Raw genomic sequence first — 72089 nt, 5'->3', positions numbered from 1 at the left:
AATGAGAGTGATCTGTCTGCTTCTCTGTATTAATATTTCTCTTGCTTTCTTTTTTTAAAACATTTTTTTCCCCCTTTCAATAATGTCAGAGACTTGCTGAATGTGCAGTTGTGATTAAATTCCTCTCAAGCCTGCTCTGATAATGACAAACTGTCCTCATTTCCCCTCCTACAGGGAAAGCTACCCAACCATTGCAAATGTGAGGCGCTGGTCGAGCTGACGGTGAAAGAGGAGCAAGGGTTCAAAATACAAAAGATGGAACAGAGTCAATATTCATGTGCCAGTGTCAAGAACAATATGCCTGTCATTAGCCAAATGAGAGACTGTGCTTATTATCATTCAGGGTGTTAAGCAAGCTGAGATAGCAAATGCATATGGAGCAGCCATTTTTATTCATTTCACTTTCAGTGTTAGCTGCTCCTTTGTTTTCATTTGGATGGTGACTTTTTAAATGTGCGTCTGAGCGTTGTTATTTACAACAGATTGAAAATTATGGAAGGCTCATCGAGGAAAGGAAATAGATTCATGCGAATCATCTTATGAGTTTGCTCCTCTCCAGCTTTAAGTGCTATAAGAACCCAGCCAGAAGCAGATGACGGCTGGTGAGACGGTTGCAAGCACCATGCCTGGAAATCGATGTGCCAAGTTGCATCATGAATCAACAAAATACAACTTTCTTACAGATCCAGCCTAGTTCCTCCATATTTAATTCAGCTAAATGCCATTAAAATACCTTTTATCTTTTATCTTGGTAACCGCAAACCACATCTGGGACATTTTTTTAAACTGTGATAAGAAGCACTAAAATATAGGATGCAGCAGAGAAATGTATTTGCTCTAGCAATATTTGAGTAAGATTAAAAGAATGAGTCCCATGGTAAGCAATAGCAAAAAATAACTACACATGAAGTGGACATAACAATAACAATAAGTACAAAAACTCCTTTATACTGTCAGCGAGCGCTATCTCAAGAGGCTTGAGGGGAAAAATGATCTGGGCTTGTAATTCATCTTGAGGAGACATGTTTATTTTTGTTTGTGCTCCCTTTTTAAACCTACGAAAACACATGTAACAAATCGTCTCTGGGGCTGGAACCAAAGTCAAGGAAGTCATCCTATCGGATATTTAACTGTAAGCCTGTATATCAAAAGGCAACCTCCAAATGCCTGTGCCAACAATGAAATGGAATTGCTCATTAATTAAACCGCTGACTCATCTCATTCCTCATCTAAAACATGCATGATATGATATTATAAAAAAACAGCCATTGACTTCAAGGACACCATCACGTCGTTCTGTATTTGCATTTCAATTTATTTCTCTCTTGGGCAGTTTACTGAGATGTCATGCTGATCAGTGAATTTCGGACTGGAACAATTTCATCTTTAATACTATGCTTGAATCTAAGCACCATCTTTTATTCGAGATGTAAGAGTGTTTTTGAAGAGCTGTGAATTATAATGGCCCAGAGTGGTTTTTAAGCAAATATGTGACCACATGGTCAAAGGCTAATCACAAACAGTGTATTTCAATGCTCCTGCGACACTTCCTCTATGGATTGTCTAATTTAAAAGGCTGAATGGAAGGGCTCTCTGCAGGAGCTTTGAGCATTCCTTCATGTCCTTTCAAATAATAGAAGGGTAATGACTTCCCAAGGCGTCTCTGTTTAGTCTGATTAAGACTCAGCTAATTGCTGGATGTAGGACCATCTATCCTCCTATTCGCTGCAAAGATCGCACAAGGGAGAAAAGTCTCGATAAAAGGAACTGGCAATGTTGACAACAGTGTTTTATCTGCTTAGCAAAAGGGGACTGATCTCTCTGTTGCCTGACTCCTCACACTTGATACCTATCCCTCTCGAAATAAGAACAAACCAAAGCATCAGAAGACTTACGGCACTATATGAAATGTTAAAAATAAGGAGCTCAGGAGAATATCTCCCACAGGACTCACAAATTGACGTCAGCTTCCCTCTATCACTCAATGAGCTCCCCGTCTTCACAACCTGCTGGTGCAGATTGCCGCAGGCAATGACTATACTTGGCAAACATTGTCACTACTAGGAAAGTCACAATACCTTCATCTCTGCTGCTATGGAGTTCTCTTGGTAATCCAGCACTTCCATAATGATTTAGCTGTGGAACGTTGTCACAATTCCATAATTAGCAATAAAGGAGTGTTATGAAACATACGACTTTGAATCAGTTCTTTTGAGTTGTCTTCAGAGAGGATGTCTAGAAGTTTATAAAATTGAAAACATCAGCATGCAGTCTTCAGATCAATATATTATTACCTTTAAAATCCTCCAAATTCCAGATTAATCCTGAATGGACACAAGAAACTAGGCTTAATGGGAAATAAATCACACAGGCACCTCACTAACTGGAAGGCTTAGAATCTTAAGAGTGTGATTTATGCTCAAGTGCTCACTGTTGGCTTTCATGACTAGGTAGTCCTTCTTCTCTAAGGGTTTTGGCTTCTCTTAGGGTAGACCTCTCCTTGGAAAGCAATGAGCACTTCCAGCCTAGCATGGCAGAGAAACTATGCAATGTCCATAATGTTTCATTATTAGACTGTAGCACAAAACCTACACACAAAAAAATTCCCTTAAGCACTTCTGTGTTTTCATACAATGGGAATTTTCTCATTAATGGTATCAAATTGAATTTCCGTCAAGGCACCTGCGTCTTGTTAAGAAGCGAAGAGCAAAACTAACAGAACATCATGAACAACAAATTGGAAGGCAGGCACAGACTGAGAGACTGCAAGAGTTATTTGTCTGATGTTATGTAACACTGGGTTTATTTCAATCCTGGTTTATTTTTGTGTCTGGAAAAAGTCTCTGCAAAATGAGTGTGGTGTATTTAAGCACCAGCAACTGGCTTGCGCTGCATAACAGAACACTGTGAACACAATTCCCTGCAGTTATGTATGATGCAATGACAGTTTATTAAATAAAACTAAGGATAATAAAATACTTTCACTGAATTTATGAAATACAGAGCTCTGCAGAACCCCCCCCCCCCCCCCCCCATCAATTTCAGAGACGTTATCTTCCTAACTGAGACTCCTTAATGTTACTCATTGCCTCCTCTGATGGACTAACCTTTCCATGGCCTTTATTAATAGCTTCAAAATCAAAAGACTAATATTCATGCTGACATATCCTAAAGACAGCAATGGCAACACAATTCTTGGGGGCTCTTTCAATAAGTTAATATTAGAGCTGGAGCCATGGCCTCATTGTTATTCTACAAGTGCTCTGTGTCTCCCCTCAGTTCAAAACCTGTTCTGATAGGAATCTCCCAGCAATAGCCAGCAATTTCAAAGAAATACAAAGGGAGCAGTGAGAGGAGAAGTGGAAAGGAAAAAGACAGGAGGATGAAAAAAAGAGAATGAGAACAAGAGAGAAAATGGCCATCAAAGCACCTAGTTTATTTCTCAAATCATATATCAGCTTTTTTTTAAAGTCTGGCTTACGGAAGTTTGTAATAACAGACATGTATATATCATTATATACTGTATATTTTTTTGCAATTAGTTTGTTAAAGAAATTATTTATATGAAACTTAAAATTCTGTTATATTTATTTAACAGATATTTTGTAGAATGTTGGTGTCCAAACTTCATTTAACCCTCCTCGCTTTGTATGTATAAAAACACATTTTCTAAATATCTTTCATTATGTTCCACAGAGGAACGAAAGTCATACATGTTAGGAATGACATGAGGGGGAGTAAATGAAGACAGAACGATCCCTTTAAAAAACAATCTGATCCATTTTGCTTGATGGAACTGATTTGGATCGTCTTGACATAAAGCAAAACATCACATGTTGCATGGTTTCATGCAGTGACTCATCAAAAATAGGGAGATCAATTTTGGATTAGAGAGCAAAAAATCATCTCAAAGCTTGAAGTAATATTAAGATGACTCACACGTCTGTTGTGCCTCCTGACACCTTGCAAAATTACTGTTTCGCAATAAACACTCCATCGGATGTGGTAAAGTAATGGAACAAACCTTGATGTTTTTAGCTACCTCACTGTCCCTCAGACCAGGGCCCAGTTGCATAAACTTAGGGGCTTAAACTTTTCCGTTTTTGACTACATCGTTGTCATGTAAACGTAGCCTTAGTCTGCATCCCAATGTGCATACTATCCATCCTAAATTGAAATTCTGTGATATTAGTAATTTTCAATACTATTTGAATACAAATAGGGTGGACAGTATGCACTTTGGGATGCAGGGAGTGTCTTAAGTATGAGTTAACAGTTAGCTGGTCTTATTAATCAGTCTTATTTTTGGATTCAACTTAGACCAATCTACACTTTTACATAACTGATTTAAATATATATATTTACAACCCGAATTCCAGAAATGTTGGGAATTTTTTTTAAATTTGAATAAAATGAAAACTAAAAGACTTTCAAATCATATGAGCCAATATTTTATTCACAATAGAACATAGAGAACATAACAAATGTTTAAATTGAAAAATTTTACACTTTTATCCACTAAATGAGCTCATTTCAAATTTGATGCCTGCTACAGGTCTCAAAAAAGTTTTGTAACAACTGTAACATGATTAGCTATAAAAGGGATGTCTTAGAGAGTCTCAGAAGAAAAGATGGACAGAAGCTCTCCAATCTGTGAAAGAATGCGTAAAAAGATTGTTGAATACTTTAAAAACAATGTTCCTCAACGTCAAATTGCAAAGGCTTTGCAAATCTCATCATCTACAGTGCATAACATCATCAAAAGATTCAGAGAAACTGGAGAAATTTCTGTGCGTAAGAGAAAAGGCAGAAGACCTCTGTTGGATGCCCGTGGTCTTCGGGCCCTCAGACGACACTGCATCACTCATCGACATGATTCTGTCATTGACATTACTAAATGGTCCCAAGAATACTTCCAGAAACCACTGTCAGTAAACACAATCCACGGTGGATCTGCATATGCCAAATAAAGCTCTATCATGCAAAAAGGTGATATGGTGAACATGGTCCAGAAGCGCCGTCGTGTCCTGTGGGCCAAGGCTCATTTCAAATGGACTGTTTCAAAGTGGAAAAGTGTTCTATGGTCAGACGAGTCCAAATTTGACATTCTTGTTGGATATCCTGGATGCCATGTCCTCCGGGCTAAAGAGGAGGGAGACCTTCCAGCATGTTATCAGCGTTCAGTTCAAAAGCCAGCATCTCTGATGGTATGGGAGTACATAAGTGCATACGGTATGGGCAGCTTGCATATTTTGGTAGGCACTATGAATGCTGAAAGGTATATAAAGGTTTTAGAGCAACATATGCTCCCCTCCAGATGACGTATATTACAGGGAAGGCCTTCTGTATTTCAGCAGGACAATGCAAAACCACATACTGCAGCTATTACAACAGCATGGCTTCGTAGTAGAAGAGTGTGGGTGCTGAATTGACCTGCCTCCAGTCAAGATCTTTCACCCTGTATAAAGAACATTTGGCACATCATTAAACGAAAAATGTGTCAAAGACAACCATGAACTCTTCAGCAGCTGCATCATTAAACAAAAAATACATCAAAGACAACCACAAACTATTCAGCAGCTGGAAACCTATATCAGGCAAGAATGGGACCAAATTCCAACAGCAAAACTCCAGAAATTCATAACCTCGATGCCCAGATGTCTTCAAATTCTTTTTAAAAGTAGAGGAGATGCTACACCATGGTAAACATGCCCCCGTCCCAACCTGTAGCAGGCATCAAATTCGAAATGAGCTCATTTTGTGCATTAAATTGTAAAATTTCTCAGTTTGAACATTTGTTTCGTAAAAAGCGCTATACAAATAAACTTGAACATTTGTAATGTTTTCTATGTTCTATTGTGAATAAAATATAGGATCATGTGATTTGACATTCTTTTAATTTTCATTTTATCAGGCAGGGCCATAACCCTCTCTTGGGGGGTAGAAGCTGTCACACGTGTAGGCTATTTTATTTATTTTAATTAAAGAAATAAATGCTTTAACCTATTTTACAGATTATGATTATATGTTTCAACAGTTAACAATTAACATCACAAACAATTAACATTTTTATTTCTAATTATCATTCTAAAAAATGTAATGTACATTGTAACTATAATTTGTGTTGAATTATCTTTGCATTAAAAAAAACAACAAAAAAAACGTTTTATATACATTTAAACTATTTGCACTGTATTTTATGTATAATCATTTTTATTTTTAACTATTCAAAATTCATTTTAAATCAATTTTCAATTTTTTTAAATTTCTGGTTTTATTGTTTTGATAATATTTTTTTATGATTATTTTACTTCCTTTTATTTAAAGCACTTTGAATTACCATTGTGTATGAAATGTGCTATATAAATAAACTTGCTTTGCCTTGCCTTGCCTATTTGAAAATAATATTTTTATTCTAAAATATGCATACTGACTCTAAATTGCATGTCTAACATGTTTTAACAGCTCTGTTAATGTTTCGTGTCTCTCACATTCAATTACGAATTACATTACATGGTTTACATAAATGATACAGGCTATTTTCAATTCAAAATGCCAAAAAAAAAAAAGTTTGCATCGCTGGATATTACTTACATTGCTGTCATAAAACACAATTGTTGGAATTTGATTTTGGCTTCTGTGAACAGTAAAGCCTGCCTTCTTTGACTGGGCATCTCAAACATTTTGACATTTATTTTAATCGCTTTTAAATGTAAAAAAATAAAAAATAAATATGTGGTGCATAATGGAGTAAATACTCGGGGGGACAATTTGGCCATATACAATTAGAGGGATTGGTTCCCCTCAATGTAATGGTTATGCCCTGTTCTGGAATTGTTTTCAGTGTATTTCAGAATATTTAACTGTAGTATAATGCAGGTTTGTCACTGTTCACTCAGCTGCATATCTCTGTTGCTATGGCTGCCTCTATGAAGTAATGTGAGCATTGTTACCTGCAATTTGACTGCTCTCAGACAAACCTAACTCTTAAAATAGAAGTCTCACTGAAAAACAAATGAGAGATTTTCCATCAAGAACTCGCTGTGACTTTTAAATCACATACCTCTAATAGCTTATTTGCAAATATACTCACTAAAATAAATAAAAACATGAATCACAAATCATTTCACATTGCTAATTCACACATGCCCACTTGTCTCACAGCTTTAATCATCAGTGCTTTAGCTTGTGTTTTACTTCAGCGATGGCCAGGGATATAAGATGTCACTCTTATATCCCAGGTTGATTCAAGGCTTTGAATCAATAGGGTCTAAATCAATCTGCAAATGAGCATGAGTGCAAAACAAGCAAAGCTTGTGGAAGGGGCCTTGGATGATCGATGTCGCTAGAGACGCAGCTCAGAGACACCCTGATTTTCCACTGCTAGGCACTGATGAAGCGCAGCCAAAAAAGCACTGTGATTACCTGTTTAAGGGGAAGGGAAGTGGTGTGTGGCCAAATATGGTGATCCATACTCAGAATTTGAGCTCTGCATTTAACCCATCCAAGTGTACACACAGTAGTTAACATACACCCAGAGCAGCAGGCAGCCAATGCTGCGGTGCCCGGGGAGCAGTTGGGGGTTCAGTGCCTTGCTCAAGGATCTCACCTCAGTCGTGGTATTGCGGGTGGAGAGAGTGTTGGTCATTCACTCCCCCCACCTACAATCCCTGCCGGACCTGAGACTCAAACCCATGACCTGCGGGTTACAAGTCCAACTCTCTATCCGTTAGGCCACGACTGCTCCAATATCCTAGTGCTTATGCCAATTCCACCAGATTAATTTCTTTTAGCCATGCATGAGATAACTGCATCAGACCTTCATTACAAACAGAAAAAAATATCAAATATCCTGCTGTATATTCATTGCCCACCTTGTGACTTGTGTGACTCATTTCAAAACTTTTCAATGTGGCTCAAGGTATTTTACAGTGTATAAAAATGTCATTTTCTCCAGCAAACAGTTTGTTGAGTCATAGAAATTACCTTGAATTACCTTGAATCTACATAAAAACATGTTAGCCCAACAACATTCCGCCAAATGTCTGAGCAAACTATTTCATATTCAAGAATATTGCTGATTTGTCTAGGGAGCTCCCAGCATGCACTGCAGCATGAATGAATTATTTGCCTACTGTTAATATTGTTTTGCTTTTTGCTGATTTAATTTATGCTGTTGTTATTGTTTTTCGTTGTCACCGTTAGTTGATGTTCAGACCTCATCTTTTTACTTGATGTTCTTTGATTGTCACAGTGATTGATGTTTGTGTGTTATGTATTGAGCTCTATGTGCATCTAAAACACTACAGCAAATAATGTTTTTCCTTTGCAAGATTTTCTCTTCTTCAGAGATAAAAAGTTCACTGAATATTAAGAATCATTTAAAACTACACATAAAAATTATATATTGGTTAAGCAAGACATTTTTCATTTAGCAAACCATCAATTGTTTGTTAAATAACATATTACTATTAGGACTATTATGTTGTGTATTATATTATATTCTTCTATATTAAAGACTTATTATTATCAGTTTATTACAAAAATGCAGACATCTAAATGTATCATGTCACCTTGATTTTTAAATTACTTTTTTTTTAACACAAACAGTGTGGTAACATTAATTCAGTTAACAAAAAATAAAATAAACTCTTCAACTCTTCAGTAATAACTGTAAAACATAAAACATAACACATGATGCACTATAAGACACACAGAGGCCAACCTGTGTCTACACTATTGTTACCTCACTCTTCATATGCGCCCACACTAAATCCTCTAAAACCTGTCAGAGAAGGTTATGTGCTTGAAATCAATAAGAGCAACTTATGTTCAAAGTACCTGTACACACATAGTCAGTTTAGGTGGCTTTGGTTCACTGCACTCCTGCTCAAAGATTTCCCTGTTTCATTTCAGCCCACATCAGACATTTTCAGCCTTTTGATAAACAGGTTTGGTAGTTTTTGTTTACATAATATATGTACTGTGCTAATTTGTTATGTATATATACACACACACACACACATACAGTATATATTTTTTAAATATTTACATGTACATACATTTATATATTTATAATATTTCATTTTATATATATATATATAATATAAACATAAACTTTTTCTTAAATATATACATGCACGTGTTATATATACATAATAAATATACACAAAACACTTAAATATTATATAAACAAAAACTTTTATTTTAGATGCGATTAATCCTGACCTGAATTGCATTCATTTTAAGGTTCATTCATTTTTGTTTTGTGTTTGTTTTGTTATTGAAAGTGTGCAGCATTTACATGCCCATCTACACTTTATTGCTCGTAAACCGCATTTTGCTGTAAATGTATTTCCAACTTCTTTTTACTTATAAGCAAAGAATGAAAGAACATTGCTGTGAGTTTTTCTTATAAATTGAGTACACGAGTGCCAGCACGAGCATATAGCATACAAGTTGCTGGCTGCAGTTCACTTAACGGCCACTGGTGTCACTAATAGCAAGGCTTTCTGAATTCTACTTAGAGCCTCTTTAAAATGATGATTCATTAAAATCAGCATAATCTATATTTTCAAACTATTTCCCAAAAAAAGTCTAGAGGCAATGAAAACAAGACTGTGCAAGCCATGTTCAGCGTACCTACACTATGGATCTCTGATGATGAATGCAATAAAATAAAGTGTACTGCGAAACAATGGCGAGAAACTTTTGTTGTGTCTTCTTCACGAGTTGCACGCAAAAAGCAAATATGAACAGCAGTCGGATTCACAAACAAATGACTTTAGGAGCCAGATGAGTTAATCACAACATGCATTGCAATCACTGTAGTCTAATTCCGAACAAAACAAATGATTGGTCAAAACCAAAACAAACAAATAAGTTAAAATAGTATTCTTTTGAATCAGTGTGTATCAATTAATAAATATACAGACTATATCTAATAAATGAAAGCTGCACAGAGGGTCCCCCACTGCGAAACAAAATTCTGTAACACATGATATTAGGGCCTACTAAAATACTAGAAATATATTAAACAGATAGGTCCAATATTTCAATTCAGTGAAACATAGCCTGAACATTATATCTGAAACATCTATCTGAATGTTATCCCTGGGATTCACTAAGAGGAACTGCTCGTGGAGATGGCACACTTTATTCATATAAACATTGATGTAAAGGACTATACTCCATCAAATACACATTCAGAAGTAATTGGAATCTATTGCTGTCTTTAATGAGCTTGTGTCAATTTTAAAAGAATAAAAAAAAAAAGATTAAGTCATACTGTGTTCTGCTGAACATTATGGACATTCTTCACTCAGCATTAGTTGCATGTAAATCTGGGTCAGTGATGGTCTGCAGCACTTTTGAAAGGAGGGTGTATCAGATTTGATCATATTTTGATTGCACTGAGTGAGCTGATGAAACCTGCTCAACAACAAGAGGCATTGCCTCAGAGATGTTAACTGCAACGGCATATGGAGGGATGATGAGACCAGCCTCTGAGGGGGTTTGAATTTTGAGCACCCAGGCTCAGTTCAGACCAGCCCTGTAGCTTCTAGCAGGCGCGGGCAGCTTGTGAATTACAGGGCATTGGAGAATAATATTCATTCAAATGGATGGGCAGGCAGAAGCAGGCCAGCCTCCACTTCGAAAAACACGGTCATTAGGCGTTGCGGTAATAGCGTGTAAAAACTCAGATCAAAGGAAAAGCAATCTCTGGCATTCATTCAGCCAGTTTCTCTGTCAATGAATGAATGAATGAATAAATTAATTAATAAATAAAAATAATAAGTTTAAAACGGTCTGATATAAATAAATAGACCAATTCATATGAAAAAACAGTCTGATGAGAAATAACAAAATAAAAGCCTTTTATAACTTACATTTAACCATTTTTTATCTGTAAATACACATAGTTATAAAAATAAAAACCCGTCTCCACAAAAAAACTCCCTGTTTCCACACATCACTTTTAATTCAGATTAATAATCCACTGCCCCAGGGTGTCTCTCAACCAACTTTAAGACGAGCCGATGTTGCAATAAAAGCTCTCCAAAAACTTATATATGACCAGTTTTGTCTTTAAATTCAGATCGCTCTAAAAAGGAAACTCCCTGTTTCCACAGACCAGTTTCAATTCAAGTTAATAGTTCACCACCCCAGAGTGAACTCCAACCGTTTTAACGGATGTGTCATTTCAAAATAAAAGTCGAATATGTAAAATTAAGTAAAAGTAAAACGAATATGCTGTTTTGTCTATTGGTTCAGGTTGCAACAGAAATTAAACTCCCTGTTTCCACAGACCACTTTCATATCAGATGGATTGTACACGTAATCCCTCCAAAAACTCAGAAAAATGCATTTTTGTCTGACAATTCAGATTAAAAAGTAAACTCCCTGTTTCCACTCAACATGTGCCAATATTCACTAATGTAATATATAACGAGAATGAACATTCACAATATTGTTATCACCTTGAAACGGGTTGAGTGACACCCTGGGGCAGGCCCGGAGTGGCCATCGGGAGAACCGGGAGAATTCCCGGTGGGCCGCTCTACCCCACTCATAAATTGGGCCGGCAGACTCGCCTGCTTTATTTATTTTTTTATTTTATTTTTTACATACACAGAATAACGTATATCTGTTTAAATTACTGTGTGACTGATAACTAAGCTAATTTGAATTTAGCATTAAAATGTGTGACGTTTTCTGTTGTCAGAGAGCGCGCGCGCGCGCGCGCACTCTCTCTTCCTCTACACAAGCGCGTGTCCCAGGTCGTTGCCATGGAGACAAACCGAAACCATTAATGCTGTGTTGTGAGTTAGCGAGAGTGCACTAATCGCGGGAAGAATAAAATGGATAGTAAAAAAAGATGCCTGGAGGCGCTGAAAAAGCCAGGTAAAAAAAGAGAAAGGCATTGGAGGATGACGCGGCCAAATGTGCCAAACTGACAAATATTTTGTCAAGAAGACAAACCAGCACATGTGAACTGGCGACTCGAGGTACAGTGACTAGCGACATTTACAGTTATGAATTTGCCAAACGCTTTTATTCAAAGTGACTTACATTGAAGGATTTTTTTTTTATTCAGTTTAGTTTTTTTTCTTTTGATTATCTGTTTCAATTAAATGTAAGCTTCTCAATACTGAAATTTGTTAAGAACAGGCTAAGAAGCTCAATGTCTCAAGAGAAATTAGAGTCATTCATGCTAATGCGCACAGAAAAGGAAATCCTCATGTCTATAGACACTGAGACAGTAATAAACAAAGTTGCGGAAACCAGTGCATTGCTTAGGCGGTTGTTGATGCTGTAACTGTGCGTTCACACCGCCGGCGGCGAGAGCGTCAAAGTGGCCGGAAGTCATTCATTTTCAATGTGAGCCGGCGGCGAGCTCCGGCGAGAGCGGCGCGGCGAGTTTATTTGGTTAGCAAACATGTAACTACAATTAAGTTCTTTCCATCGATCAATTTCTCACTTTCACATTTCAAATATTAACTTATACTCTACTTGTGGTCAGTCTGCACAAGATCAACCTGCTTGTTTCCTTTGCGGCTCCTTTAAATACAAGACGAGCATACGATCTACGTCAGAGCGTCAGCGCGTCCACGAATCTTTTCTACAGCGTCGCAGTCAGGGCGGCCAGGGCGAATTTTGACGCTCTCGCCGCCGGCGGTGTGAACGCACAGTAAGGCTTTGCCATTTTCAGTTCTGAGTGTAAACCAAAACTTGTGAAGAATGGTAGAAGGCCTTTCTTTCTTTCTTTCTTTCTTTCTTTCTTTCTTTCTTTCTTTCTTTCTTTCGAGATGTTTACTGATTTTACATTTAGTTATTGATGACTTCTTGGCAGCTTTCAATTTTGAATTGAACTTTTTAAAAAAAATATTGTTACAGTTGTATGTTTTGTAGCAGAAATGTTTCATATTATTTATTTCATTATTTTATTTATTACATTGACATGGATATAAATGGTAGACATGTGCAGAGCAGCTCGCAGGGGTCTTCACAGACATTTTCAACCTGTCACTCACCCAAGCAACGGTGCCAACATGCTTTAAGTCCACATCCATTGTGCCAGTGCCGAAACACTCCTCCCCAACGTGCCTGAATGACTACCGCCACGTAGCACTCACACCCATTGTTATGAAGTGCTTTGAGCGACTGGTCCTGGCACACCTCAAGAACTGCCTCCCACCCACACTGGACCCACACCAATTTGCCTATAGAAGCAATAGAAGCACTGAGGATGCAGTAGGCACACTACTGCACTCGGTACTCACACACCTGGAAAACAACAACACATATGCACGGATATTGTTTGTTGATTTCAGCTCAGCATTCAACACCGTCATTCCCTCCAAGCTGACCACTAAACTTGGAGACTTGGGTGTTAACACCTCCCTTTGCAGCTGGATTATGGACTTTCTGACCAACAGACCTCAGCATGTTAGGTCAGGCCTCACCTGCTCCACCACCATCACACTCAACACCGGCGTACCACAGGGCTGTGTGCTGAGCCCATTTCTCTACTCCCTCTACACCCATGACTGCAGGCCTGTGCATGGATCCAACTCCATCATCAAGTTTGCTGACGACACCACAGTGATTGGCCTCATCAGAGACAACGATGAGACTGTCTATGTGATACACACAAAGTATGTTCACAATTGTGTTTTTTTTCCTTTTCTGAATATGTATATGTATACAGTTATTGCATTAGTTTTTTTTATGCAGTGTTGAAATGCAAATGAACAAATGTATATTTACATTTGTATGAAAAAAAAGGACTCTTATTTTGACATTCTGGCTGGAGAGTCGCGAACGGAACTGCGCATGCTTCCTCATATCTGCAGAGGAGCTGTATAAGAGCAGACGCGACTCTCTTGTCTCTTTCTTTGAATCCTGTTTTACAGGTAAAAAATATGGATATACAAAATAGAAACCCTTGAAATATACCACAGCAATTGCACTATTACCACGTTTGGTAAACGTATGGAGAATCTAAAATGTTAAATGTGTTTATATGATAGCGTTTCGTTCGTCTTGATGTATGCTGTCTATAACGTGAAGAAAATATGTTAAGTTATGCTCCAGTGGTCATTATAATCGAACTAGTATTGTATTAATAGTTGTTTGATCATAAAAAGTTTGTTTGCTCGTGTTAATGAGTGAATAGGTAGAGTTAAGTGTATCTTTGAAGCTCACTCTGTGATCACATTTGCCGTGCTTGCCAGTCACGTGACCAGGCACTGAGGGAAGCATAGAAAGTTACTGAATCTTTCTGTATTCATTAATATCCATTCCTGTGGAGGTAAAAGAGTGAATTGTGTTTCACAACTGTTTTAAAAAGCGAGTGCCTTTTGGAAAACAGTCTTTCCCAGTATATATGAAGTACATTCATATTAAATATCATTGTGTTAATGAATATTTCTATTACTGTTTATAAAATATAATACTTATATAAGTTAAATGTTAACTAAAGATGGTAAAGTGAAGAAATGAGACTTCTGATTCTGAAAGTGATTTATTTTGATGTTGGTGACAAAAGTGATGTGATGAGACAGACAAAAGAATGTGAATTAATGCTTTAAAAGCAACTGTTGTGCTAAAATTGACTTATTGTGTATAAAATAAATATATCTGCAGAGGAGCTGTATAAGAGCAGACGCGACTCTCTTGTCTCTTTCTTTGAATCCTGTTTTACAGATATCACAGTAATCTGTCAGCTGGGTCTCCTGGACCGGGGCCTGCAACAGATTCTTGGGGGCTCGTCCGGGATCCACTCCAGGTGACGCTAGGAGGCGGATCCAGAGATTCCAGGACCGTGGGACAAGGTGGCACTGGAGCTAGAGGCCGGTGGCTGCTGCACTAACGGTGACGACGAGGCGCACACAGAGGGCTGAAAACACGGCTGTCTTCATCCTGAGGTTAAGACCGTTTCGGGAAGGACAACAGAGAACGACGCCATGGCAGATCGTATAAGGAAACGTGTGGTGTGGGACATCAGAAAAGACCTGATTACACTGCCTGCTGATGAACTGTTTCGCATCACCAAGGTCATCGGGCCGGTACCAGGTAAAGACTCATTTGAACTTGACCTGGAAGACAGTGAGGGTTGTTTCGAGTACATCGATGCCTTCATGTCAAGTGAATCTTTGCTCGAGACTGAGGACCGAGGTATGAGTGAACTGTTGTCATTGCAAGAGACTGTGAAATCAGCAAAACAGATTTGCACTGCTGTATGTACATCTGATGTTGATACAGACACTCATCTTACACATGTGTTACATCCATCCACCACTGATAACACTTATCTGACATCACATGTTGCACCTGACTCTGGGAGTGTTAAGGGGGCTGTACCTGAAACAGACAAAGACATGCGTAGAATGATTGCAGAGTACGAAGAAATTGGCAGAAAAATTCGCCAGTACATGACACCTACTCAGAACACTAACTTAACTCACACCAGACTGAGCAGCCCAAAAGTGTAGCTCATGACTTTACGGTCCCTATGGGGGGGTTTAAATATATCCAGCCCCGTGAGTTTAAGATACATGGAGGCCAGATTGGAGATAACTCATCAGACATCACGTTCAACAATGTCTGCAGGCAAATAGACAGTGGCCTAAAAGAGAACTTCAGCGATGCCGACGTTGTTAGAGGGGTGCTGCGAATTATCAAGCCAGGTATCTTTAAAGATATGCTGATGAACAAAGACGACATGACTGTAGCGGAGCTAAAGGGGTTCTTGCAATCACACTTGGGGGATCGAAATAGCACAGAACTGTTTCAGGAACTGATGTGCACCAAGCAGAGTGAACACGAAACCCCTCAGCAGTTCCTGTACCGAGTCATGGGGTTAAAACTAAAAATACTCTATGCAGCTAAACAGGCTGACTCAGACAGGAAGTATAGTGCAGCTACAGTGCAGGACGTGTTCTTACACACTGTTTACCAGGGTCTAAGCCACCGATGTAAAGATATTCGTAGCGAGCTGAAACCCTTGTTAGCCGATAGTGATGTAACTGATGATGCTATCCTCAGGCACGTTATGAAAATCACAAGTGACGAGAATGAGAGGCTGCGCCGACTGGGCCCACCAACCAGAGCTAAACCATCCATGGCTAATAGTGCCCAAGTTAGCGATGAAGTTGGCGGAGATGTGAAAGCTGCAAAAGGGGTTGCTGCGCAAAAGGGGCAGGACGATCAGATTAAGCTTCTTACTGCCAGAATTGATACTCTAACCAGCATGGTAGACGCTATACAACACTCCATGACAGTACGAACTGAGGGTGGCTGCCAACGCTCCTCCAGCCAACCATCCTCCCGCCGGGTGAGCCGCTGGCGTTGCTGTCCACGGTGTGCGGACGAAGGGCGACAGGACTGTACACACTGCTTCATCTGTAGTGAGGAGGGACACCAGGCAGTGGGGTGCCTACGACGACCTCAGCGACAGGGAAACGGGAGCCGGCCACTGCAAAGGGGCAACCAGTGACCGCACAGCAAATGCCCCAACCAGACGTTTCTTCCCTGAAGCCTAAAAAGGGAGAAGTGCTAGGACAAGAAAACAAGCACCAGAGACTAACAAACAAATCTGTAAATGAAGTGAGGTCCAGGAGTCAAGGAGCAGGTGTTCTGGACCCCTGTAAGACCAAAAACGACAACATAATCAAACTAATCGGAAGCAAGGCACTGACCAAGTGCAACTTGAATGGCTTGACAGTGAGGGCATTGCTCGACACAGGTGCCCAAGTCAGCATGGTGGACCGTGAGTGGAAAGAGAAATATCTGCCAAGTGTTGAGGTGAGACCGCTTCGGGAACTTCTTGGGTGTCAAGATGATCTGAAAGTCTATGCTGTAAATGGAGACCTTATCCCATTTGACGGCTGGGCTGTCATCACCGTCAACCTGCTAGGGAATGAGGACCCAAGTCTATCCATTAATGTCCCATTCCTGGTGAGTAAGATGCCAATTGAGAGACCACTCCTGGGTTTCAACTTAGTAGAAGAACTGATTCAGGGGCAGTCTGAGCAGTTGATGCCAACACTTACCTCACTACTGGCCGGAGCCATTGATATCCCTCACGAAAAGGCGCAAACTTTAGTCAATGTGATCCAAGCTGCTGAAGAAGATAACGGAGACGGACACTTAAAGGTTGGCCCAAGAGGAGTAGTTATCCGGGCGGGACAGGTGACTTGGGTGAAGTGCAGAATCCCTTTGAAGATGGCACAGTCTGACATGGTTGCTTTGTTTGAGCCTCATGAAAATAGTGATCACTTAAGATTCTTGGACATTGGAGAGGGGCTCTTAGAAATAAAACCCCAAATTGACCCTTGTGTTTCCATACCCATTGGAAATACCACAGTGGGTGATGTGACCCTGCCACGTGGTACAGTGATTGGAACATTACAGCGGATTGAGAGGATATTAGTGGAGCCTGGAAAAACAAGTGAGCCAAGGCAGACAATGATCCAAGCTGCGACCACTCTAGAGGATGAAGTAAGAACATCATTGTGGCATCCACCCGTCAACCTGGACCACCTTGAAGAGGGCCAGCGAGAGGTTGTTCAAAGAATGTTGTATGAGGAGTCAAGTGCCTTCAGCAGAAATGACAATGACATTGGTTGCATACCCAGCTTGCAGATGCCAATCACACTTAGGGACGACATCCCGGTTCAGAGAGCGTACTCATCAGTGCCAAAACCCTTGTTTAACGAGGTGAAGAGCTACATACAGGATCTCCTAGCGAAAGGATGGATCGTCAAATCAAAGTCACCATATGCCGCTCCAGTAGTCTGTGTCCGCAAGAAGGATGGCAAACTGAGGCTCTGTGTTGATTACCGTCTCCTGAACAGGAAAACCATCCCTGACCGTCACCCATTGCCTAGGATACAGGATCTGATCGACACCCTTGGGGGATACTCCTGGTTCAGCATTCTCGACCAAGGCAAAGCGTACCACCAGGGGTACATCGCAGAGGGATCCAGACACATGACAGCATTCATCACACCTTGGGGGCTGTATGAGTGGGTCCGGATTCCCTTTGGTTTGTCCAATGCGCCTGCTGCCTTCCAACGCAGTATGGAAGAAATGCTTGATTCTCTCAGGGATGAGTGCTGCATCCCGTATCTAGATGATGTCTTATGTTATGCACAGTCCTTTGAGGAGCATGTGGAGAGTATTCGTAGAGTGTTGAGGGCCCTCCAGTATCACGGTGTAAAGCTGAAACCTGAAAAGTGTGAAATGTTCCGGAGTGAAGTCAGGTACGTCGGACGGCTAGTGTCAGCAGAAGGAGTGCGGATAGATCCTAAGGATCTGGAGGCTGTCCGATCTTTGACCACCAGGACTCCTGAGACAGTGGGTGATGTGAAGAGATTACTTGGGTTCCTCAGCTACTACCGTGCCTTCATTCAAGACTTTTCCAGGACAGCCAAACCCTTGTATGAATTACTGCAGGCGAAGCCTGGGACAAAACAGGATACTCACAGTAAGAAGAAAGCGAAAGGCCCACAAGTTCCCTCCAGGACTCCAGTAGAATGGACCAGGGACCACCAACAGATCCTGGAGGAACTAATTGGTATGTTAGCAAGCCCACCTGTACTGGCATATCCGGACTTCAACTTACCCTTCACGCTGCACACTGATGCATCCGAAAGGGGTCTAGGGGCCATCCTCTACCAGCGTCAAGATGGAAGGTTGAGAGTTATAGGATATGGATCCAGAACATTGACAACAACAGAGAGGAACTACAGATTACACAGTGGTAAACTTGAGTTCCTGGCATTGAAGTGGGCGGTGTGTGAGAAGTTCCGGGACTACCTGTTCTACGCCCCACACTTCACAGTGTACACCGACAACAATCCCCTGACATACGTGATGAGTACGGCAAAGCTCAACGCAGTAGGCCATCGGTGGGTCGGGGAGCTGTCTGATTTCCGGTTCGATGTCAAGTATCGGCCAGGGAAGGTCAACATCGACGCAGACACCTTGTCCCGTCTCCCTTTGGACATTGAAGTATACACATCAGAGTGCACGGAAGGGCTACCCGCGGGGGCAATACAAGCAGCATGGGAGGGCAGTCATGTGTCGAAGATGAAGGACGTGGCCTGGGTTGCTGCCCTGTATATGTCCACGGGGGAGGATGAACCACGTCAGCCCACCACCTGTTTGCCCACAATAGGACAGGATGAACTGATTCAAGCCCAGAAAGAAGATTCTGTAATCTCTCAAGTGAGACAATGGAAGGAGGAGGGTGTCACCCTCACAGACGAGATGAGAGGAGTTTTGACAGGAACCAACAGAAAGCTGATGTATGAGTGGAAGAAGCTACAGCTTGAGGGAGGACTCCTATATCGACGAACGAGGGAGAGAAAACAGCTTGTCTTACCGAGCAAGTACAAAAAGCTGGCACTTGAACACCTCCATGACAAGATGGGACACGTGGGTACAGAGCGAGTACTGAGCCTGGTGAGGGAACGGTTCTACTGGCCATACATGAAAGCTGAAGTGGAAGAATATGTGACCAGGAAGTGCCCTTGTATAAAACAAAAGAGACCGACTTTACATGTTCGAGCGTCCATGGGTTGCATCACAACACACTCACCTATGGAGCTGGTCTGCATTGACTACCTGCACCTGGAACCGAGCCGTGGAGGATATGAATATATCCTGGTCGTCATGGACCATTTCACAAGGTTCGCCCAAGCCTACCCAACCAAGAACAAGTCAGGGCGGACTGCAGCTGAACGCTTGTTCCAAGATTACATTCCACGCTTTGGATACCCGGCCAAGTTACATCACGACCAGGGCCGTGAGTTTGAGAATGAGCTTTTTCGCACTCTCCAACGGTTCGCTGGAATCAGCCACTCTCGAACGTCGCCATACCATCCCCAAGGAAACCCAGTCGAGAGGTTCAATCGGACCCTACTACAGATGTTGAGGACACTGGCAGACAAAGAAAAAGAAAAGTGGAAAGAGCACTTACCTCAAATCGTGCATGCCTACAACTGTACACGGCACGAGTCCACTGGATATTCTCCCTTTTACCTTTTGTACGGACGGCATCCTCATCTTCCAGTAGACCTGATCTTCGGCCTGGTGGAGCCAATGGATGGAGTCACTCCAAAAGGATATGCAAATCAGTGGGCGGCACGGATGGCTGAGGCATACAAGATTGCTGAAGGAAACAGTCGCCAAGCAAGTGCGAGAGGGAAGGCTCAATATGACCGAAAGGTGAGAGGAGTGGTACTGAAAGTTGGAGACCGAGTGCTTGTCAGAAACCTTGGAGAACGAGGAGGTCCAGGGAAGTTACGATCCTACTGGGAAAAGATGGTCTACGTGGTGAAGGGACAGGTGTCTGATAACCCAGTTTATGTAGTCTCCCCTGAAAATGGGGACAAGAAGAAAACTAGGACACTGCACCGGAATCTACTACTACTGGTGAATGACTTACCTGTGGAGGCTCCCGCGACGGCATTCCAATCGACAAAACCTGAAAGACAGAAAAAGACAAGAGGTCAGTCACCCAACCGAGAAAACAACAGAGACGGTGACGTGACTGACTCAGATGAGGAAAGTAGTGGAGGAGGATACTGGCTGAGGAGCCCAGTTAGCTGGACAGAACCAATGAATGACCATCCACCTGAGCAAGCATCTGTAAGAGAAGAGTTCAATCAAACACAAAGAAGGGAAGTATCAAGAACACTGGAAAAGCTACCAGAAAGAGAAGTGAATACTTACCTGTTACCACCTGTGGGGGATGATGTGGACGAGGAGAGGGAAACAGCTGCTTGTTTTGAACCAGAGGGAGTAGCAGGAGAGGTTGAAAGTCCAAGTGTGGGGGATGAAACTGCAGTTAGAAGGTCTACAAGAGAGAAAAGGCCACGACAGATCTACACTTATGACACTTTAGGTCAGCCTGTGCTACAGCAATACCCAACACTCAATGCAGTGACAGCATATCCGATCACACATATACCTGTCTGGGGTATAAATAGTTACTTACCACAAATTGGTTATCCAAATTCATACACTCCACACGCATACATGCCTCACAATTTCACTGTGCCTGTGTGTTGATTGCACATATAGGAGATAAGGGGTTGACCACCGGGGCTTTTCTTATTTTGTCAGGGAGAGTGTGATACACACAAAGTATGTTCACAATTGTGTTTTTTTTCCTTTTCTGAATATGTATACTGTGGCGGGAGGAGCCAACGACAGACACAGTGGGCGTGGCGTCAAGCCTCGGAGAGGTTTTTATTAAACAATATAATCAAAATAAAGTGTCCAAAGGGGGAAAAGTGTCCAAAATAAACGGGGATCTGGTGTCCTCGTCGTGCTGCGGGGCTGTGTAGGAGGGCAGTGTTCAGGAGGGAAGGGTCCAGGGAAGGGGCGGAGTCCGGTGGCCGCACGCGCTCCCCTCTCGGGGCCGGGAGCGAGTGGCGGCGGCGTCTCTGGCGCGGCTTCGTCCATCTCCGGGATCCCGGCACTTCTGGGGGACTCGGCGGCTCGGCATCCTAGCCCGTCAGCCGCCTAACGGGTGCGGCAGTCCTCCTCGACGCTCCCTTCCTGGACCCACGAGGACACCAGCGTGCATGCACGGGGGAGAGACCGGTCTCCCGAGGAGAGGCGCGCTCGGCGTTTAAACGGCGGCGGTGATGAGGCTCTATTCACGTCAGGTGCGCCTCATCACACGCCGCCAGCCCTGGCTGTTTCAGCGCCCCTCCTCTCTCACACACCCACTCCCGTCGGGAGCCTGGTGAAGGGCGGCGAATACGGGACGGGGTGGTGATGATGGACAGGGGGGAGGCAGCCGACTCGTCACAATATGTATACAGTTATTGCATTAGTTTTTTTTATGCAGTGTTGAAATGCAAATGAACAAATGTATATTTACATTTGTATGAAAAAAAAGGACTCTTATTTTGACATTCTGGCTGGAGAGTCGCGAACGGAACTGCGCATGCTTCCTCATATCTGCAGAGGAGCTGTATAAGAGCAGACGCGACTCTCTTGTCTCTTTCTTTGAATCCTGTTTTACAGGTAAAAAATATGGATATACAAAATAGAAACCCTTGAAATATACCACAGCAATTGCACTATTACCACGTTTGGTAAACGTATGGAGAATCTAAAATGTTAAATGTGTTTATATGATAGCGTTTCGTTCGTCTTGATGTATGCTGTCTATAACGTGAAGAAAATATGTTAAGTTATGCTCCAGTGGTCATTATAATCGAACTAGTATTGTATTAATAGTTGTTTGATCATAAAAAGTTTGTTTGCTCGTGTTAATGAGTGAATAGGTAGAGTTAAGTGTATCTTTGAAGCTCACTCTGTGATCACATTTGCCGCGCTTGCCAGTCACGTGACCAGGCACTGAGGGAAGCATAGAAAGTTACTGAATCTTTCTGTATTCATTAATATCCATTCCTGTGGAGGTAAAAGAGTGAATTGTGTTTCACAACTGTTTTAAAAAGCGAGTGCCTTTTGGAAAACAGTCTTTCCCAGTATATATGAAGTACATTCATATTAAATATCATTGTGTTAATGAATATTTCTATTACTGTTTATAAAATATAATACTTATATAAGTTAAATGTTAACTAAAGATGGTAAAGTGAAGAAATGAGACTTCTGATTCTGAAAGTGATTTATTTTGATGTTGGTGACAAAAGTGATGTGATGAGACAGACAAAAGAATGTGAATTAATGCTTTAAAAGCAACTGTTGTGCTAAAATTGACTTATTGTGTATAAAATAAATATATCTGCAGAGGAGCTGTATAAGAGCAGACGCGACTCTCTTGTCTCTTTCTTTGAATCCTGTTTTACAGATATCACAGTAATCTGTCAGCTGGGTCTCCTGAACCGGGGCCTGCAACACCTACAGGGAGGAGGTACAGCACCTGGCTGCATGGTGTGCTGACAATAGCCTGCTCCTCAACACCAGCAAGACAAAGGAACTGATTGTGGACTTCAGGAAGAAGAAAAGTGGAACGCATGACCCCATCCACATTAACGGGATGGTTGTTGAACGTGTCTCCAGCTTCAAGTTCCTGTGAACCCACATCTCGGAGGACCTGACCTGGACCACCAACACATCCAGCCTAGTCAAGAAGGCTCACCAACGCCTCTTCTTTCTTAGGACACTGAAGAAGATCCACCTGTCTCCAATCATCCAGCGGAACTTCTACCGGTGTGCAATTGAAAGCATCCTGACCAACTGCATCACAGTCTGGTATGGGAACTGCTCAGCTGCTGACCGCAAGGCACTACAGAGGGTGGTGAAAACCGCCCAACGCATCACAGGGACACCACTCCCTGCCATTGAGGACGTCCAGAGAAAACGCTGTTTACGTCGAGCTCGCGGCATTCTTAAGGACTCCTCTCACCCTGACCATAGACTGTTTAACTTACTGCCCTCTGGGAGGCGCTTAAGGAGCCTCCGAACAAGGACAAGCAGACTCAGGAACAGCTTTTTCCCTACAGCTGTTTCCCTACTAAACTCTGCCCAATGATACCCCCCTCACACACCACTACAAACTCTTCACCCCTCCCCATCATTAAATCGATTAAAAAAAAAAAAAAAAAAAAAAAAAACAATCTACACACTGAGTACTATGTACTGTAAATTTTTATTTCTATGCACTTTCAATGTTCATTGCACTAGTGTTTATATATCTTAATTTATAGCTTATTCATATCCATTTGTAATTATGTTCATAGTTTTTGCTCATAGTGTACATTTACTGCACAATCCATCTGTATAGTATGTTCATATCACCCATCTGTATATCATACTGATAGTATTTAAAAACTTGTAAATTATGTCCATAGTACTACTGCCTTATCTGTATATCTGTACATATGTAACATTGTAGCCACTGTATATCCTGTATCTCTGCTTATTGCACTTCTGGTTAGATGCTAACTGCATTTCGTTGCCCTGTACCTTACATGTGCAATGACAATAAAGTTGAATCTAATCTAATCTAATCTAATATAAAAAAAAACAATAGTGCAAAAAGTATATTTCTTATTGCACTACTTTATTTTTGTTTGAATGCAAAACATTTTTTCATAATGTAACAGTTGGACTCTTTGTTGCAGAAAACTCAGTATGTGATTTGTTATTGATATTTATGGCGATATTTACATTATTCATATTTTTTTGTTGAAACATGTCAAAAATAAATATAACAGGATAGTAAGAACAGATCTGTCACTTCATTTATCCAGATTCCACCACGGGGGGAGGGGGTTGGATGGGCATAGTTGGTGGGCTGGTCTTGAGCATTACACTCCCGGGCTGAAAATGGATCCCACTCCGGCACTGCCCTGGGGTAGTGGACTATTCATCTGAATTGAAACTGGTCTGTGGAAACAGGGAGTTTCCTTTTTAGAGTTATCCAAAATCACAGGAAGAACAGGTAGAATATGAGTTTTTGGAGGGCTTTTATTTTGTAATGTAACATGAGATCGTCTTGAAACTGGTTGAGTGACACCCTGGGGTAGTGTATTATTCATCTGAATTGAAACTGGTCTGTGGAAACAGGGAGTTCCCTTTTTAGAGTCATCTAAAATCAAAGACAAAACTGGTCATATATAAGTTTTTGGAGAGCTTTTATTTTGTAATGCAACATCAGATCGTCTTAAAGTTGGATGAGAGACACCCTGGGGCAGTGGATTATTAATCTGAATTAAAAGTGATGTGTGGAAACAGGGAGTTTCTTTTGTGGAGACAGGAGTTTTTATTTTTATAACTATGTGTATTTACAGATAAAAAATGGTTAAATGCAAGTTGTTTTTATTTTGTTATTTCTCATCAGACTGTTTTTTATATTAATTGGTCTATTTATTTATTTATATCAGACCGTTTTAAACTTATTATTTTTATTAATTCATTCATTCATTCATTCATTCATTGACAGAGAAACTGGCTGAATGAATGCCAGAGATCGCTTTTCCTTTGATCTGAGTTTTTACACTCTATTACCGCAACGCCTAGTATATGCGCGCACAACAAAATAACGTGGCGGCTAGAATGCCGTGTTTTTCGAAGTGGAGGCTGGCCTGACCGCAGTACAAAAACGGATGGCAGTAAAACATGGCTACATGGATTCCCTCAAATAACATCTGATAGAGTCTTTCTCTGAGCCCTGACTCTGGCACAACGCAATTGTTCTCATATTTCACTGACACTCAAGCTGTGCAGACATACTAAAATGACTAATACAAACTTGTTTGAAGTTGCAGAGGGCACAGCCACAAGAGTTCTTGCGAAGAACATAAGGCCATTGAGACAACAGTGCCATCTCCTGGCTATATTACCTGAATTGTACATAAAGCTGTTTGTATGGGTTGAATCTCAATCGTGTGCCTAGTACACACAGTTCCAGGGGCAATAATACAATAAATCAAAAGCATAATATTTATCAAACAATACCAAGTAAGGAATAATTGACGACGGGCCGTTGAATTATTAAAAAAATAATGCGACGCGAAGCGGAGTGGCCGTTACACCTCGGGTGTGCATTATTTTTCTAATAATTCAACGGTCCGGAGTCAATTATTCCGCTTATACTACGGTTGCCACACCTCAAGACATCGATCAGATTATATATTTCAAGGGATTCGTCCGGTTTTTCTACTTAAATCGCTATTGTGAGTAGGATTATTTCTTCCGCATCTCATCCAACGACTCTTTTGCTAGTTCCAAAACGTCATTTTAAAGCTGGCAATGGAGGCTTGAGCCGTTGATAGCAGACTAATGCAGTTAATAATGAAGTTATTAGAAAGAGAGCGAGAGAGACAGAGACACAGAGAAAGAGAAACAGAGAGAGAGAGAGAGAGAGAGAGAGAGAGAGAGCTTGTATGAATTAGGCTACCTCTGTGTGTCCCTCAACAGTGTTCTGAAGCACCGTCTCTAAACTGTAAGTCTGCTTTAAGATGCAGCGCTGTTATTACCTCGCTAGTGAGAAATGTCATGTGTAGCCTTTAAGTTGCTACACTAGGCTAACTGATAAAATCGTCAGGGCAGCGCTGACAACGATGCGAAGTGATATGGAACTGTAATGCGGTCAAGAAAGCTGCCTGGAACTACGTTCGCCGTGCGTTTCCCTGAAAATAATTGCACACCTCAGAACGTTCGTCAGCCAATCAGATTCAAGCATTCAACGGCCCCGTAGTATAAGACCTGTTAAACTGATCCAGCAGCAGCTTTGAGTCATTAAAAGTATTCTGATAGGTTCATGAGTTCATAAACAATATAAAATGCATACTACTATTACTTTGTATATTTGTATACTACTATTACTATTACTGTTTGTTGACAGAAATTCCAGAAAGTAGACAAAGAGAATCCAATCAAACAAATTAGACAAAAATATTGTGTATGTGCATATATATATACACATATATATTATATTATACATATTAAAGGAAGTATTAAATTCAGTGACAATTCATACAGTTATAACTGTGTATTTCTAAGCAATTTTAGCTTAAAAGCACTTTTATTTGATAGCAATTTCATTTGAATACAAACAGCTGCCAAATTAGGCAACAAATGCTAATTTTGACATTATGATGCCATTGTTGCTAAGCATCAAAGCATCCACACAAAAAGAAGAATGACATTAATTAGTTTCAGAATGCTAGCCATTCTAATCATTTATTCTTATATTTCATTCTGTTTGCAGGTAATTGACATTAAAACTTTGTAAAAAATATACAAAATACTGAAAAGAATATTGTTGTGAACATCATAAATTGTGCAAAAGTGCAGTAAGCATTTATTGTTTTGAAAACATAGTGGTAACATTTGGCAACTTTACAGACTTAAATATATCAAACAATGCCTTTATCTTCAGTGGGAAGAGCAGAGGGTTCCAGGCCACACTGTTTCATCTGAACAGCTGTCAAATAAGTAGTCATAACATTCACACCTGAAAAATAATACAGATTTAAAAGATAAATATTGTATACATACACAGTATATAGCCATGTGGTGTGTATTTAATTTCCTATTGCTCACATTGTCTTTGCTTTCTCCCAGGTCTCTTCCCCAGACGTAGACCCCACAGGAAACATGTGAGTAGCTATAACAGCAGCCTTTGAGTGTGTATGGATAACTGCCTGAGCTCCTGTGAAAAAGAAACGGCAATGTCTTGTAAACAGAGTATAGAACAGAAGCAACCCACTGTGTGTGAAAAGGTACCTCTCATTGTGTGGGCATTCATGAAGAAGGGCGTGCATTGGCTTTTCCTGTGGAGGTGGACAACTGATGTTGGAAATATAGTTTGTTGGCGTTATTTCATTACATGCCGCAACACGCTAGTATGAGGCAATAATAATAATAAAAAACACTTACTTGTATTCTCTCCTTCTGAACACCTGAGGGAGCTATATAAATGTGCTCAATGGAAGAAGAAATAATTATACAAGGGTGGGCCATTTATATGGATACACCGTAATAACATGGGAATGGTTGGTGATATTAAAGTCCTGTTTTTAGCACATTAGTATATGTGAGGGGGCAAACTCCTCAAGATGGGTGGTGACCATGTTGGCCATTTAGAAGTCGGCCATCTTGGATACAACTTTTGTTTTTTCAATAGGAAGAGGGCCATGTGACACATCAAACTTATTGGTAATGTCACAAGAAAAACAATGGTGTGCTTGGTTTCAACGTAACTTTATTCGTTCATGAGTTATTTACAAGTTTCTGACCACTTATAAAATGTGTTCAATGTGCTCCCCTTTGTGTTGGATTGTCAATGCAACCCTCTTCTCCCACTCTTCTAAGGGGGTCAGATCGGGAGACCTTGGGGGCCATTCAACTGGCCCACGACGACCAATCCACTTTCCAGGAAACTGTTCATCTAGGAATGCTCGGACCTGGCACCCATAATGTGGTGGTGCACCATCAATGGAAACCTCAAGGTCACTGGATATTTGAAATTGCTACATGATGATGTGTTTCCCTCTTTATGCACTGAAGCTGGCACTTTCCCTGAGTTTTTCCAGCAAGATGGTGCACCACCACATTATGGGTGCCAGGTCCGAGCATTCCTAGATGAACAGTTTCCTGGAAAGTGGATTGGTCGTCGTGGGCCAGTTGAATGGCCCCCAAGGTCTCCCGATCTGACCCCCTTAGACTTTTATCTTTGGGGTCATCTGAAGGCAATTGTCTATGGTGTGAAGATACGAGATGTGCAGCACCTGAAACTACGGATACTAGATGCCTGTGCTGGCATTTCTCCTGCGGTGTTGCTATCAGTGTGTGAAGAGTGGGAGAAGAGGGTTGCATTGACAATCCAACACAATGGGCAGCACATTGAACACATTTTATAAGCGGTCAGAAACTTGTAAATAACTCATGAACGAATAAAGTTATGTTGAAACCAAGCACACCATTGTTTTTCTTGTGACATTATCAATAAGTTTGATGTGTCACATGGCCCTCTTCCTATTGAAAAAAACAAAAGTTGTATCCAAGATGGCCGACTTCTAAATGGCCAACATGGTCACCACCCATCTTGAGGAGTTTGCCCCCTCACATATAATAATGTGCCACAAACAGGACTTTAATATCACCAACCATTCCCATGTTATTACGGTGTATCCATATAAATGGCCCACCCTGTACATAAATTTCATACATTTGAAAGTATATGGTACATGCATGTTTTTAATTTCTCAAATAAAAATCAGTTTGATGGGCATTAAAATAAACATAGGAATGAAAGTTCTGTCATTGTTTACTCACCCTCGTATTGTTCCAAACTTGTATGACTTTGAATCATCTCTAAAACACAAATTAAAATATTTTTTATTGAAACCCAAGAGGTTTCTGTCCCTCTGTTAAAGGTCCAGGTAACCAAAAAGGTTATAAACGCATTTTAAAATGAGTTTATATGAATCAAGTGGTTTAATTCAAGTTTTGTGAAGAAGTATGATCACTTTATATGATGAACAAATTTAATTTAGGCCTTTATTTGAAGCTAAGCAATGGTCGATGCACATGCAGTACATATATAGTGCATTACACAAGATACACAAAGAAGCTTGTGCATGTGTCTTAACAACTTTTTTTGGACCTTTTAAGATTTGGTTACCTGGACTTTCAATGGAGAAACAGAAAAATTTGAATGAGTGTTTTGCAGTCTTGTGGGTTTTTCAACAACATGAGAGTAAGTAGTTATTGACAGGATATTCATTCTCGGGTTTAAGTCGCAAACATCATGGATGGATGGATAGACTTTAATTAATTAATATAAAAAAGGGAAATATTTCAGAGAGGACACCTGCAGATCCTCAAGATATATTAGCATCTTTTACACCACACACAATTTTGTCATCATAAAATATAATATATGGGAGAAAAAAAAGTCCATTTGTGAGAATTTGGTACATCTGTTTTTAAGACCTTTCCATTTCTTTATCATGAACACTTTTCACGTCACTGATCCACATAGCAAGTGAATATTGCGGAACACAGTGGATTTTATTATTGGTGTGAAATGCCTTGACTATCCCATGCCGCAGGCTTATTCCTCCCCCGCTTCCTGTCACCCAGCCCAGCTTATAGAAGAGCCTGCAGAGCTCTGTGATCAGCACACGAGGATGGTCCTTATCCTTTGACAATAATATAAGATCTGTTACTGCATAGTTACCCCCATAACGCACACTCCTGATCAAATCTTTAATGCTGCTGTCTCGATAAATAACCTTATAAGATTCTGGAGAAACAACAATATCAAATATTTAAGATTTCACAAAACCAGGCACAAGGACATTATATTTATAGTTTTACCCCTATTTCCTTTCCGCTTGTACAGTCTTTATGATCGACGACATTCTTAACACACTGAAAAAGACTGTAAAAAATAATGCTGAAAAGACTCAAGCTTTTAAGATTAATATTTCAGTTCGTTTCGAGGCGCTAAACAGCCCAAAACAACTCAAACCAACACGTGATGCTGCAGCGGAAGAACAGATCTTTAAAAGATAAAAGACCCCCAAACAAGGAGGTAGGCACGTGTCAAAAATGCCAACACACACACACACACAGTTTTAAAAAAAAAAAAAAGCTCCCTAATTTGCTTAGCTCCCTAATTTTGGATATTGTCTAGACTTTTATTATTTTTATGTACATAGAGCTAGATAAACTGTAACCTAAGCCTAACAGAAATTGGTTACAAAACAGTGGTTAAACAAACAAGGTTAAACAAGAGGTACATTAATTCACTGTATGCAGGATTGTGAGCAAAATAAAAGAGTTTTGGATAGAAGTCCATAATAAGATATGCCATCTGTTTTTTCTTTTTCCAGATAGGGTAGAGTGGGGGAAAAGCCCACTTTGTTTTTTTGTGAAACAAAAGCTAAATGTGTTCAGAAAAGTTATCATAGTTTTAGTGACAATTACATAAATTATAAACAAAGTATGAAAAATGTCCAGACTTTTCATGTCATTTGATTTTTAACAAAAAATAAATTTGTACCAAGGGGGTGTTTTACCCCACTGTTGTCAAACACAATTTTTAATGTACACTGTTAATTGTGAGAATAAGTGTCAAAGTAAGAAAATTAATGTCTCAACAGCTCCATAAAACAGCATTTAAAAAAAGTAGATATTATGCAGGGTGCACCGTGCTCAGACATTTTGAGGGGCAGTGGCCCAAACCAAAAAAAGGGGCACTAAGGGGGTGGGTGCTTGTTAATACAAATTATCCAGTTGTTACAAATATACACTACCAGTCAAAAGTTTTTGAAGATTTTTAATGTTTTTTTTTAAAGAAGCCTCTTCTGCTCAACAAGCCTGCATTTATTTGATCCAAAGTACAGCAAAAACAGTAATATTTTTCAATATTATATTTCAAATAACTGATTTCTGTTTTAACATATTTTAAAATGTAATTTATTCCGGTGATCTAAGCTAAATTTTCAGCATCATTACTCTTCAGTGTCACATGATCCTTTAGAAATCATTCTAATATTCTGATTTGCTGCTCAAGAAACATTTCAATTATTATTATTATTATTATCCATATTTAAAACAGCTGAGTAGAATTTTTCATGATTCTTTGATGAATAGAAATATCCAAAGATCAGTATTTATATACTATAACCATTCAACAGCTTGGAGTCAATATTGGAAAGAAATGATAGAAATTAACACTATTATTTAGCAAGGATGCTTTAAATTGATTAAAATTTTGATAAAGACGTAATGAACGAAGAATTTATAATGTTACAAAAGATTTCTATTTCAGATAAATGGTGTTCTTTTAAACTTAATATTCTAAGAAACATGAAAACAATTTTACTCAGCTGTTTTCAACATAATACTAATAATAAATGTTTTTGAGCAACAAATAAGAATATTAGAATGATTTCTGAGGGATTATGTGACTGTAATGATGCTAAAAATTCAGCTTTGAAATCACAGGAATAAGTTACATCTTAAAATATATTCAAATAGAATATTAGAATTAAATAGTAAAAAATATTTCAGAATGTTACTGTTTTTGCTGTGCATTAAAAATCTAACTGTTCAAAAACTTTTGACCGGTAGCGTACAATTAAAAGAGAAGACAGCACTGAAATAATTTCAGACTTTATTGTAGATGTTTTGATAGAGTAGGTTCTCCCTCACTCTCTAAACCTGCTTCTGCCTCATCTTCAATGGAAGTATTAGACATTTAATTTAATATTATACAAGATAAATTTATATTATGTACTAATAAACAGCGCATTTACAACATTTATATTACCAATTGAACTATTACAGGCCTATTAATATGGTTTTAATAAAATATTATATATTATAAAATAAAATATTATATATTATAAAATATTATATATGATGATTTACCTGCTGGCTTGCTGGAGCTTTGAATTCTGCCTTTAGCAGCCTCCCTTTGCTCTTTGTTTTTTTTTTACAAAGTGTACCAACAGAAAATTTGGTGTTATTCATGTAAGATCTGATTGGGTACAATAATTTGATTAGACATTATAAGAACGTGGATATTCTGTACAAGTTGTTACGACTTTTAGAAGACCGAGAGCAAATCATTACTGACAGAAACACAAAAAACAAACTACCAAATTACTGTATTAAATGACTGTAATGTGGATTGCAAAGCATCTACCTGTAATGCAACAAACTTCTGGAAGAACTGTCTTCTCCAGAGAGCGCAGGCACACAGATTGTGAATGATGCCACGAAGCAGCAGGAAAACACGGAGTGGTTTTCGCGGAATCACTGGATCTTTAGCGGAGCGGTAACCGAACGCTTTGAGCTGGGGTGATAGCAGGGGTGGGTTTGGTGAGAGGGGCACCTCAGCCGATGAGGGCAGAGGGGCAGTGGCTCTAGCCACCGGGCCACCCCCCTGTGCATGGCCCATCCTGCAAAAACATTTCAGGAAGGCAGCATCTGCCAGATGTGTTGGTCATGTGACTCCCTTACCCCGTCCTGTGACCATGTTATGTTATTCCCTTGCTATATGTGTCATGTTCTCTTTGGTTCATTGTCCTGTCATGTGGTTTTCAGTTCTGTTTGTTCTTTGGTTCCTGTTCATTTGTTTTGTCTCATCATTGGTTGTTTTCTGCCATGTGTTCCTCATAGTTTGTATCCAAACCAAGGGTCACCAGACCCGGTCCTGGAGGGCTAATTCCCTGCAGAGTTTAGCTTCAACTTGCCTCAACACACCTGCCTGGAAGTTTCAAGTATACCTAGCAAGACCTTGATTAGCTGGTCCAGGTGTGTTTGATTGTAGCTAACCTCTGCAGGACACAGGCCCTCCAGGATGAAGTTTGGTGACCCCTGATCTAAACCCTCTTGTTTGCCATGTTAAGCCCGGTAGTTTGCATTCTTTGCCTAAATCTAGTAAATGGGATTATTGAAAATTATGTTGAGGAGTTTCTTGAACTTTCCTGCTATGTGGATTTTAGTGACATTGTGCTAAAGGACATTTTCCGTGTGGGTTTAAATGAAATGTAGGAATTGTGGATGGCGAATCCTGCAGTCCTACAATACGACATGACATGATAAGACACAATGTGAAGCCGACTATTGTGTCCCATTCTGTATGCGCTATAGTACCAAAGACAGCTTTGGGCTATAGTACCAAATCTTCAGTAGATGAGGAGTTCGGGCCAAAAGACAGATAAGACTAATGGCAGGTGTTAAGGATCCACCATTGATCCACTCAGTTCGAGCGGATCTAGTCCAGGGGTCCCAAGTCTGGGAGTCCCTGAGTTCCTGCTACTGTCGCCTGCACTTCCTGTGATGGCAGCTGCCATCTTGTATGTATAGGCTGCACACTGCTCTCCAGTCCATGAGTCTGATCCAGAGCCTGCTCAAGCTCCAGAGCTCAGTCCTGTGTTGGCGCCGGCCTGTGAGTTCCTCCCTGTCCTGTCTCGACCACAGAAGTCATCCTTGATCTTCCTGCCTGTCCTGTTTTGACCACAGTAGTCACAGGTGAAGCCTCTGCCAGTCCTGTCACGGCCAAAGAAGCCATCTCTGATCTCTCATCTTGTCTGGTTATGGCCAAGGAGGTTGTCCCTGAACTCCTTGCCTGTCTTGTCAAAGAGGCTATTCTTGAATTTTCTGTCTGTCCTGTTATAGCCACAGAAGCCATTACTAACCTCTCTGTGCTCTCTTTGTCAGTTCCACGTGATCCTCCGTGGTGGCCATCGGTTTTGCTGTGGTGGTCTTCTGCTCCACCTGCTCTGCCCTGGTGGTCTTAGGCTCCATCTTCTCCACCCCTGTTCTCTGGCTCTACCCTCTTTCCCTGATTCTTCATGGTTGTTCCTCGGTCCAGGCCCACCATTGCTCCACGGTCCAGTCCACAATCCAGGTCCTGTTTGGCTTCATGGGCCTGGCCCTCCATCCCTCCCCCTTGTCTGCCTCCACTCCACCAGCCTTCTGGACTTTTTGGTTTACTTTGAGTTGTGGGTGGGTATCTTTTCTGGGTGTCACGAGCCGCCCTTAGAAGGGGGAATTGTCCGGTGTGTTGTTGGTCATATGACTCCCTAACCCCATCTTGTGATTATGTCATGTTGTTCCTTTGCTGTATGTGTTATGTTCTCATTGGTTCATTGTCCTGTCATGTGGTTTTCAGTTCTGTTTGTTCTTTGGTTCCTGTTCATTAGTTCTGTCTCATCATTGTTTGCTTTCTGCCATGTGTTTCCCATAGTTTTATATCTAAACCCTCTTGTTTGCTATGTTAGTTTGTTGTGTATTAGATGTATGCAACCCCACTGTCGGTGAGTGTTTTTTGGTTAAGCCTGTTCTTGCTCATGGTCAATTCTGCTCATGTTTGAGTTAAGTCTTGGTTTTGTATGTGTTCACATTGTATTAAATACACTGCACATGGGTTCTTAAACTTGCCATTCAGTGGACATTTGTTACAGCATCACTAATTCCCTGGAAACAGGGATTCTCTCTCTTGCTCGATTTTCAGATATTATATGCAATATCATTATGTGAGAGACTCCCGGACCTTACAGAAAACCTTTTGTGTTTATACATAAAAACATAAACATGATTTATGTCCTCACAGTGTCAAGAATTTTAGTGTTTACTGTCCTTGTAGGGATTAACACAATTGCTTTATTGGACAATCACTAGTATTCCAGTATCACAGTGTTATATCATTGTGATGTCACGCAATGATACACTTTGCACTTCTGCGCTTTGCAGTATCCAGTAAAATAATCATATGTATCTAGCCTAATGCATTGTTTTAGTGCAGCTGTGTGCATGAAAAAAATGTGTGTTACAGTTGAAAACAATATTACAATATAATGCAGTTACTACATTATACTTAGACATTAATTTTCTTACTATTTTCTTACTTTACTTGGATGATATAATTGATAGATGACACTTTTTGGGTATAATGTAGTGTTGTAATGTCTGTGGAACATCACATAACACTTCAATGAAACAGGTTGTTGGATTATTATTATGTGAATCTTTTATATGATCTACATTCCATTTTTGTTATGAAACCCATTTTGTGAACTTTGAAGAAATACAGTAGGGACATTAGTGTCACACTTCACCAAGGAGCAAGGAACGAGGGAGCGAGGAGTATTTTCAAACACGATCTTTAATAGTCCACTCACGTAGGAAACACAGGGAATGACGTTTAGAACCGACAAACACTCACAGAAGGACTGGGGCTTTTAAACATAGGATAATTGGGGAAGACGACGAGAAACACCTGGAGCAAATTAACACAATCAGACTGGGGAGAAACTGGGTCACAGGGAACACATGAGGAGCAAAAACACAACAAAACAGTCCAGGATCCTTTTTGTTATCAACATTTTTTTATTTTTCATACATTACACAACATAAAAAAAAACAATATATATATTAAGAAAATAAAATAAAATAATAAAATAAAACAACAGACACATACTCAACATCTCAAAGTCCAGTCAAAAGGAGGGAGAAAAGGAAGGACAGAAAAAAGAAACCCACGGAAGTCACTCCTCCATACAGTCACGTATTTCAAAGAGAAAGCACTGCCAAGCATCAATGGTAGAAGGCTTGGCTCCATTGATTCGTGCTGTTGTACATTCACAAGACACTATTTGCAGGAGGCTACGGATCCAACATGTTTTCCCACACATATGCGGTGTAAACCAGTTCTGTATTATTGTCTTCTTCGCAGCTGTAAAGCCAGCAAACAACATTCTCTTTTGCATCGAACTTATACAAAGACCAGAATCATCATTAAGAAGACACAAACTTGGGTTAACTGACCAATCAATTTTCAGTAAGGATGATAAAACCAGTTTACATGTGTCCATAGACTGCTAGTGATAGGGCATTCCCAAAACATATGCAGAAAAGTACCTGATGATGTTGTATTACATATATGGCAGTTGAAATTTGATTGTAGTTTCATTTTGAATCTTTTGTAAGGAGTTATTTATGCTCTATGAATGACTTTGAAGTGAATAAGACAATGCGCCAGATTTTTAGATGTTAAACTGAGATTAGGCCACACCCTCTCCCAGTCGACAGATAAATTAAGGTCAGATAATTCCCTATTCCAAATAGTTTTAATAGAAAGAGGTTTTATAATGGATCCTGACAATTAGTGTGTTAAATACATGACTGCACTGACTATATCCTGATGACTTTTAGTTCACAGCCTTAACACTGAGCCCAGAAACGGGATTTTATTGATCCTATTCTGCCACAAAAGCACATTTTTGATATTGGCCATTTACAAAATGACGCATCTCCTGGTCTTTCATTAACTATGTAACGATAACTCCGGAAAAACAAATATCCTTTATATCCTGGAATGATAAAAAACTATTTTTCCCCCTTTCTCAATATGTTCCAACGTCATAGACTGAATTGATTCAAGAGATTCATGCTGCTTCTGATAAGCTTCATAAGTAAAATGTTAAAACAAGTTATTCTTGATTTCAATTTGATATCCACAAGATCCAACATGAGAAAAGAAAGTGATAACCTCCTCCCAACCACGCTCACTTTCTTCCTGCTCTTGAATCAGGAAGTGAACGTGTATCAGCACACATGAGGGTGAGGCCTTTTTTCCCCCACCTGAGTCAGCCACACCACAGCAATGTTCGCATTGACTCACCATAATACATGAGGCCACCCTCCTCACTACAAACTAGGCTGTTTACTCTTTTTCATCTTGAGAAGAGCAATACTATACATTTATCAAAAGATAAACATATATTATGTATTATTTTGTTTCTGCTTAATATTAGGTGACTTTAGTATGTAGCCAACTTGTATTACAAAACACTTTTGCTGCTATTGAGATGGGATACAGGTAAGGATAGGGACAGGTTTCATGGTGTAGTTAGGTTTAAAGCTGGGTTTAGGTGTACATGCAATTACATGGAGTTGTATTTATATAATTGAAGGTACATTTCACAACAGAGGTTTTCAGTTTGTCGACTGTTTCCGGCAAGCTGTGTGAAGTGACAGGTAACATAGTTGACAATTTCACCATTTTGACTCATAATTGGGCAACCAAATATTATTTTCTTTGGCAGGTTAACCTATTTATTTGCTTTAAAATCATAAGGAAATTGCAGACTATAATAATGTACCCAATATAGTTGACATGATATCAATATGCTCCTTGAAAATAAGTCATTGTAGCTCAAACATAGGAAAAAATACTATAATGTGTTCATTAATGTCTGTCACAGAAGAAAATTCCATCACATGACACTGGTCACAGTTTTATGATAAGCCATGTCGTAGTTTTTAGGGGGATATTTGCTATTTGGTTAACAAATTTCAATTTAAACTAGATCTATTTTTTTGAGGTATTTAGATTGTAGAAACAAACTTGAAACTTAATCTAGATCATTTTAACCTTAACATTTTTTATTCATTATTTTGAATTCAAGACTCGTAAAAAAATAGCCAATGCAAAAACTGTATTTTAAGAGACATAAAGACATTTCAAGCCAATTGAAGAACCGAGTGCATAAAATATATGCAGTATTCTCTTAACTGATAAAATACAATTCTGAAGGAAATTGTTAAAAATAAACATAATTCCATCAATGACATGAAATGTACATTAAATTAGAGAACGACCCGCACATATATAGTATATAGCCTATCTTATTAAATATGAATATAAGTAAAAATAAAACATAATTTACACAGTAAGTTAGTTGCACCAAATTATTAATTTATTAATTGGTACATAGTAGTTAAAGGCACTTAATATAACGTTGGTCCAGTATTTTACACATTCTGTAAGTGAACACATGAATCATTTTATTTAGATCAGTGCACTAAAAAGTACAGTACAAAATTACTACACATGTACTTACAGCAATACTAAAATGGCAACACACATAAACAAACTAATCTCTGTAACTCCATGAGATTCACCAGAACTGTGGTTTTCTCTGAAGTGGATTATGCAAAGGTGCCTGGCATGTTAATGCTGGCTGCACAGGCGCAGATAGAGAGGAAGTGTGAGAGACAATGACGAGGGTGTGTTCTTCATAGCAACACCCATCATTGCTCAGAGTGTGTCACAAAGTACTTCAGTCTGAGCATATAAAAGAGGTGAGACACATCTCTAGAGGGTTCAGAAAATTACAAAGACTGCAAGAGAATCAAAGCATTGTAAGAACCATACCGTTAAGGGCCAACAAACAGGTATACAGTACATCCCTTTGTCTAGTACATGACACAGCACTGAACATGTGGACTTTGTTACTTGTAGTATTTGCTACTGGATCCCCAGCTCTACTTCAGGCAGCTCCGGTTCAGGGTGAGTGTTGGTGAATGTGTTACTTATTTATCTCAGAGGTGTCTTTGGTGGCGGGTGGTTCACATACTGTATAGTCTTGGTCAAGACGCATTTACAATTGCAAGATGAGGTCATACTTGCGATACTGATATGACTGTAGTAGTGAGAGTTTAACCCTTTTTGCTTTTCACAACAAAGGCTATGGTTATAAACCCCATCATTAATCTGACTTCTGCTGTTATCTGGGAGACTTTAAAGACGTCAACCATAGAGGAAAAGAAAAATTTCAGTAATCAGTGTAAATGCTACAAGTGAATTTATGCATCACGTCATTGTAAAGTACATTATGAAAATGTATATTTAAATAGAAATTTGCTCAAAATTACATTTAACAGTGGTATTAAATTATTAGTGTTATTAAAGATGAACTTTACGTGGCTCTTAGATGACAGCAATGTGAATAAAGTGTTTTGCAGGCGTGTCTTTTCTCGTTTACTTTTAGTGCATTGATGAGGTCCTTTGAAGATAAATGTCATATGTTATGGTTTAAGATAAAGGCCTGAGGCTGTATTACATAAACTTTATATCTTTATGAACGAAATTACGATCTGACAGGTTTTAACTGAAGATAAAGATAAGATATCATTCCAGAGTAATGATCTTTCTGTAATACAGCCCACGGATTGTTAAATTTATTGTGCATATCATTTTCTTTCTCTCAAGAGTTATTTAATCTACTGTGCCTCCTATCTCAGACTATAACTTCAGTGCAAAAACGATTTTCTTACTCAGTAGTTTTTGTCTTGTTTTCCAGTACAAATATCTAATCTTTCTTAAATCATGATACAAAATGACGCTTACAAAACTAATTTTGTTTGAATTTTTTTCTTGCTTTAAGCATAATTTTTCACGAGATACCTGGTTTCTAGTCCCATTAAACTCACTTATTCCCTCTTCTGTGCACTATTTATCACTTGTTCCACTAATTGATGTCCTTAAAACCATATGCTGGTCTAAACGTGTTATTTTGAGACAAAAACAAGAGGTCATTTACAAAGTCAGTGGATTACAGATGGCCTAGATGTGTTACAGATGTGCTCACGTCTGCGTACGCAATGAATCATTAAGAGATTTATCTAATGATACCTAATGCTAAATTGCTCATTCGTCACTCACACATCTGGCCCTCATTTACAAACTATCTACAACACTAATCATTAATGTGATTGTACATGGGAAACAATTTATAAATTAAGATTTCGGACTTTGAATATTTACATTAATTTCTCTTTTGACAGGCTCCAGTGGCAGATGTAGCTTTGCTGGTGTTTTCCATGTTGAGGGAACCAGCAGTTACTCTCTTACTTTCCAACAGGCGTTGGAATTGTGTCAGAATTTAGGTTACAAACTCGCAACACAGGAACAGGTCAATACAGCTTATAAAAAAGGCTTGAGAACATGCAGGTAAAGAAAGGAAGCTGATTACAATGGACTTAGCCTAGAGCTAAATAACATGTTCAGACATAAATGCACTTCTTTTGATATTACCTAATGGTAGTACTTAATTTTTAAGTGAATGCCACACCTTTGTGTAGATACGGCTGGATAGATGGTCAAAATGTCATGTTCCTCCCACACGTTAATGGTCCAAACTGTGACTCCAGTTCCACCAATATCACCTTCCGTCCTGAAGCAGCAATTTACCGTTCTGATGTCTACTGCTTTAACCCGTCAGGTGAGAGTATAAAGACAATGGGGTATCTTACTGAGAAACACTATAAAAACAAACATGCTCCAAACAGGTTTTGTCTTATTGACTTTTTATTTCCCTCCTACAAAGATGCATCACTGAACTGTGATGATACTGGTAAATCCAACTCTGAGGGCTTAACCAATGGAAACACAGCCACAGCAAGTAAGTTCCCTCTATTGTTCCCTGCAGTACCTAGAATTGCATTTTGATATCATTGCAGACTTTTTTTTTTTTTTTTTTTAAATGGCTTAGACTACTGGTGCTGTAACTTTAACTTTTGAGGTGAGGGGTGTGTATTGGGAAGAAGCAAGACATGCAGCAGACATACACTTCATTGTTCATTATCCAACCACACCTACTCCAAAGCATTAGTCATATCTCTGTGACCTCACGCATTTTTACACACCTGCAGTACCACAATGAAGGAGGAACAAAAAAGTTGTTGATTTTATTTGAATACTCGGGAAGTGATTTCTTGTTCATGATTGTTTCTCATTTAACCATTCACTCTGTACCAATGTAGCAAAGTATCTGCGTGGCTTAACTCAACATTCCACTCTTTTATTTTGCTTTGGTATCAGCCCATGAATGCGAAACATTGATGTATCATTCACATATTTAAGCTTTTTGGAAGTAATCCTTTGTCTGTTTTCTCACAAAGATGAAAAAACACATGAAGACATCCTTACGGAGGTTGAAACTGAAGGCTTTCTAGTAGATTCGGAAGAAATCATAGGAAGAGTAAAAAGAGAAAATTCTTTTCTGAAAGCCTCAACTTTTCCTGCCTTGGAAGAACCCTCTACAACAACACACAGTGAAGACAGCAAAGGCCCTACAAGCAAGCCCCATTTTGGGAAGAGCTCATCCTCTGTTACCTCCAGTATTTTGTTCCCTGATACAGAGGGCAGTGGATCAGGAATGGACGAGACTGTTTTTGAAGTTCCTAAGCCTAGTCAATTCACAGAGACGGCAGTTACGTCAGGGGCAGCTGATGGTACATACATAAAAAACAACAAGGAGAACATAAATGATTCAAAAGGCCGAATGTTGAATGTCAGTCCTGTAGGTAAATATCCTTACAAATCCTGACCCTTATATACTGGATATTGTTGGGGTTGGCTGTGGACCATAAAGGTCAACATTGTGTCAGAAAGACAACTGCATAGAAGACATGTGCCTAGTTTCTATGGAAGCCTGTTCCATAAAAAAAAAAAAAATGCAATTTTATATCACACAATGATATTTCTCATAAATCTAACTTTATAATTCACTTTGTATGTCACAATATGACTATACTTCAACTTAATCACTTCAACATAATTTTACTCATAATACTGAATTGCAAGCATAGCACTAACTTAAGTTACCTGTATGAACCTCTGATATTAGTTTTTTTTTTTTATCAGGGAATAACATACCTTGGAAGGTCATGACTAACAAATCAGAATCAAGCATTTCACAGAGCCATGTAATAATTTAATTTAAATGTGTCTCTACAAAATCAGGGTTTAGCACCTCTTTTTTTACTTAGAGATCATTCTAAGGTTAAATACAGATTTAAAATCATAACAAGAAATAGTTATGATACTGTTTTTGAAATTAAATATTTGCATAGCTGTGACAGAAAACACTGGCATCTAACAATGCCTTGGAAAAACAGTTAACAGTTAATCTTAAAAGTAAAGCCTATATATAAACCCAAATAGGACATAAAAGAGTAATCAAATAAGCATGTATTCTATTCTGTGTCCTAAACTCCTGAAACATTGGTGTCTCGTATTTAAGAGCAGTCGATGCAATGTATGGAAGAAGCTAATTAAATCGGTCTGTGAGTGTGTGAGAAAATTCAGATGTATCCCCCTTTGTAATCGTTAACATTTTCATAAGTAACTTTAATTTAATTACACTTTTTTTTTTCTCAGTATAACTGTAACTAATTACAATTACAAATATTTTGTAATTATTTGTATGTAACTCTGTTGCATGTTACTCCCCAACTCTGAATATCATCATATGATACATAAAGTGTTTGCTTAATCTGTTGATGAAAATTTTGATGTTAATACATAATAATACAGTATGTTATGTCATCAAGTCTCATTACAAATGTATCTTCTGCAGACACATCAAATGGCGACAAAGTCAATTTACATCCATCACCCCATCAAAAGGATGATGGACCTTCTAGTAAGTTCTTGTGACAGCACTGCAGATGCCATCATTTCTTGACATAGTGTAAATCTGTCAATTTACCATTTTCTCTCTTCTACAGCTTGGCTGATAATCTTTGCATTCTGTATTGTCGTTGGAGCCATAGCATGCATCCTTGCTGCTATTGCTACTAGAGACAAGTAAGTTTGCTTTTTTTCAACAAGTGAATCCATCACATTCATCAGCCATTGGAGTTCAGCTTCAGTTTACTGAATGTAACTCTTTACCTAGGTGGTACGGACCGAGACAGAGCAGAAACATCACGACTGAAGTGCCCAACAAAGACTTCAGTAAAACAGAAACACTGTCAGAGAAAGAGAAAGCGCATGAAATATTAGCACTGATGAGTGTTGAGAAGCTGAAGAATGGTACAACGGATGACATTACTTCTGCCTGTCTGGATGAGCATGAGAAAGAGTATTTAATGTAATATTTTAAATCCTGCATACTGTGTATTAACAGGTTTAAACTCTTCTGTACTTTTTATTTGCACTAGTGATGTTTTTTTTTTTCTGCTCAGTGTCAGATTTTTAGTGCAGTTTGTTTCCATTTGTGTTGCTTCAGAATTAAAAAAAAAAAGATTCTTGTATTTCACATTTCTTTTCTAATGTAAATATTATTTTTTCTCCAATAATAGAAAATGCTTATTATCTCTTAATGACTGTTGGTTAATAATGATATGGTGAGAAAACATTTTTATACTGGTTTTCATCTGTTCGTAAGTACTATGTACTGTGTGCGATATAATGCATTTTTGAATAGAAAATTTGAATAGAGAAACCCTAAGCAGTTTATAATGCAATGAAGCAAATGTAAATCTTTCCATTTATTAAATTACCCATAAAGATGTATTTTTGTCAGCTCTTAGAGCACATTAATGTGAGATGAGTCTTTCAATAAAACATGAAATTTGAACACGGTATGGGAATGTTTTGTTTTTGTTTATTTGTTCAATTAGAGTAGCTGGATGTAAAATTGCATGAGTGAGTTGTATAATTATATGATAAATAATATTTAAAGGGGTCATATGATGCAATTTCAAGTTTTCCTTTCTCTTTGGAGTGTTACAAGCTGATTGTGCATAGATAAGATCCCTCAAGTTGCAAAGACTAAAGTCTCAAAACCAAAGAGATATTCTTTATAAAAGTTAAGACTCTACCACGCTCCCCTAAAACAGCTCATTCAAACACACCCCCACATGTCTACGTCACAATGTGGAAATATTTGCGTAATGCAGCCCAATTATCTTTAAAATAGCATCATATGACCCCTTTAATGTTGTGATTACTACATATTTTATTTGTATTTTTTCATTAATTTGGCATCACTACCTACAGACTTGGAAAAAGAAAGAAAGAAAGAAAGAAAGAAAGAAAGAAAGAAAGAAAGAAAGAAAGAAAGAAAGAAAGAAAGAAAGAAAGAAAGAAAGAAAGACCACTGAGACAAGAAGCATTGCCTTTATTTAAAATTTGTTACAGGTGTTTCATAAAAAAATAGAGGAAAAAGAAAAATTTAAAAAGTGGATGCAAAATCAAGTTTGGTAGATAAGTAATACAGTGTCTTTGAACCCAAACAGGGCTGCACAAATAAAATGAGCAGGATGGTCATACAATATTTGTTAACATACATCACTGTACTCTACAGATGTGTCAGGCCCTGCAGATATTCCAAAAGTGCACACTTTTACATTATAGATACTGTATCTAGGTTGTATCTCTGCACGGCTGTTAAATCTGTAGTAAGCCCGGTTTATAATGATTATTAATTTGACTTTTTCCCCTAGTGTCACTATTTCTACCAAAATGTTTAACCATACACAATATTTGAGACACAATATCATCATGAATTGTAACAGTGAAAAATATGCTTCCATTCATATACATACATTTTTACTCATCAGTCAATGTCTCACAGCCACCTGTTCCATGTTACTTGTACAGTATATTATAGCAATAATTACTTAAGACAACCTGTTACGCTGTAATCTACTTAGTAAAATACTGAATTGAATACATAAATTGCCGTTGTTTTATAAAACAATAGGCAAAAAGTCATGAAATTAATACTACACTTTAATTTGCATGAAAAATACATCTAAAATATGACAGCATACATATGTGTATTTATATATATGTACAGAAAGTGCAAGGAGGCACTTTAACAAGAACATTTTAAGATTCTGGTGTAAAAGAGGACTGCTGATCGTGTTGCTATCACAGACTACCAAATAAATGGTGCAGATGTAATGATAGATCTCAATCCTGTCATCTCTTTTCCGTTACATGCTAACAACTTGAGCACCAAATAACTTGAGGGCCTCTCTTATCAGCGTGAATATAGAATCCATTCAACTGGACTTAATATCTGAGTATCCAAGAAGGCTCCTCAGAGAATCAAACACTATTAGTGGTCTAAGATCCAAGAAAACGGGATTGCATTTAATATTAATGTCATAAAGTCTTCTGTCTGCAGTTTGCAGTTGATATCTTCAAGGCAAGATTGTAACTTAGCAAATAAACACATAAATAAATCGACAACTTAACAAAGCACACAGATACATACAAAACCTACACACATGCAAGTCCCTTCCCTCAAACATAAACACGCATGGAGACTTATTAATGTTTGAATGCAAACTATTCGGTCCACTACGCAGGATATTAACATGATATTATCCCAACAGTCCTTCCAGATAACGTCAATTGACTCAATGTCATACTTCATGTCTGGTTGCTCTGTAATTGCTGATGTGGCATTTACGCCGGGCAGCGTCTAAAAATAAGTGGCAGCATTTGGAGGCAAACCACTATTTCAGAACCTCTAAGTACACTGGTAAGCTCTTATAAGAAGCTGATCTGGAGTACCGCCACCAAGGGTTAATCCACCTAAGCCAAGGCAGTCAAAGGTATCTTCAGCAAACAAGCTGCACTTGTCTCCTCCTGCCACTAGTAGTGCTCTAGGGTGAATCAGGGGCTGGACAAACCACTGCGATCCTTCTGTGCCGTAGCCTTAAGGCAGCAGATTTCATACTGATCCTCAAAGCCAAGGCCTACAATTCTAACTATCGTAATACTTGAGTGTAAATAATATGCAGCCTGACTGAACCACCCGCTACTTCGAGCTACGTTCTCTTCCCTTTGTGTATCAAATGTACTGAGATAGTCATACAAAAGTCATTGCTTGTGCATATGAAACGTTCTGTGGTAACTTCTGACTGTTTATATGTACAAAATTAGCATTTGGTTTTCACCAGAAAGGATAAGCTTGTGGGACTCAGGATAAGGCGGAGCTGGATCTGTGTGCTGTGTTACTCGCGTATCCATGGTTCCTCCTCAACAAGTGAGAACTCCGCAGGGGAGCCATTTGAGGCCAAGGTTACCTGAAAGCAATTATCAGGGACAACTAACTGTTTGACCAAGGCATAGTCAAAATGCATTAACCGCTGCTAGCTAAACTGTTTATGGTTTGGAGCAGAGAATCCAGGTTGTTTGATAATTTAACACCACGATTTATATCCAAATTCAGAGAAATGTACCCACCACAAGACAGATAATAATTAGCTGCAGCGGGATTCCTTACAGAATGCTGAAAGACTTAATACAGATAGAGAAAATCATTTGAATTGTTATATTTTGTAAACTTTTTTTTTTTTTACTAATTACAGTGAATCTCTGCCCAAAGCTAATCTTCTAAAGGGGTTGTGAAAAAGTGCCATGCGTGCTATCACACAGACCTATGCATTGGTGAAACACAGGGTCAAAAAGGAGCATGTAGAATGTAAAATGTAAAAAATAAAATGTAGATGGCAAAAATGAGGTGTGCACTGCTTTGTTTCACTTTCATTTTTTAGTTGAGAGCAGCCAAAGGCATCTTGGCATTAGTACTATACAAACAGTTGAACGATTTACTGTGCACATGTGTATAATTGCCAAATTGATGATGTCCAAATGTTGATATACAAAGTACAAAAACTGCTATATCACCAAATACCAGAACAAATAAATAAACCATATTTATTTATTCCTTCATTCTGTTTAATTTCTTATGCATTCACATCAGGAATGACCAAAAAATACAAAAAGTGTAAAAAAAACCTCACAATGGTACATACAATGTCGGGGAAAGAAATAAAAGCATCTACATACAGGTTTCTATGTCTGTGAGAGTAAAATGTACCTTGCAGTCATCTATTTGGACCGGCCGACAGGAGTTGTGAGATGAATATACACCGTGGTTAGTGTTATTCTCAAAAAAGGATTGTGTCTTGGCCATCTCAAAGTCATCTGGCCTTATCTGCTGCGCATCAAACATGTCAAGCTCATCTTTGGAGAGGTGGTACACGATGCCAGCCCCATACGAGTCACCAACAACATTGACTGATGTTCGGAAACGGTCCCTGATTGATGAAGCAGAAAGAAACAAAGAAAGGTGCCGCATCTCTCAAAGCTAAACAACTCTAAATGCCATAAGGGCTTGTTCTAACATGCAAAGCAAATGGCTAAACATGCCATGAGATTTGCTTTAACAACAAATCTTAAAGTGTAGATCATTTACATCATATCTCAATCATATAATATAGCCCTATTGATTGAATCCTTGACTGACAAGTATTTCATGAGAACTTTTGTACCACTAAAAGAGCAGAGAGAGAGATTGGTTTAACTTACAGTAGCCAGTCGACTGCTACCAGTAAACTGATGTCTTGAGTTGGTAGTCCCACAGCTGTCAAGATCAGAAGCATCGTCACCAGACCAGCACTGGGAATACTGGCAGCTCCTACGCTAGCGAGAGTCGCTGTAAGGCTACAAACAAAATTTCATTATTTGATTTGATAAGATTAGCTGCAAACTTTAAGAATAATACATCACACGACTCACATTCTCACTTTGAAAATGGTGTAATGTGATTTTATCAATAGTTTGTTTCAAACTATTTTAGTTCTGACGATTAAAAAAAATCTAATTTGTCATTATTTATTTACCCTAATCTCAGTGCAAAACCATATGCTGTGATTTGGTTTTCTGTAGAACTCAGAAAGAAAATAATCCTATATTTTTTCTTCTGGAACAATATGACAGTTTTATGACAAACACACTGAAATTTGATTCTTCGTTTACTGATATTCATTCATGCTAATTAGTTGTTAGCTGCTGCTACCTGATCCACTGAGTCAAAGAGCTGAACTCGAGAACCAGGGCTGCGTTTCCCAAAAGCATCGTAAGCTTAAGTTGATCGTAGCTCCATTGGTTTCAATGGGCCTACGATGTACTTAAGCTTACGATGCTTTTGGGAAACGGAGCCCAGATCAGTCCAATTCATAAAATAAATCACTTTTCAATGAACCAGTTAATAGATTTCATTCAGATTGTACTGTTCTTTCCTGACACAATGATCTTGATGTACCCAGGAATCCTATTAGGAATGCAGAGCTCAATCATATGGACTTCTTCTCTGGTGCTTTTTTGATATCATCATAATAGCTTGAAGACATGATCACTATGAACTGTCATTCTGTGGCAAAAACTGTGTAAAGATTCTTCTGTTTCTGTTAAACTGAAAAAAAAAAAACTCTAAACAAGTTTGGAACAATTTGAGGATGAAAAAATAATTACTGATTTTTAATTATATATAGCTACCAGACAACCGCCTGCAGTGAATCAGCAGGTACAATCCATCAGAATATATATTATAAATGTATATTAATTTCTGTGTCCAGACATTGGTCTTACCTGACTGTCACGATCTGACCAGGATCAAGTTCTATTCCATTCATCTGGGCAATAAAGATGGCCGCTACAGCCTCATAAAGCGCTGTACCGTCCATGTTGATCGTTGCTCCAACAGGTAACACAAATCGAGTCACTCTCTTGTCAATGCCCAGATTTTCCTCCAGACAGCGGAAAGTAACAGGTAATGTCCCAGCACTACAAAAGACACATATCAAGATTTCAGAACCCATTCTTGTCATTATTCATATCTCAACTTCCAAACAGGCCAAATGAAATCATTGCCTTAGCTTTATTTAACTCAGTATGTGTCCTAATTCTCAAAGGTTTATAAAAATCAAGGTACAATTGTTGTCTGTTTTTTACCTCGAAGCTGTTCCTAAAGCGGTGACCCATGCCTGGAAAACTCCCATGAAGAATGTGAATGGGTTTTTCCGAACAATAACAAAATATATTAAGGGAAGGAACATGCCTCCGTGAATAATAAGTCCAACGATAACAGTGACCATGTACATTCCCAGCTGCCTGGCCACCACTTCCAAATCATTAATTGAAATTATCTTTCCACAGATCAGGCATGCAATACCAATGGGGGAATACCTGTTACAGAGACAGAGACAAGCAGCAAAGTCAACTAACAGGTTAATCAGAGAGTTCAGTACAGTAAAAGGCAGTTAAACTGTCAAAGTCACTATCATTACACTACAGTTCAAAAGTCTGGGTTCAGTAAGAGTCAATAATAATACTTTCATTCACCACGGACACATTAAATTAAACAGCTCTACTAAACAAAAGTGACAGTGCATTTATAAAGTTAGAAATTATTGATATTTATAGTTATTTTGAACTTACGTATCACGGTTACCACAAAAATATTAAGAATATTTTTTTTTTTTTTTATAATAATAAGAATTATAAGCACCAAATCAGCATATTAGAATGATTTCTGAAGGATTATGTGACACTGAAGACCGGAGTAATGGCTGCTTTGCATGACAGGTCTAAAATACATTATAGTAATAATATAATAGTATAATATAATAGTAAAAAACAATTACATTGCAACAACATTTTATAATATTCTTATTTTTACTGTATTTTTGATCAACTAAATGCAACTTTGATGAGCATTCTTTTAAAAAATATCTTCTTACTGACCTCAAACCTTACAGTAGTATACATACTTTATAATTGTCACAGTTAACAAATCATTTAAGAAACAGATTACTAACGCTGGAAATCATTAATAGCTAGTCTTTAAAGAATCAATCATGAAAGCTGACCACATGATCATGCCGACAAGCCTCATAACGATCTCGTTGAGAACATTGAAGAACTCAAGCATCAGCTTGGCCTTTTCTCCCATCTTTCCCATGCAAATCCCAAAGGCCACAAAAAACCCAATGAGACCTGCAGAGACACACAACCACCATGCTAATTTGAAGAACATAAATGACAGCTTCATGCATATACTATGTGATCAAATCCATTTATTACCTAAAACATTCATGCCACTTTTGAATTGAAGAGACTTCTTGATTACATATTTTGCTGCGCCCTTGGTAGCATTTCGTCCAAACCGAGTTGGATTTGGAGGAGCTACTTCTACCTTGTTAGTAACAGTCTGGATCTACATAAAGAGATATAAAAACTGTTACTGAAATACGAATGAAAGACTATTCAAAATTAACAGATGAAAGATCAACAGAAATTAAGTTATGGTTGAGATTAAATGGATAAAATGATCAGAAATCAAAAGCACATTGGATGTACACACCTGCTGAAAACAAGCCTGAACAAGATTTTCTGGAAACAGATTTCTGATGAGATCAAAGAAAGCATCTAAACTGGACACTTCATCATTCTTTTTGCCCTCGCCCAGGTTTGCCTTCAGTTTGGGGTTACCAGGGTGGATGAGGAGCACCAAGATCACCCCCAACACGGCTGCGATGATGGTGGTAGACATGTAATACACCATGGCCCTTGTGCCCAGACGACCGCTGGACTTGGCATCCAACCCTGCTAATCCTAAAAAATAAAGAACAGAATGGCATTTAAACTACACTAAATATCATTACATTTTCTCAAGTCAGAATTACTCTTTCTTTTTCAAACTGTAACACTGTGCACTGAAAGTTACACACAAAAGTTATTTCTCAGGGTTACGTTTCATAATTATTGCTGTGATTTCTGAATGAGTAATGAATTTGGAACGTTTTGAATGTCTAATTGCATTTCTTTTTTGGTAACACGTTTAGACTTGTTCTGACGATGAGCTGCTGAAACTGATCCACCCTAAATTTGAAAGGCATGCTTTTTTTAATCTTACACTGGATTACAAAGAAAAGGTTGAAAAGATAAACAATCGCTTAATCATTACAAAATGACTATTTCTGTAGTTATCCCACTGTGTTATCCCACAGCTATAACACTGTGGTTATAACTTTGACCATGAGGTCATTGCAGATATGACTTCTGCAGCTGATTTTTATGCATTTTATTTATTTTGTTGTCTGGCATTGTTGATGCAAAAAAGGTATTATTTTTTTGTGTTGATAGCATTGTTTTGGAGGTGTTTAGCAAAGTATATAACATTACCTGTGATCAAACTTGAGATAATCAGAGGCAAAATCACCATTTTTAACATCCTCATGAGAATGTCACCTGGGAAGGCAATGACCATAATAACATCAGCGGGCAGTGGTGATGCATAACGCAGTAGAATACCAGCTACTGAACCAGTGATCACACCTGGAACAGAGACAGAGAATAGAATCACAGTGAACATCAGGGTACAGAAATTGGACATTTCACTGAGAAATAATACTGAACCTTTTGTGAAGTATAAAAATCACAGAACAGAATATGCTTATAAAAGTACCAGTTGTAGGATCTAGGAGATCTAAAATATTATTATTTAAAATAGTCCACTCCGATACATGCATGTAAAATTTGTACACTTTTAATAGCTTAGAAATGTATGTATATATATATATATATATATATATATATATATACCCCACTTTTCTAGGGCTTTTCCAAACTTTTGGAGGGTCCCCTCCAAAAGTTTGGAAACACCCTAGAAAAGTGGGGTTTTGGACAATTTTGGCATGAATCCTTTTTAATTTGTGATAATTTTGCACTGATAAGGGACAACACAAACTATGAAAACATATTTTATCAAAAAAAAAAAAACAGTTTATACATAGAAAAAACTTTAGCAGCTATTAAAGCTCTGCATAATCTGGGCATGCGAGCTGTCAGTTTATTCAAACATTGACTTTGAATTGCCAATCAATTTTTGAAGCTACAGTATTAAGGTGTGATGACCCAAAAATCTTTTAAAAACCTGGGCCAAGTTTAAACCAGTAACCAGGCATCACAGCTGGCAAAGGGGCATGTCTGACTTTGACATTTGAAAATTATTATTGCTGGTCTTCAATGATAATGTCAAGTAACTTTAATGTATTTGCGCCAAAAAAATGATAGGGATTTATGGTGATATCGTCCAAAACCACACTTTGCCAGGGGTGTTTCCAAACTTTTGGAGGGCAGTGTATATATATATATATATATATATATATGGGTAGTTGACATATCAGTGTTTCCTATAGTCTGATGGAAAAATGTAAAAAAAAAAAAAAATACTAACATTGAAGATAAACCTCTCTCATGCTATTTGTAGCTCTAAGAATGAAGATACATTTTTCTCATGTTATTTGTATGTTGTTGTTATGTCTTCTAAACTAGAACGTTGGCAAATTTGTTCTCAAGCATGATATAGACTTAAGTCTTTAGGTCATGTTTAAAGATGCTTGAGTCAGACAGGATCAACCAGCTGAGGGAAAGGCTTATTTCCAAAGAATATGTGATGATATTTTCCCATACATTTCATTCTTTATTCTCAAGAAAATTCTTTAATGACTACTTATGTCTAAGAATATGTATCGAAAGATTGATACAGTACATATATTATTTTCTGCTGTGTGTTGATTCAAATCTGTTGTCTGATGCATTAAACATATTGTCTGATGAGTATCACTGAGTATCGTGCAATGCAAAATAAAATATTAGCAGACCAATAGTGTTTTAACCTACTTAGTGCTTTAAATAACTGAGTCTAATAAATGTAAAACACCTCCTTAGACAAAAATACTTGCTGTTGAAGGATAGCTTCACTGTGTTGCATTGCCATGTAACCGCTTTCAGGTAAATATAATTATCATATACATGACTATTTATTTACAACAGTAACAAGTGTTCTTTCATAAGCAATCTGACACATGGACGCTACATACAAACTAAAGCACAACACAAACAAACAAAAATGCTGAAGTAACTTGCCAAGAACTGTGAGCGTAAGTATCAGATTCTTCATGATTTTGTCACAAAAGCCTCCACACATGGACTCTTCAAGTGGTGGAGGTGGGTCCAGATGACTCTCATGCATTCTGATCTCGACTTGCTTCTGCATATTGTTGGCACTGGTGGATTGAAAATGTGGAGCACACAGTAAAGTATGTCAATATAAATGATCTAACCAAGGATCACTAGCAGTACTAGTTATGCTTGTCATTTCACATCCTTCCAAAAAATTACCACTTTATGAAAAATTTATTCATTCATGCCATAAATGCAAATCGTTATTGGTGTCAAGATTGTGACGGAGATATGTTTGTGCATTATATGCTGAAAATGCAACGACACTGAATGACAATGCTGTGCAATTCTTGCATTAACATCTAGCATTTTTATCTGCATGTTTTGCACAGATGCAATCAAAGTCTGTGAAGCACAGAGTGGAATGCAAATACACATTTCAAACCGAACAAAACGTGCAAAAAGATGTATGTTTTGGCCCTGTCCAGGTATATCTGATATAAAACTGTAAAGGTAAAAAGCACCATGACAGATATTTTGTACAATGACTTTGGTCAAAATATCAAACTAGTTTCATTGCAATGTTTTTTCCTGATCTTATGGAAGTCTAGGGACGGTCAAAAATGTGTACAGATCACATCAGCAGTACTGGGAATGTGTTTTCTGGGAATACCATAACTTTAACATGCCTGTGATCAGGACCGCTGCTGGTCAAATGGGTGCCCTAAGCAGGACTGTATTGTTGTGCATTTACTTTTATAATAAAATTAAATAAGTAAATGAATAAATAAACTGTAATTAAACTGTATTATTTATAAATTACAACTGTAGCTCTAGACAGTTACCTATGGCTATTATTTTATTAATACTGTTGTCTGATTGATTTTATGGTCTCAAGCATTCAGAAATCACAAAAGAAAATTAAGCAGTTTTACTACGATAAAACCATGGTTAATTTGTGTAAGGGTTGTGATGTCCACATGTTTTTTGTTAAAGAAATTATAGAGGCTGTGTCATCTATAGCAAAAAGGTGGCCAAAAATGTAAGATTACGTGGATATTTGAATTAAATGTTAAACAAGGATGTGATCGTCCTGTAAGTGTAACAGTAGCAATTACCAGGCTTTTGGCGCCCCTTAAGGGCATTTTTAATAACATAATGTTGAAAAAAAGAAAAGAAAAAAACATTAGACACCATCACAAAATTTGTAAGGATTTTACTGGTTATAATGGGACTTTTATTGGTTTTAATGGAAACATAATGGACCCTGTGGGTCTCTACTGGTGATTGGTTGCCTTCTATTGGTGGCTTGTTAAAACCAATACATCCTAATGGAATATGTCCCAAAACACACTACAGAAGAAAACCATTGTTTGTTTTAATGGTTTTAATGGTTAAAAGTGTATGGTTTGTAATGTTTGTAATTGTATTTGTGATTCATTTGTGATGGTATTAGACTTTTCTGTGACGGTTGTATTGTTTTTTTTTCAGCAGAGTTGCCTCATTGTTTTTATATAATGCATTTTAAGTCATTTTAAAGACTGTTGTTGGCTTAGGTTTGTTTTATAACCACGAACAAAACGAAGGTTAATTTGCGGTTACCATGGATACAACAACCATGATTTTTATGACTTTCGTATAAGTGAGCATGGAAATTCGGAGAGAATATTAGATGCGTTGGTGGTGGTGAAATTATTACCGACATTTAAACAAGTTATTAACCTCAACACCCAAAAACGTTTCACAGGATTTTGATTTTACCAATGTAGCCTACCTGAAAGTGACGCAAGGGCTTTGTTTTCATCTTTTTTTTGGGGGGGGGGGGGGGGGGGACTGGGAGTTGGTGCCCTACGCAAACATACTCTGCGTATAGGGAGCGGCGGTACTGCCTGTGATTGTTTTACCAGCTGTATATCAACTACTACAGGTGGACATGTCGTGTCACATGACACGAGAGTTGTGCTTTACTGTGGTCTGGATTAAAAGGTTCTTGAAAGTCAACCCCCCCTGTGCAACAGAGATAACCTTGTTTGGTTACATAACCAGTAGTCTTGCAGTAATTAGTCACATGCATGCAACAGTATGTTTTATAATGTCCAGATAAATTTAAATGAAGTTGCATGTCTTTCTTGTAGTGGTGCAACAGGATGAAAATCGATGTATCTCAAAGACCCCCCCCCCCTTTTTTTTTTTTCTAGGACCAGCACTATCCAATAATCATTACCTGTATGGAAAAAAATAAAGGAAATGCAAAGAAAAACATGCAACAAAAACAACTACCAAGTACCAACAAAATACTCAGGAAATCAACACAACAGATGATAGATCCTTTAGTGTTTGTGTACATTGTGAACTCTCAGAGTAGCTGCACTCAGGCTCATCTGAACAAGATTAAAAAGCTGAATGATGCCAAGGAAATCAGAGACTGTCTGATACACACAACTCCAGTCCTAATGAGATAAAAGCCTGCTAACTGGTTAATTTTAGCCATTGAGCACAGCGGTAATTGTGTTGCACAATATTCGAGAGCATGTAGGAAAAGTCAAGGTGCGAATCAGTGTTTTGGTTTCAAATGGTAAAAAAATAGCAAAACAATGATGATGCAAAACAAGCCCAAAAGATTTGATCTGTAATTATTGATTCTGATAATTGATTGTCCTTTTATGTAAAAAAGTTGAATCTCATTAGTGACTGCATTAGCTCCATATCACTGACATGAAGTCTGAGGTGAGTGACAAGAGCTTGTCTGCAGGTTATTTACAGATTACTTGCTTGTCCTTTGGATCTTTTTAGAAATCAGTTAATTTAAGGCAATTAATTAGGTGAAGCAACAAAATTAAATGCATATATTGCACAGGCATTTCCTACAGACTTTGTTGACATGTCATTTTGATTTGCTGCAAATAACTAGTCCTATCAAATTTAAGCAAAATACTAGCTTTGCAGACTAAATGTAATGATGAAGCTTAAAATATTCACCAGGCTATTCAGAAGTTGCTAAATGAAAATATGCATACGCAAGAAGATTCTGAGAGGCTTTTTATCACCTATCTTACCTGTTGTAGTGCAGATACTGAAAAGGAAGAGTTTCAAAGCTGTTTGCTAGTCAGCCATGGGCTATAGAAATGGCTCTGAATGAAACACTGTCAATCTACAGTTTATCCATCAGGAAATCCAGTCCAGGTCATTAGAAATGTCAGTCAAAATTCCAAGCAACAGGTGAACAGCAATATAATAAGTGATTGCTCTGATGCAATCAGCAACACTTCCTTGCAAGATCAATCAAATTGATGGATAGAAGATTCCATGCACAATCCTCTGTCTTTGAAGTGATCTTATCCCACCATTAGTCCTAGAGAAATGGGCGAAGAGGTGCTGCTAAGGGCTCCGTGGGGCAACACAGAGGAGGAGTCTAGCACCCAGATTATGTGTAAGTACCAGCTAATATGCTTGAGACTCCTCGTCCTCTCTCTCTCATTGTTTCTCCTCCTCCATCTCACTCCCAAGGTCTGATCTTCTCTAATGAACTCTGAAACGAATGAATGGAATCAAAGAGTGATACATGGCAGAAATACAGATTCTTTCGAGCTGTCAAATATAACTTTCATGCAAAACGGGTTCAAAATTGTGAATGAGACCCTAACAAGATAATTATTTGTACTGTATATGTGATTATTTGCATACTGTATATGACCAGTGCAAATGCATGCTATACATTTATGCAGACTACTGGTTTCTTTCCAGTTTAGACATCTTGGCCTAAATATTGAATTATTTAAGGGAAACACAATCTTGACCTGTGATGTCCGTTCATTTGCATATGCAGACTCTGGCCTAACATGACAGAAATAGGCATGGGTTTCTCATCACCTCTAAGCACAGACGCTAACAGATCAAACAATTAGTAGTGCATGAGAACAGTGGCCTTCTCTGAGAGCCTCTTTTAATGACATGAAAACCCAAACTTCTGCTTACTTATAATTATTCTTAAAATAAATATTCAGAGTGTACACTGTAAAAACCGATTGTAATTTTACCTATAAAAGACTGTAAAAATGCTACAGTAAAACTATATTATTCATCATGGAGCTTTCTATTTACCATCTATGGTACACTGCAAAGAGGATTTTAAATAAAATATTATTTCAGTCTTTCTACTTCAAAATGTCACATTTAATTCAGTGTGTTACCTGCCTGTTACGCTTTCTTTGTATAATTCATTTAGACAATTACTAGCAATTACTAAATTGCTAGTAACTGGTAACACTTTAGTATAGGGACCAATTCTCATTTTTACTAGTTGCTTATTAGTATGACTATTATGCACATATTGGCTGATTATTATAAAGCACATATTCTGCATGACCATATTCTACATCCCTGTACCTAAACTTAACAACTATCTTACTAACTATTAATAAGCAGTAAATTAGAAGTTTATTTAATGAGTTTATCTATTAGACCTTAATTAGACCTTAAAATAAAGAAATAAAGTGTGACTAAAAATGTTTCAACACTAATTTTTATTTTTCAGTGTATTATGGTGGTCGTATATATATATATATATATATATATATATATATATATATATATATGGATGGATGGATGGATATATACACACACACACACACATATATATATATACACGTGTGTGTGTGTGTGTGTGCGTGTGTATAGATATATAGATACACACACACACACACACACACACACACACACACACACACACACACACACACACACACACACACACACACACACACATATATATATATATATATATATATATATATATATATAAGTTACAAGTACAAATGTTTTAGTAGCAGCATGGCTTTGCCAATACAAAAGAAAACTACTGTTAGATTTACCAGTTTTATTTATTGTTTGTTGGTTTTCATGTAAATTAAGGTAACACTAGAGTCATTTTGATATTTTTTTCTTTTGCAAACATGTTTACATCTTTATGTATTTTTACAGAGTTATTCAAGAATATATTATTCTAAAAAAGAGCAGATTTTATTTCAGTGTATCAAAAGAGACAAAATAATGACTAAATGCATAAGACATAAACTTAAAATTAAACTTAAAACATTAAATACAGACACTGCTTTAATCTGTCTATAGTGAGTCTGCAAGTCCTACCAGATAGAAACACTCATTTTGTTCAAGCGGAGAGTCTGGACTGATGCCACATGCAAGGAATGTGCACAGGCACATGGTCTCACATCTGCTGTCTGCCCCCACCTGTGCTACACCACACTGAAAGCTGTCCAGCACACTCTTCAAGCTCATCCACCTGACTCCAGTCTCCATGCTTAGCAGACAGGTGTCTATAATTAACTAATCTGTTCCAAACCTCTCTAATCCCTCATACATAGACATGGTTCACACATACACACATTCTCAGGTGAAAGTACTGCATCTGCACATAGTGTCACTTTTAAAGTAACTTTTATTTACTGTTATACAGGTAAATTCCTATACATAATTGTATTGGAAGTCTAAAGCTTTAAAATTACCTTGATTATGTGGTCTTGTGTTGGTGTGCAATGATATGTGTCTCTAGGAATCTGAAACTGATATTGAACATGATTAACAAATAATCAGATTTTCCCTGAATATGTTATGTGGCAAATGGGACTGCCCATTAGGAAAGGTTAAATATAATTACTACAGTTCTCAAAGGTCATGCACTTGGTTAAGTAACACCAGCATGTGGTGCATCACATGTGTGATGTCTGCAGGTTGTCCACCTGATAAGGATACCTAAAGTGCAACAAAACATGCATAACCCAACTTAAAATGAAAATTAATAATTTATACAAAATAATTTATATGTATCTGTATAATGAATGATATCCTGCATTTAAAAAAGAACATTTGAATTAATTTCATTTTGTTTAAAAAAAAATCATACTTAAAAATACTATAAAAAACTACAGTAATAACAGTAAATGATCCATAATTGCATGCAACTAACTCTAAACCAAACTCTATTCCTAAACGTAATAAAGTAGACCTGTTTTTAATTAACATTACTCAGTACTTAAATATATAATTACACTGTAACAAGACACCTTGAAATAAAGTGTAACCTCAAAAAATTATGATTCAAGTAACTGATTCAGGTAATCAAATCTTCAATTACGACTTTTCTCACTCAGCGGTTTCAGAGGTGAGCTAATGGAGGATCATGTAAGAAAACAGACAGGTCTGTACCAGCCTTGACAGACAAACTGAGGTCAGTGGTCTGTGTTACTCATGAATCATGCATCAATGAGAATAAATAACAAGTCAATTTCAAGACAAATTCACCTCATTGAACGAGGACCAAACAAGTTACAAGTTACTAAAGCTGAACAAGTGCTACAGGAATATGTGGATGTGGGCATACGTAGTTGCCAGGCACTGATATCTTAATGCTGTATGTTACTTTTGTACAGTTATTATCTGATTAACTGAAGGATTACACTAAATATATTGTTTATGTGACACCACAGGACTATGAGTCACATTGAAATGGAAGAAGCAACATATCTTTTAATCCATATTGTGGCATACATCCAAGTGAAACTGATTATCGAAAAAATAGAATAGATTTTGAGATGTGGCCATCACACTCAAACACAAATACTTGCAGTCAATTGTGAAGGGGCAGGGTTTAAGCAAACTAAACAATTCCGGTGTACGGCAACATCAGAGACTGCTGTTTTCACCAGAAGATCATGTTATGACTTTATGATTAAACATTATGAGGTCAAGAGCAAATAAAAAAAAAATTAAACATGCACATGGATGAATCATTCACAATAAGTCGCACTGTATAATATGCCAAAATTATATAGGAGAGTGCTCAATTAATGCCAACTTCAAGTAAACTTCAACAAGCTAAAAAGTGATTAAAATTGGTTAAATAATGGATTAAATAAATAATTAAAATTGACTAAATAAAATAGAAATGGTTACCTAAATTATTGTATATACATTTAAAATAAATATCAACCTATAATCTTGTTGAAAAAAAAGTTAATGTCCATATTTTTGTCAACTACCCAGTTGAATAAGTTGAGTATTGCCTCTATTCTCAGAAAAAAAGGTACAAAAGCTGTCACTTGGGCAGTACCCTTGCAAAAGGTACTAATATACACTGTACCTTTTAGGTACTAATATGTACACTGTAGGCACTAAAATGTACCTTTAAGGTTAAGGTACCAAAATGCAGCCATTAAAAAGGGTACAAAGGTGTACCTTTTGAAAAGGCACCGCCCTAGTGTATAGTGCCTTATGTACAACTTGTTCATTGGAAACTACTTTATTGCTATTCATTTTAAAGATCATTTTAAAACATTTTTTTTAATAATCTTACTCTCAGTCCTCTGTCATGTGCCTCTTGTGTCCATTTTTGGTTTGTTTCCTGTCCTTGTCTGATGTGATTATTAGTTAATTCTTGTCCAGTCGTGTTTGTCTAATTGTCTATGATTATCCCTTGTATATTAATCCTGTCTGTTCAGTTAGATGGCGTCTGGTCTACTCGTTACCCCCGGTGTTTCCTGTCTGTAAGCCTTGCCTTGTCCTGCCATGTCTTGTCCTGATGTCTACATTAAAGACTATTATTTGAGTTTATGTACTCGTCTGCGCGTTCCTTGTTCCTCCCTGCTGTGTGCACCGTGACACTTACCTAGAGACTATACTTGTATTTATTGAATTCTGCATCTTTCAGCTTAAACACGTTTTGTAGGATTTAAGCGCAACCACTCCCACAACCTCCCACAATGCAATAGTTTCACATGTGATGCTTAGTCAGCATAAATAAATTTAATGTTTGTCATTACTGAGAGGATGGCTTTAATACTTTAACACGCTTTTCACAATTCTCAGTAAAGGCATTTAAAGACTATTTACAAAGTATGAGTCAACTAAGTACATAAATGAAGCACATGTCTCCAAAGAAGAAAGACTTTAAAGTTGAATCTTTGGATGAAGCGCAATATCAATCATTCTTCCTCAGATTAAGTTAGATAAACATACAAACCTAGAAACCATAAACATACAGCTCTGCCTAGACTTGCCCAACTTCAAGAAACATACTGAACCCCCTTTCACTATTAACATCCAACAGATTGTCTGCATCACACACACACACACACACACACACACACACACACACACACGCACGCACGCACGCACGCACGCACGCACGCACGCACAAGCAGCCACATGCACAAGCATAAAGTCAGGATCCTACCTTGCAGTTTATAGGTAGTAACAGATTAGCTTCTACACCCTCTATTTTCAGACACACAACATAACAGAGGAGCATGGAAAACCAAAACAACCCCCAGGGAGTCTTCCCTAATATTACCAAAAAAAAAGGAAAAAAAAAAAAAAAAGTAATCCTAAATAGTGCATATTAAATTGTTGAAAGATCATTCTGTCATTTATCTTTACTATACAGTATATATATATATACATATAAGTGTGTGTGTGTGTGTGTGTGTGTGTGTTCCCACACACACATACAATTAGTATATAGTATATACAGTACATAATAAATTAATACTTTTATTTAGCAAGGATGTATTACATTGATCACATGTGACAGTAAAATCATGTAGAATGTTACAAAATATTTCTAATTCAAATAAATACTGTTCAATCCAGTAAACCTTCTATTAATAAAAGAATCCTGAAAATAAGTGTCATCAAAAATATCAAGCAGCAAAACTGTTTCCAATATTGATAATCGCAAGAAATGTACTAAGGATTACTTAGTACTGTACTGTATTACTGGATTACTGGATTACTTACTGTACTAAGAAAAACTAAGGATTTTGATTGATTTGAGAAACCCCAACATTCCAATATAATAGCATCAGTGGTCATCACTAGTTAGGTGGCTGGTTTGATCCCTCTAAGGAATGAGTTACCACCTGTGTGTCCTTAAGGAGGCCATCCTTGTAGGTTTACTATAATCTTTGGATAAAGCTAATAAAAGTACTACAAAAATAAGGAACATTTGTTAAAAAAAACACTAAATACGACATTGTGTTTCTGAAATTTCATTTATTTAAAAGGATTTTGAAAAATAAATACACTGTCCCAGTTTTAGTCGACAAGGGCTGCACTAAAGGCAAGTGTAAATACATATTGATGGTGTAAAAAGTATGAGCAAATTGGATTGTGAAACATCTTGAAGACAGAGCAAAGTCAAGCTAAGACCTGCAAACCCAGTGACTGAATTCACATGGAACGCTTCCTCTTCATCTTACCATGCAAAAACATATCTTCATACATACTCCATAAACTAGTTGTGAAATCTCAAGATTCACACTTTCTCTCATCAAAGAACTTTTGATTTTTTTTTATATGATTTTTGTCAAAGAAAAAAAAAAAACTGTCAAATGAATGAGAAAACTGAAAGGACAATGCAACATGTATCATCTCCATTTTTTTATTATCCGGAACATGGAAAATGCTATACAGACGATCATGCTATAATATTTGATCTAAAGGTCTATGTAATTTTCTTTTCAATCCAGTTCTTAAAGTTTGCTACCCGTGTGTAGATGGTGTACAAATCTGGATTACAGCCCAGCAGTTCATATCCGAAGCTCACTAGCCCCAGCAGTTCCCAAGCATGATGAGAATCAGCATCTTCTGATCTGCTGGGGGTAAAAGGCTCCAGCCCTAAAGTGGGTTGGGAATCAGCAGAGAGTGAAAGAATAATCCCTCCAGTTTCAGAAGGGCAGATCATGGATGGGCTGAGTGGATGTTGGCGTCCACATAGCATGTTGTCAGTCATACTGATCGGTACGCCGTGTTTGCTGAATTGCCTTTCGCACTTCACCACATCAGCTAATTCTATCAGTCCGGTCCGGGCGGCCCCAGAGTCCTGTGCCCTGCGTTGGCCTGCTAAGGGCCAGCCGGTAAGGAAGGCCTGCTTTGCAGTGACCTCTCCACCCTGTAGACGCGGCAGGCACACAGGGGACACATACTCACTGATTCGAGCTTTGTCCTCCAGCTTAAGTATGGCCAGGTCGGAGTCTAAAACATGTGGATCGTAGTTCGGATGGATCAAGATCTGAGAGATCTGTGTGGGAACAGAGATGATGAAAGACCTGAACTGAAACAGGCTGGTCGGTTTGAGAAGTAAATAATCCTACAGACTACCTGGCAAAGCCTAATCATAGATTATCGATAAGAATGTGCCTTGAGTTTTAATGCATATATTTAGTCTGCAGTATCCTCAGTATGGCTTTGGGCTTTCCAAGAACTTTCCAAGACATAAAATATGGTAATGCTGTTGGCTTTATGGAAAGGTCTCGTTCTGTTAATGTCAGGAGTTATTTAGTGTTTTAAGTTGATTTATTATATGCAATTTATTTGTATGTACTCACAAATAAATAGATAATTAAATGGTGCATATTTGAATTGCATTGATAATTTAGAGGGACTGCTAGAAGAACCTCTGCAAGACATATTGTAGTCTGAAAGCTCTTACCTGTATGTGCTGTAGTCTCTTGTTCCCTCTAAGGTCACTGAGGTAATGTTTTCCCATCACTACATTTAGATCATCTGTACTGAGCGCCTCAGTCTGTCCTGGCTCCGCCACACAATGAGCAGCCACCACAACCCAGTGCTGGTTGACCAGAGCCCCGCTGCAGACGAGCTGCCATCTCTGGTCCTTCTGAATCCATTGTTTATCTTCCTCTCCCTCTTCTTCCTCATCTATGGCAAACGTGTCCCCCCGTCTCTTGGTCCTTGCCATAAGAGGGCTGGCATTGTACAGACGGGTATATATGGCAGCATGCCATGGCCAGTGAATCTCTGTGAAATTCTGGGGACTGGCAGCTGGCAATTTACCGCATACTGGAAGAGAATGAATGCCGGTTCTGTGAGTGAGTGAGTTCTGGCACAAATTTCTAATTATATCAGATTATTAGTAAGTGCCAGCTTTGAAAAATAAAATAAAATAAAATACATTTTAAAATGAGTGTTAGCGATTATTGGAATAATAATGTGATTCTGCTTTGTCAGCCTACATCTCTCATGGTTATTAATGTATTTGTAAATAGGAAAACAGGTTCCACAATATGTTTAAAATGTAAAATAAAACAAAAATGCTAGTAGTAATGATTATAATAATAATAATAATAATAATAATTATTATTATTATCTACATATTTACTGTATTTAATTTAATAAAATGATATCATACACACTGAAAATAGGGTGTAGAAACAGTTTTCACTCATAAATTGCAAGTAAATTTCACAAATAATTACAAAGAAATGGGAAGTAGGGCATTTGATAAAATGTGAAATTCTGTAGTAGAAAGATTGAAATACTGAGATAGTATCTTATAGTAAAATATACTCTAATAATCTTTCTTTTTATTACTATTATTACATAAAAAAGTATTATAAAATACATTTTAAATATTGTATAATCGATTATTTTACAAATTATGTAATTCTGCTTTATCAGCCTACAGTTTTCATGGTTACAGTTGTCAGGGTTATTAGTGCATAGAAAATATTTATAAATAGGGAAACAGAACCATAACATGCTTTAAATGTGTTAGTGCTTCCCCCACCTGGTGAACAGGAGAAATGGCGACCACTCCACTTTCCAGTCTTTAGGCATGTGCGGCGTGCGCTACCAGAATGCTTGTAAAGCGCTGAGACACACTCATATTCTATGCTGGTATACACATGGTGGAAAGTTGGTGGCAAATCTCCAAAAGCAGAAAAGGTTTTCTGCAGTGTGTCTGCTTCAATCCCTCCCTGACTGGATGCAGAGTACAGCTTGTGCACTGGACTTTTCCTAGCATTATAAGGGATCAAATTAAGATCCAACTTTACCAGTTTAATATCACACTGTCACAAAGAAATGAAAAAAAAGTCTACCTGGAAGGAGGTTGGTATTTCAAGACCTTCTGCCGCACAAGTTTAGACACTTTAGGTTCTCTACAAGCTGTAAAACAGTTTAGATGTTCAAGTTGATTGATTTACAAAAGGTTGCTTTGCAACTTAAAGTAGAGATGTTACCTCTGACACACAGGGGCTGACTGCCGCTCCAGGTCCCATTCTTCTGGCATGTTCTTTTTGAGTCTCCACTAAGAATATATGTATTGTTGCAGAAATATTCAACATAGTTTATTCTGCCATCAGAGCCTGAAACCTCAGTGTAGAATCCACTGTGGAATTGTGGTGGAGGTGGACAGTCTTTTATGGTCACTTCTGTAATTCAAATAGCAGTGGAACAGGTCACTAAAATTTATCCAAATTATTTATTAAAATTATCCAACAACAAAACAGATTTTTAGAGCATTGTTTATCCTTAAAATCCATACATTTTCAAATCCTGACAGATCTCAATAGAAGCTAATATTCTGTGATCTCAAGTTCAAAGAAGCATGACTCCCAGGCATACATGCACACCTGACTTTGATTGTAAGCAGCTTTGTCAGTCTCAAAGGGTGTTATACCAAAAGCAGTTGTCTTAAGTGTCAGCGTACCCTTTATGCACACAGGAGCACTGCCACTCCAAGTGCCATTGGGAAGGCATGCCTGCTGAGATGCTCCCTTGAGTTTGTACGGTTTATAGCAAAGATACTGAACCGAGGTGAGAATGTCACCTTCCTTGTACCGCAGGAAGAGATCTCCATGTGGTGGCTTCTTGGGGATTGCGCAGAGAGGTGGTGCTTGTCCTTGTGGAAAACAGTAAAATATTATGATGCAATATGGAAGCACTAAAAATTAAACAACATTTTTGCTTAGAAATTAGTCTTAAGGGAATCTCTCTGTAAGCATGAATCCATGAAGCCCACTCAGCACAAATAATAAAAAGCCACAAAGAGGGCCATAAAATTAGGGAAAACATACACCTACACTGAGGAAAGGAATTATTATAATATTTTAATTATTACATATATACAGTGGTGGCCAAAATTATTAGAACACCTGACAGATCTGAAAATATTGACCTTTTTTGCCTCCAAAACATTATTTAATTTAATAATGTTCATGAAAAATGCAGATGGTTGCTCTAAGCACAACAAATATCAGAGTCGTACTGTTTTTATCCACTTTTAACTTCAATATTTGATATGTTCACCTTCTGCAGCAATTACAGAACACATCTCTCTGGCATAGTGTCAATATATTTCCTAAGAACTTCAACACTAATGTTATCCCATGCCTTCTGCAACTCAAGGCAAAGGCTTTCCTTTGAATGAACAATAGATCTGTCCAGTTCTCGCCCCAAATTTGCTCGATGAGATTGAGATCTGGACTTTGAGGGGGCCAGTCCTTCATTTTCAACATTCCAGCAGATTCCTTCCATTACGGGTAGTCCCGGCATATATGTGTGTGTGTGTGATTTTAAAAATGTTATTAAATTCTATTACAGAAAATAAAAAAATCTGCTAAATTAATTATTAGAAATTAAATTTATACATATATATAGAGAGAGAGAAAGAGAGAGAAAGAGAGAGTTCAGATGCAAAAGCTTCTAAGTACATCTGACGTTTTTCTGTAAAATTAGCATTTCTTTCTGTCTACTATGTATAGGTTTCTATGTAAGTAGTGCTACTTCTGAATGGGCTGAGGCTGGGATTTAGTGCATTTGAAGTGAAAGTTGATGAACATATACTATGTGTGGAGAGCATTCACTTAGAGACCAAGATGGCTTTTAGAGGCTTTTGCATCGGATGTCCTCATATATATATATATATATATATATATATATATATACACTGTAAAAAGTGATAAGTTGACTTAACTTAATCACTCCAAAAAGTTAACTTATCACTTTTTACAGTGTATACAGTATATATATATATATATATATATATATATATATATATATAAAATCAAAAATAAATAAAAAGGTTTATGCTTTATATAAATTTTTATCCATTATAAATTTAATTGCTAATAAAATATACTCAAAAGTAATTAACTAACTAAATAAATAAATAAATAAATTATAAAATGTAAAAATACAATGATTAAAAAATAAAAAATTATTAAAATTATTGATTGATTTTGTACCTGAGACTTCCTGGAAAGTAGCAAAAAACCCATCATAGTTATTGTAGCCATCTGACACAAAACGAATATGCAGAGAGTTTCCAGAACCTCTGATTGGTAAAGGGCTTTCATCCCCACAGTATCTGCCAATCACAGGCGACTTTGGACTGTCCCCATCCCGCACCTCTACATAGTCATATTGACAACTATGGTCAGATTCCAGGCTAATCATGGAGAACCTGAACACATGTGAACATTGAGAAAAACTGTATTGAGAAAACATACTGTACACATTTCCAATATATCTGCAACTGAGACTGATTCAATTGAGAAATGTTTGAACTACAAATCATTCATTAGCTTTAGATACCTGAGTTCCATTGTTGCTCCTTGGCCAGCTTGTAGTGTCCATTCACATTTGGCATTGATTGGATAACTTTCTAAAGTCACATGACCTTGTGGTCTCTGTATAACTTCTCCGCATGCTAAAGTTGCCAAAAAGAGTGTGTATGTGAAATTATTTAAATATTTGTGACAATAAAAAGCAATAAAGGTAAATGAAGTGAAGTGACATACGAAGTGAAGTGAAGAAGTGAAGTGAAGACTTATTCACTTCACAAATGTCATGTATTAAATGTCTAAATGTCATGTATTAAAAGGATTCTGTAAAGGACCAAATAACTCACTGAGACAGTCTCCACCAGACCACCCTCGACGACACGATGTGCAGTACCTGCCTCTGATGTAGAAATCATCCTTGGCCTGCCAGGTGCCATTGTTGCAAGTCTTGCAGTTATCAAAAATGCTGCAACCTTATTGGATACAGAAATTATTTACTTTTTAAATAAATAAAGTTTATGAAAACAGCAAATAGAAAGCATAAATAAATAATAAACAAATAAAGTATGCTGAAACTCATATATTTTTAAAAAATCTATTTTGCACAGACACGTATACAATATAAATCCATAATATGAACTGCTCAAGTTGAAAATTACACTTCCAGGTCATCTAAACTTCAAAACTTCTAGAAAGTTGTGTTCCTTCTTACCCTGGTGAAGGATGCAGGGGTCACACTCATCCAAAACGTTTCGACAGCAGGGTACAGCGTAGCCCACTTTTGTTCCCTGAGATGGGCACTTACATGAAATCTGCTCATACTCACAGCAGGTACGGCACATGGCGTTCCACTGTGGGCCGGGACATTTATCCTCTTGCGACCTAAAAACTAAATCAAGCAGACTACAAGTCAGAGACATAATGTCTTGCATGCTTTTCTAGAATTCATGTGACTGACGTTAAGTGAACAGTGTCTTCTTCAAATGAAGTTTCATTTGGCATGTTAGAGGTAAAGTTAGTCAATTTATCTTCCAATTCAGTCAGGGAAAAGTCATTATTTTTTACATTCAGTCAGCGAACGTTGAAGTGATGGTTTGTGAGGCAATTTTGTGCCAGAGAAAAATGATAAGACAAGAAAGTTTATCTTTAGCGAAATAGTTCACCCCAAAAAATGAAAATTTGCTGACATGGTACTAAACCTCAGGCCATTGAAGATACAGATTAGATTGTTTCTTCATCAGAACAGATTTGAAATTTGGCATCACATCATTTGCTCACCAATGGATCCTCTGCAGTAAATGGCTGCCGTCAGAATGAGAGTCCAAACAGCTGATAAAAACATCACAATAATCCACAAGTAATCCACATGACTCCAGTCCATCAATTGTGTTTGTAAACAAATCTATGAAGATGTTTTTAAACCTTTAAACCATTGTTTTTGTGTCCATAATCATGTGTTTCTCCAGTGAAAAATTCATCTTGTGTGAATTAGGAGAGAAATATGCACAGATCAAGTGAAAACTGTTCTAAACAAACATGTTTAGAAACAAGGGATTCACTTCCTCCCTAGAGAAGTGTTATGGACTCGCAATAGTTTAAAGTTAAAACACATTAATGATTAATGTGTTTATTCACAAGATGTTAATTGATGGACTGGAGTCATGTGGATTACTGTGAAGGTTTTTATCAGCAGTTTGGACTCTCATTCTGACGGCACCCGTTCACTGCCGAGGTTCCATTGGTGAGCAAGTGATGTAATACTAAATTTCTCCAAATCTGTTCAAATGAAGAAACAAACACATACCTTAGCATACCTTACTTTAGCACATACCTATATATCTTGGGTGGCCTGAGGGTAAATACATTTTCAGCAAATTTTCATTTTTGGGTGGCGTTAAAGTTAAAGTTCTTAACCATTCGTTAAAGTCTATGTCTTGGCAGGTTCAAGTCATGCTTTTGTCATAGATCTAATTACCAGTTTTGTAATTATAGTCTGGGATCTTTCATCGCCCCCCAAGAAGTTTAGCTTTTATTTAGATAAAAGATGAGTGACTGTGATAATTGTGCAACAGTGCTATAATTATAACACTGCTTCTGTTTTTTTTTTTGTGGGAGCAAGATTCCTGTCTGTCTTGCTATCTTTGAGTTTGCAAAAAAAATTTCCTATAGTCATTTCCTGGCACATTTATCTCATGTCTGTTTTTCCCGTTTGTGAGAAAATGTCCAAAGAGATTTATGCACATCAAGCACATCCAGGTTTACTAAACACTAAACAGAACTGTCCATTAATTAAACGTCTATATATTTTGGACACTGGCAAAGGATTATATCTAATTGGCAAGCAACACAAGGACAGCTTATGAATATGTAAACAGATTCACAATTTTCAGCAAGTCTCATATGACAAACATCAGCTGGGACTTAAGGAACACTTATCTAAAGCTGATCTTTAAAGCACATTTTAATGGAATGTAACCTGCAGAATAACCTTAAGTGGTGTTAAAGGACTAAACATACAGTCGGATAAACACACTTTGGCTGTGGTATTTAAATTACACAGTGCATTGCAATAACAGTGTCTGTGTCAGAAAAACACAGTCACTACTCTTGAAAGCAAATGTTACAGTTTGTGTTAAACTCTTACCATTGGGCCAAGATGCTCCAGTGCCTAAAAGCTGAAGAAGATAAAGAAAGATAGGGAGCGAACCAGCATGGTATCCACACTTAGAGGGCATCCATATCCCTGCGCTCACAGCCAGCTGGCCTGAGGGAAAAAGCATTCTTCTGCCAAGACTTCTGTTGTGTCAAATGAGCTCCTGCAACATGAGACCAACGATTAGAACCCCCCAGTCTCTCTGTCTTTCCTCTCTCTCTCTCTCTCTTCTCTCTCAGACAGTTCCTCTTGCTTCACTCTCTCCCTCAATTTACAGTCTGTTGCAGTTTCACTGCTCAACTGTTGCTGTGACGTAAGACGTTTGATACAGAGCAAGGGGAACCTTTAACCCATTCTCTTACCAATGTCATGTGTGTATATTTGTTAGACACAGTTACTAAGTTACTCCTAAATATTCCTCTGCCAGCAAACCAAACTGTTGTAGCAGCTTGGAACAAAAGTTGTAAAAAACTGTAAATGTAGTTTCTAGAGAAGTGTAGTGGAGTCTTTAATAATAATGTAGGTTATAATTTATGTACTGACAATGCACTTTTGGGAGAATATATATATAGGCCTATATAATAAACTGGTACCATTTCACTGGTCAAGCAGGTAATAGAATGTGGAAATGTATTCTACAAATGACTGACTCTGAGAACTCTCTTTCATTCTCTGTAACCCCTCTCCCATCTGTTTCTCCATTTGACTGATCCATTTGGATTATTTTCTTTACATGTAGACTTTCAGCCTTCTGCTGCAACTTTCACTTTTGATATGAGAACAATATCTGTGATTCTCTAAGGTTGGTGTCACAAAGACATATGCGAGTTGTTTTCTAGTTTGGTAGAACGGCTCTGCAGGACAGACTAAAGAGGAAAACATTTCCCCGTTTGTTTTGAGTTCCCATGGAAACCGAGTTTCCATGTTCTTAACTGTTCCCAAATACACTCATTCTGTCTGAATGAAGAAAAGCCCCTGCTCTTGTGACTGTGAAGATTAACAAATATGACAGAAGACACAAAGCACAAAAAATGATCCTGCTGGTAAACAACAGTTGATCTGACCTATCAATATTTATAATTAATAAATAAGTATAGTCTAATGAAAACTTTTGTTCAAAATAGGATCTCTGCAAAAAGCCTTAACTGTTTTCCAGTTTATTTTTTATTACTGCCTGTCTCCACCCTCTCTACACCATACAGTATTAATTTTCCATATAAACCCTCCTCAAATTCTTTTCATTCTCTCCAAACAATAAACTCCGTACCCAAATCCATATACTACTGCAGCTTTGCATGTTTATGATTGTGTGTATATTGAAAACAAATTCTAAGATGTTTATGCCCTCAGAATGTTTAGCAGTTTTACGACTATTGAAGTCAAACATCAATGTGTCCAGCAGCAGGCAAAAAGAAAATGAGTACAACACATTTACTAAAATTATCTACATGTTTTTGTTTGTTTTGTTTTTTGAGGGGTTGTCAGGGATGTTTTACATGCAGCTCAGACATTTAATTCGTTTCAGCTGTGGCAGCTACATACAAACAAAATTCCACAGAAAGAAAGATTCTAAAACATATTTTCAAATAAACATCTCCTTCCAAATGGAGTGTTTATCTTGGACAAACATTAATGAATCACACTGGCAGTTTTAAAGGGACATTTGAACGATTGTTTTGATTATCACAAACTTTTTACTTCTGTTCAGGGGCAGTCACAATCCATCAATGTCTAAGCAATATTGGATTATATTCTTGCACAGCTGTATAACTTATGATAGAAGAAGACTGTAATCACTTATTGAAAAGCTAGACTTGCCTCTGGATATTTTGAGTTAGACTCAACTACCAAATAAGAAACATTCAAGAAGCATTGCTGATGGTGTGTTCTACTTAGCATCTCTTGCTCGAGGGCACTCTGAAGGGAAAAGGGCTTCTCTCTAAAATATTCATGGACATTCTGGACATAGTTCGCTAAAACGTGCATTTGCAATGAGAAGGAACACCGATGGAACAGACACTTCGGTACTTTGCCACACACTCCGCTCAGCTCTGCAACATTTAGTCACTGTATTTTAATGTTGATCCTTTTTATACCTGCATAATTATTCTAAGTTGCATTCACAAAGTAAAAGATTAATGGACCATTAAATGCATTTGAATGGAGTGGAATGGAAAATGGAGTGAAGTGTCTGCATAACGTGAGGTTTTGTGTACAAATAGTTTTAATAAATTACAAATTGCTTACGATGTCCCTTGTTTGTAAGAACCTTTGGATGAAAGTATAGCTTTTTTTAGATTAATTGCCAGAATCACCTACAATAAAGTTTCTTACTTTTATTATTTGCTTTGCTAAATTACAAGTCAAAGTGATTAATATGATTTTTCTGGTTAAGTTTTAGTCGGCCTAGTGATGAAGCAGCCTGAAGGAGACAAACAGTCTTTTTAAATATTTTATTAAGGTTTATTTTTGAGTTGTTGTCAGTCAGGTCTCTAACTTTCTTCCACAAAACAACTTGCATTTGGTTTCAAAAGTGGACATTCCACATAGACTACATTGATCTCAATGAAATCCTGCAGCGGGCCAAAGCTGCCTCCAGATCAGCCGTCCTCATTCTACTGGACTTGTCTGATGCATTTCAAGCTAATGACACAGAGCTCATACAACATGTCAAAACCTGTTTTTAAGG

The 72089-nt window shown here is 37.9% G+C and overlaps 3 protein-coding genes and 1 pseudogene across 7 annotated transcripts; 1 reads left to right on the top strand and 3 right to left on the bottom strand.

The window, feature by feature from the left end:
* Nucleotides 1-26858: 26858 nt before the first annotated feature.
* LOC306881462 (methylthioribulose-1-phosphate dehydratase-like) lies at nt 26859-32419 on the bottom strand (annotated as a pseudogene). The gene is made up of 6 exons: nt 32165-32419; nt 29544-29648; nt 27378-27426; nt 27229-27291; nt 27046-27154; nt 26859-26956 (listed from the first exon to the last, which is right to left on the bottom strand). The product of its transcript is annotated as a methylthioribulose-1-phosphate dehydratase-like (transcript).
* A 5674-nt stretch (nt 32420-38093) lies between these two features.
* On the top strand, nt 38094-43189 carry cd44a (CD44 molecule (IN blood group) a). Of its 3 annotated transcripts, XM_079431781.1 has the most exons (9): nt 38098-38172; nt 38273-38320; nt 39598-39763; nt 39895-40034; nt 40140-40214; nt 40714-41118; nt 42174-42239; nt 42325-42403; nt 42495-43189. In XM_079431781.1, exons 4-9 carry the CDS (start codon nt 39923-39925, stop codon nt 42691-42693), a joined length of 936 nt encoding a protein of 311 aa, XP_079287907.1. In that variant the 5' UTR covers nt 38098-38172; nt 38273-38320; nt 39598-39763; nt 39895-39922; the 3' UTR covers nt 42694-43189. The 3 variants fall into 3 exon arrangements, with proteins under 3 accessions (XP_079287906.1, XP_079287907.1, XP_079287905.1); XM_079431780.1 differs by having other exon boundaries at nt 38094-38320; nt 40714-41046; XM_079431779.1 differs by having other exon boundaries at nt 38099-38320.
* A 513-nt stretch (nt 43190-43702) lies between these two features.
* LOC306888053 (excitatory amino acid transporter 2-like) lies at nt 43703-55898 on the bottom strand. Of its 2 annotated transcripts, XM_079446156.1 has the most exons (12): nt 55426-55735; nt 52334-52473; nt 50588-50740; nt 49767-50017; nt 49487-49619; nt 49273-49399; nt 48356-48589; nt 47993-48187; nt 46931-47065; nt 46440-46659; nt 45803-45856; nt 43707-45642 (listed from the first exon to the last, which is right to left on the bottom strand). In XM_079446156.1, the coding sequence occupies exons 2-11, from the start codon at nt 52461-52463 to the stop codon at nt 45839-45841; spliced, it is 1596 nt and encodes a 531-aa protein (XP_079302282.1). In that variant the 5' UTR covers nt 52464-52473; nt 55426-55735; the 3' UTR covers nt 43707-45642; nt 45803-45838. The 2 variants fall into 2 exon arrangements, with proteins under 2 accessions (XP_079302281.1, XP_079302282.1); XM_079446155.1 differs by lacking the exon at nt 45803-45856 and having other exon boundaries at nt 43703-45642; nt 55426-55898.
* Nucleotides 55899-61423: 5525 nt separating this feature from the next.
* pamr1a (peptidase domain containing associated with muscle regeneration 1a) lies at nt 61424-69668 on the bottom strand. The gene is made up of 11 exons (XM_079430778.1): nt 69392-69668; nt 67460-67636; nt 67095-67220; nt 66779-66893; nt 66430-66647; nt 64893-65084; nt 64423-64614; nt 64282-64348; nt 63969-64198; nt 62874-63241; nt 61424-62462 (listed from the first exon to the last, which is right to left on the bottom strand). The coding sequence occupies exons 1-11, from the start codon at nt 69525-69527 to the stop codon at nt 61887-61889; spliced, it is 2397 nt and encodes a 798-aa protein (XP_079286904.1). The 5' UTR covers nt 69528-69668; the 3' UTR covers nt 61424-61886.
* Between the last annotated feature and the right edge of the window lie 2421 nt (nt 69669-72089).

The sequence above is a fragment of the Barbus barbus genome (assembly GCF_936440315.1).
Source record: "Barbus barbus genome assembly, chromosome: 2".
Lineage (NCBI taxonomy): Eukaryota > Metazoa > Chordata > Actinopteri > Cypriniformes > Cyprinidae > Barbus > Barbus barbus.
Note: the sequence above shows the minus strand (reverse complement) of the source record. Positions and strands in the feature narration are given on the sequence as shown.

Excerpts from the sequence above, each read along its gene's own strand:
- pamr1a (XM_079430778.1), bottom strand. The coding sequence starts at position 69,527 with ATGCTTTTTCCCTCAGGCCAGCTGGCTGTGAGCGCAGGGATATGGATG. Across the intron at positions 64,349-64,422 it reads TCAGCCCCTGTGTGTCAGAG|CTTGTAGAGAACCTAAAGTG; the intron begins GTAACATCTCTA and ends ACTGTTTTACAG. Across the intron at positions 62,463-62,873 it reads AGAGACTACAGCACATACAG|ATCTCTCAGATCTTGATCCA; the intron begins GTAAGAGCTTTC and ends GTTCCCACACAG.
- LOC306888053 (XM_079446155.1), bottom strand. The coding sequence starts at position 52,463 with ATGCAGAAGCAAGTCGAGATCAGAATGCATGAGAGTCATCTGGACCCA. Across the intron at positions 48,188-48,355 it reads GCTTTAGGAACAGCTTCGAG|TGCTGGGACATTACCTGTTA; the intron begins GTAAAAAACAGA and ends TGTCTTTTGTAG. Across the intron at positions 46,660-46,930 it reads GTAGCAGTCGACTGGCTACT|GGACCGTTTCCGAACATCAG; the intron begins GTAAGTTAAACC and ends TTCATCAATCAG.
- cd44a (XM_079431779.1), top strand. The coding sequence starts at position 38,251 with ATGTGGACTTTGTTACTTGTAGTATTTGCTACTGGATCCCCAGCTCTA. Across the intron at positions 38,321-39,597 it reads TCAGGCAGCTCCGGTTCAGG|GCTCCAGTGGCAGATGTAGC; the intron begins GTGAGTGTTGGT and ends CTCTTTTGACAG. Across the intron at positions 40,035-40,139 it reads CTACTGCTTTAACCCGTCAG|ATGCATCACTGAACTGTGAT; the intron begins GTGAGAGTATAA and ends CCTCCTACAAAG.